General features: G+C 52.3%; 1 protein-coding gene across 1 annotated transcript; it reads left to right on the forward strand.

The window, feature by feature from the left end:
* Nucleotides 1–26,888: 26,888 nt before the first annotated feature.
* LOC308228478 (olfactory receptor 14A16-like) lies at nt 26,889–56,110 on the forward strand (the record flags this gene model as incomplete). Its single annotated transcript, XM_080631845.1, has 7 exons — nt 26,889–27,859; nt 33,343–33,552; nt 51,568–51,644; nt 51,761–51,866; nt 54,278–54,365; nt 54,968–55,035; nt 56,053–56,110. 7 exons carry the CDS (start codon nt 26,889–26,891, stop codon nt 56,108–56,110), a joined length of 1,578 nt encoding a protein of 525 aa, XP_080487971.1.
* Between the last annotated feature and the right edge of the window lie 15,333 nt (nt 56,111–71,443).

Consider the following 71,443-nt stretch of genomic DNA (forward strand, 5'->3'; position numbering starts at 1 on the left):
TCCTGATGGTGCGGCGATTAAGATATCGTCCATATATTGAATGATGGTTGCAGTTGGGTCGCTATGCCGGATCGGTGCCAAGGCTCGATCCACTGTAATCTGACAGATGGTGGGTGAATTGACCATCCCTTGAGGCAGTACTTTCCACTGGAAACGTAAACTAGGACGTTGGCTATTTGGGAATACGACAGAAAAAGCAAACCGTTCTTTGTCCTCTTCATGTAAGGGTATGGAGAAAAAACAGTCCTTAATATCAAGAACGGCACAAGGTTGTCCTTTTGGTATCATAGAGTTCATGGGTAACAGCGTTTGAACGGGACCCATAGGCTGGATAGTCTTATTTACCTCACGTAGGTCATGAAGTAGGCGAAATCCTTCGCCCTTTCGTTTAGGTATGACAAAAACTGGTGTGTTCCATGGGCTAGTAGAGGGCTCTATATGTCCTCGTTGTAGTTCACGGTCAAGTAATTCAAGGAGAGCATCCATTAGAGGCTTTGACAAGGGCCACTGCTCGACCCATACTGGATCAGATGATTTCCAAGTTAATTTAATTGGTGGAAGTGGGTGTATGGCAGTGGCCCTTACGGTAATTTGTCACCCTGGCATTCAATAGGGTTAGGGCGTCTCTTCCCAGCAGGGGTGGAACTCCAGACATAACATACGGAGAGAGGGTGATAGTTTTTTCTGGCCCTTTCTCAGTATGGAGAGTGATTGCTATTAATTGAGCGCTCCTTCGAGCCCGAGATAGTCCTCCAACTCCACCCACCATGGGGGCGTTTTCCAGCATCCAGTGCGGGGGCCAGCTCGTCTCAGGAATGACTGTAACATCTGCTCCAGTATCGATCAAAAAGGGGACACTAATAGTGGTGTTGTCTTTGGCATTGAGAAGGGAGCAGATCCCCCATATCACTGGTGGATTATCGCATTTTAGTGCCAGGGCCACCCTGGGGTCCCGCTCCCAGAGGGTGGTCCTTGTTGTTCCTGAGATAGAGGCGGGTTCGTTAGGGCTGTCGGTTGAATTGCAAAGTTGGTTACGCCTTGAGAAGGTAACGGGTTTGGGGGTACTTCGCCCAATCTGAAGTTGGCATAATGGGGCCGCCTCACATTCAAAGTGGGAGAGGGCTGTGTGCGGCCCGAGTGCCCCCTCCCCTTCGCGTTTCCCTGTTTAGATCTACAGTCTTTAGCAAAATGTCCTTTCTTTCCACAGGCCCAACACGGTCCCCTGGGCCTGTTCTGGCGCGGGGGGGGCAGTGAGCAACTAGTTATAACATGGCCTGTCTGGCCGCATCTAAAACATACCATCATATTGGTGACTGCGGTGCAAACTGCCGCTTGAATTGGTGTTAAATGCTCTTCCTTTGCAACGTGCTTGATCATATCTGCAATGCTTGATCCCACTGGGAGTGACCGCAGAATCTCTTTGGTTATCGAATTACACTGCTGGCGTAGACACTCTGCCACAACCGGGCCCTTCGCTTCCACAGGCAGATTTGAAGAGTCGACCGCGGCCTGGAGACGATCCACAAACTGTGTAAAGCTTTCACTTTCGTTTTGTTTTATTGTGGACCATGGCGATGGCTTAGCAACAACTCTAGAAGCTGTGCGAATGGCTTCTCTGGCTGCACGAGTGGTTGTCATTACCTCGTGAGCCCGCAGGCCCTGGGCCTGCGCTTGCGGGGTAATCATTGTTGGGTCTGTGCCCATCAGCCGCTGCAAACTGGAGCCGTGCAGCTCCATGATGATCGGCCCCGACTGCTTGGGCTAACTGCCTCGCACAATTTTCTTCCCATTCCTGTTTAAAAACAATCATCCCCGCTCCATCAAAAATCAATCTACAAGTTTGTTTTATATCGAATGGGAGCATATCGTCTGCCCCAAAGATACTATCCATAAGGGTAGAGACCATGGCAGAATTAAGACCTTTATCTGCAGTTGCTTTAACAATTGTTTGTATATCCTTAGGATTTATTGGTGAGTGGACCCTCTGTCCCGCGTCCGTCACTCAGACTGGAAATGCCAATGGGAACGATGGGGTCCAGTCGGCACAATCAATCATTATTTTCCTCCAGTCCATGAGAGGGACCTCCTCCCCCTGCGAGTCCTTTTTAATTTGGGCAGGGATAACTGAACCCTTAGTTCTGTTTATTTCTGTTTGTGGCCACTCTAAATTTGAACCTGTCGAGAGCCGCTCCTCCCGACTATTGTCTGATCCCCAGCTAGTGTCTGATTCAGAATCGGAACTCGATTGACCAGTTGTATCTGGTGTCCGGTATCTTTTTGTCGGGCTCCGGCCGCGTCTGCTTCCCTTGTGGGGGGGGTAGTCCTTCCCCTTGTGGGCGGGTCGCTCCTGCCCCTTACGGGCGGGCCGGTCCTGCCCCTTGCGCCCGCCCCTCCTCCCCATTGGTTCGTCCCGCCCACCAATCGAGGGGGAACTGGCCCTACGGCGGCCGCTCTGATTGGCTGCCCGCTTTTCTCTCGCGCTCCGCCCTTCGCCTTTGTGCTCGTTCGCGTTCTCCTCCCCCTCCCATTCCTGCTTGCTTGTTAAGGCTGGCTTTTCCTCCCCGTTCCCGCCAAAGATGTCCTCGCCCCGCCCCCCGCCTTTGAGCTTGGCGCCATCTTGGGGCGCATAGGGTGGAGGCCCAGCCCAGCCTGCTGTGGCCTCAGCATTCCGTGCACCGTTTCTTGCTTCCTCGGCCAGCCCACCCCAAAAAGATTCTGCAGTTGCCCGCTGGTTAGAAAACGTGTCGGGGTTCGAGAGTTGGGGGGGCGTGTCGCCCTCCTGAGATACAGCAGGCTCAGGAGAGCTGGGAATGTCAGGGGGGTGTGGAGTCTGCGTGGCTGCTCCGATCCCCAGTTTTGGGGTGTCTCGAAGGCAGGATTTCGCAGCCTGCCAGGTTTCCTGCTCATGTATGGCTTTCCACAGGGCCTGCATAACTTTCCCCCATGATTTAAGGCTCTTGCCAGAGCCCGAGGATATGGTCTCATCGGCTAAGGCTTTGGTGCATTTGTCCCACACCTCCGGGTGGAGAATATCCACCGGCTGATCAATGACCCCGAGTTGTAAAAGCCTCGCTACTGCGAGAGTAAAATCTCCAGGCTTACAATCAATACCCCATTGTCTATGTATTTCGGATACGACCTTCACAATGGATTCCATCCTCCTTGTGGGTCCGGGAGTGTCCTCCCCGCCGGGCTGCTCTCGCTGCTCCGGCCGTCGTTCACCCGTCCAGGCGATTCCCGGGTTTCGGCACCACTTGTTGCCTTCGCGTAGGCGTAGCGACCTGTTTCAGGAACGTCACGGCGACCAACCCCAGGCCGCTCGGACCATCAGCTCACTGACACCAATGTGGTGGACGGCAAATGGCGTTTTACTGCTTAATGGCACGGTGTTATATAGCTTTGGTTTACAACGTCACATCCGTCTGCTTATATCATAAACTAAGTGTTATTGGCTATTAGGAGAGGGGCCCTATCTTTCCGTACAGCACGATATCTTCCGACCGTCAGACCCTGGCTACCCACACGGGCGTCCCCGCAGAGGCTCTGCCTCCCCCACATCGCACGAGCCTTTGGCTTTTACACTGACCAAAATGCACACTCATTCCGATGCAGGTGGCCAGCCTACATGGGAAGAAGTCGTCAGCAATATCCATAAAAAATCTCCAAGGGCTAACAGAAACATGGATATACATGGATATATATTTGGCAACTTCTAGTACATGTGGATCACAGAGAGACTATCAAATGAGTTGTATATGGGGTCCCAAGTCCACAGCCTGCCACAGTACTCATATAACATGCTCAAGAGGCTATAAGGGTACATTAAATTGCTGTGTTCTTTTTTTTGGTTGTTTGTTTGTTTGTTTTTTTTTTTAAGAAAATCAAAACCAAACTGAACACTCCGGCCTGGTAGCCAAGGATAAAGACAATGTCGTTAGTAGGGAGGATTCCCCCAGGGTAGGCTTTGAGGGTTGCTGTCGCTCATTGTGGGGAACCCCCCTGTCCCCTGCCCTGTCGCACAAAGGGGAGTGTTGCCAGGGCTCACAACGCTCCACTTCGCGTTTTCCTGCGGCTGCCGTTGTTGCTGTTGCCGCGGCCGCGGTTTCTGGCAGTGGCGCTGCAGCTCCAGCGCTGCCTTCTCGACCGTGCGGCCCGGGGGCTCCGGCCGCGCTTCCCGGGGCACCTTCCTCCACAGCTCCCATGCAAAGCTCTGCACCCGCGGCTCCTCCACTCGCAGCGCCTCCGTGTCCCGCAGCCGCTCCAGCAGCTCCTCTCCTGGAGACAACTTTCTCGATAGCACCCCACGTCTCCTTCCATAATCAAAGAGGGCAGTAAGCCCTTTTCCTAGATCCCGCTTCTCTAAGAAGCACTTAAATAAATCAAAGACCGCTTGTCTTTCCATTTTTCACTACTCTCTCTTTTTTAAGTTTTGGTACCAATGCAGCTCACCAGCAAGCAGGCCAACTCAGCGGGCGGCGGAGGCTCCCTCTTCGTCCTCCAGGCTCAGAGGCTCCTATTCTTTTTCAGGATTGACCTCTGTCTCTTCTCTGGGCTTTACCTTAGGACTACTTAGTAGTCCGATTCTTTTTTTTTTTTATCATAGGCTCCTCTTCTCTTTCAGGATTGGCCTCTTTTTTCTTCTTTCACTGCCCGTTCTCTGCCCGGCATCTTCGACCAGCAAAACCGAGCATTTTTTCTTCTTTCAGCCCTCCGGATGCTGCTTCTCCGGTGCTTTCCCGCTCCGTGCGCAATTCTCCCAGCCACTACGGGTACCCGGGTTCCTCTGTTGGTCGCTGTTCGGGCGCCAATATCTCGTCGCGCACGGAGGGAACACATGCACAATCAATATGATTGATAAAAGTGATCCGTTTATTGTGCTCAAATAATGGGTATATATAGTGTCAAACTGCCACGTACACACAGCTTCCCGTAGTGATTAGTTGGTACACACAGTATTGGGTACATTCCAGGTGCATTTCGGTGATTTTCCCCTGCTCATATACACATCCTCCTCTCAAGGTCTCTGCTCCTAGTTCACAGACAATTTTTAGCTACAAGGTAGGCCAGCTGGTCTTCTATCTCTATTGGTTAACTTCCAGGGTTTTTCCACTGCTGGCAACTGTACACAACTGGTGTTTTTTCTCACTTTCACAGAATCTGTGCTTAATTAAGCTCAGACATGGGAACATGACCTTTGCTTGCTAACCATGTCTCCACAACAAAACCCCTCGGGGGTCCACCACTTTGTTCCGAAGTCTCCCCAGTGACCGAACCACCCAGAGGTTCACTGATTTGTTTCCGGTGTTGTGAAATGCAACCCAATGGGGATTTCTTCAACCCCCCCTGTGGAGGCAGTGGTCCTCTGATCTCCACCCAGATTGTTGCAAAATGCAACCCAATGGGGACCTTTTCAGGATCCCCCCTTTGGAGGCAGTGGTACCCATGATCCTGACCTCCACCAAATACCAAAGTCCAGACAACCAAAACTAAACTGCCTTTTACCCACCGCGCAGGGCGTCCCTCTGTGCCTTACGTGGAAAGGGACCAAAAAGAATGCCTTTTTAAAGAAATTAAATCGGGGTCTCACTGAGGTCCCGAGATTGGTTCTGGGAGCTGGGGTTCCTTTCAGGCAAATTCCCCTGATGCTGGCGTGAAGGTCCCAGAGACTCCCCGGATCTGTGGAAAACACGGCTGAGTGTCCCTGTTCAGGCTCCAAATTGTTACCATCAAAGTCAGTCAGAGAAACTCTCTAAGGCTCAATTTGGAGTTTCAGAAAGCAGCATTCTTTATTGCAGCGCTGGGAGCACACGCGAATCGTTTCACAAAGGTGAGCACACCCGTACTTGCCAACAGCAGCTCTATATTTAGCATACTCATGCATATTCACAGCTTTTTCAGGAACTAGTTATAATATTTGCATCCTAGTTACGCATGCGCTTTCTTGCTGAGTGGGGGTCTTTGGTGGGCACCGATAGTCTTCCTCACTGTGTTTACTGAATGACCTCAGTGCTTGTCCGAGTGCCCAGTTAGCAGTCGGTATGTCCTTGCTTCTGCTCTGTTCCAGTCTCGCTCCACGCTGGGCACCACTCTGCTGTCTTGAAGGCTGGCATCCTTGGTCTTATTTACTGCCTCCTTAGTTGTTATCAGTCCCATGATGTTCCTTCCCCCATCAGCCAAACATTCCTTTCTCTCTACGTGTTAATAAGTTAGAACAGTTTGGCCTATTCTACTATGCTAAAGGCACACACACTATTGTTAGTTTAAGAGTTAAGGTTACAACACAGTGAGCACAGGGATGTGCTGGGGACACGGGGACCATAGGGACATGGTGGGTCACATGGGGCCCATGGGGACACAGACATCACAGTGACCATAGAGACATGGGACCACAGGGGTGGCTGATTCTGGAACACCCCATGTTCAGGTGTGCGAGGCCACGGAACCCCACAGAACCCTTCACCAGAGGCACCAGGAGATGACAACTGCTCCTTGGAACACAAGCTACAGGTGGAGGAGGCAAGAGCAGCCCTTCTGGTGGTTCTCGTCTTGGTGCGTGGTCAGGCAGTGGGGCTGGTGCTGGCCTCAGGGCTGAGCTCCCATCCCCTGGGCAGGCAGTGGGGCTCGTGCTGATATCGGGGTTGAGCTCCCAGCTCCCTGGGTGGTGTTTTGGCTGGGACAGATTTAATTCTCTTTCCTGTAGCTGGTGCAGTGCTGTGTTCTGGCTTTATTCTGGCAATAACGCTGGTAACACACTGGAATTTTCAGTCTCTCATGCTCAGCAGTGAGGAGGGGCACAAGAAGCCAGGAGGAAGCAGACAGGACACCTGACCCAAACTAGCCAAAGAGGTATTCCATCCCACAGCACGTCCTGCCCAGGATAGAAACTGGGGGAGTCACCCTGAAGGGATGGGATTGGGTCAGCCTGGGTATCGCTCAGTGGGTACTGAGCAATTGCATTGGGCATCACTGCTGGTTAGCATTATCCTCTCTCCTGTCTAGTTTTATGCTCTGTCCCTTTTAAACCACAACAGCTCTAGAGGAGCAAAGTTTGCTGTACAGCTCTTCATTGTGATTTTAGTGATAGAAGATTTCACCTTTTCTCTTGTTGTTGCTCCAGGTTTGGTTTTTCACTTCTTTTCATGACTTTGTTCTTGTATTTTGAAAGAGCTCTGGCTGGTGGGGGAGTTATTTCTCTCTCTAATTCCTGCGGGTTTCTGACCCGTGCCTTGCTCCTTCAGCTGTGGGTTGCCAGGTTTTCCATGTGGGTCCTTCCCTCCGTGTGTGTCCCGTACCTCTCCCGGGTCCATAGCATTCCCGTCAGGAGCCTGGCGGAGGTGCAGAGTGGCTCCTGCTCCCCAGCTCCCTGTGGCCATGGTTGTGGTTGCTGCCGTTTCCCTGGCACGGGCAGATTCTCAGTCTGCAGCTGAGGGTTGCTTTTCCGCGGGGGGGGTCTTGTCTGGGGCTGGGGCAGGGTGGGGGCTGGCCCCGGCAGTCTGCGCTGTCGAGTCTGGCCGTGGAACCGCGTGTTGAGTCGGTGGGATTTGTGCTCACAGTTAATAGTGCACAGTGTAGGGAACGCAGGAATCTGGTTTATTTTCCACGCGGATTGAAGTAAAAGGAAGCACTTGGTGGCATGGAGCCATCCCTTTCTTGTGGGGTTGCGGGATGAAGGATGCTGCGAGCGTGAGGGCTACAAGGGAGCTCAGCGTGGCTGCTGTGGGAAAAGAGGTTTGTCTCTTACTGAGACTGACTCTGCGGCTCTGGCAGCAGAGGGCAGAGGCTGGTCCCTCCGTGGCCAATCCCGGAGCACCCCTGGGTGCCCAGTGCCATGGGCACGATGCTGCTGCCATCACAAAGCCGTGGTGGTCGCTGTGGAGACGCCCATTGTGACGGGGCCCCCATGCTGAGCGTGGGCTATTGAAGGAGCCAGAGCCCTGCAGGAACCAGTGCAGAGGAGAGCCCTCCCTCGGGAGGCTGCATCTCCCGTGCCTGCCCTGCGCATCCAGGTACGGGTTCTTTGACTTTGCAATCCTCTTTTAGTGCTGGCTTGAAACACATTGTGGGTGCGTGCTGCTTCCAGCTGTGTGCACATACAAGGAGCCCAGCTCCAAGAGTGCAAACGTCCAGCCCCTGCTGCCATAGCAAAGGAGCCAGGACAGGGGCAGTGTTGAAACCCAGCCGGGAACTCAGCACCAGCAGCCGCTCGCTCAGCACCCGGGTGGGATGGGGAGGAGAATGGGAACAGTGTGAAACCCACGGGTGGAGATGAGAACAGGTCAGGAACTGAAATCAAGCACAATATTGTAATATTCATAATAATACCAACAACATGAATAATAATAATAATAATGGGTCACCCCAGATCTCCAGTTCCTCCCTCCCCAATGATCTGTGGGGTGCTTTCTGGTGGCTTTAGCCCCTGTTTGAGAGCTCTGTTGGTCCCCCAAATTACTCTGATTCACCCTCCCCCCAGAGTTCAGGGACCTTCCCATGAGCCCCCAGATTCTCCCCATTTACCTCCATGGGCCAACATGGGGCACCAAAGAGAGACACAGGGTGCCCTGGGACAGATGTACCCCTATTTTGGGACATGGGGGTCCCCCAGATTCCTGCCCCCGCAGAGCTTTGGCCCCTGCACCCCCCCCACCCCCCCGCAGAGGTGTCCCCGCAGTCGCTGCAGGAGCTGCGGCAGCACGAGGCCGATGTGAAGCCGCTGCAGGAGCAGCAGTGCCAGGACCTGAAGAAGCTGCACAAGAAGCACCTCAAGAGGCTCTTGGCTCTGCACAAGCACCTGCAGCCAGGTGGGACCCCAGAACCCGGGACTCCCGAACCCAGCCCCCCCAGCACCTCAAAATCCCAGTGGGGAGCCCCGAATCTCCCCAAACCCAAACCCTGCAGCTCCAAATCCGCCCTGGCTCAGTGCAGTGGCCAGGAGGTCCCTGAAAAAGGGGTGGTCTGAAAAGTAGGGTCCCCCCAGCACCTTCCCTAGGGTCCCCAAAGATGCTGTGGGAGCTCAAATCCACTGGGTGGACCCCAACATTGCTTTGGATTCCGTAGTGAATTCCGGGGGTCAGAGGGGATGGACCCTCCAAAAATGGTACCCCAATACAGGGACACCCCAAAACCACGCTTCCTCACCCAAAAGGCCCTCGAGGCACCCAAAGCAATCGTGGTGCCCCCTAACATCCTGGGGTAACCCCAAATCTCCTTGAAGAAACACACGAGCAGGCAAAACTCCCAAATGGGGGGCCTAGGGCAGCCCAAAAGTGAACTGCACCCCGCCATCACCACAGGCCCCCCAAATGAACCCAGGGACCCAAAATCCTGGAGGCGCCCCACCAAACAGCCCTGCCCCCAACTGCGGGTGCCCCAAACAAGCTGCTCCCCCCAAAAAAAAACCGATGCAGCCCCAAATTGCTCCTTGTTGCCACCAAACCGCACCCCACAGGGCACCCCAACTCCCCCCCTCTGGTATCAGGGAGCTGACGAGAGGGTGGCTCCAAAGTGGGGGGTACCCAATTTGTGGGGTCCCCCCCCAAAAGATCACCAGCAAGGAGGTTGTGTGGGGGATGAGCAGGAGCACCGGTGGCAGCAACTGAGAGCGCTGGGAGTGACTGGGGAGGACTGAGAGGGACTGGGAGCACCTGCAGCAGGTAGTGGGAGCATTGGGAGGGATTGGGAGTTGAGCATAGCTGCAAGGGGAAGACCTGCAGCAGGGACTGGGAGCACTGGATATTGAAACCCCAGCAGTATCTGGGGCCATAGTGGCCTATAGTGGTCTGTACTGGTGCAAACTGGTCCGTACTGCTCCATACTGGGATGTGTAAATTTGTGGATGACACCAAGTTGCGTGGGAGCGTTGATCTATTGGTTTCCATTTGGTTTCAGATGTTGCTCAGGTGAAACTTTGACATCATGTAGTGCTTCCCACACTGCTGTTGCTGCTTCCCCTGTCTCTGTGGGGCAATCTCCTCTGATTAAGACATCATCTCTATAATGGTACATTTCATCTTCTGAGGAAGTAAGACCTCCTCCAGGCTGAATCCCTTCCTTCAGCAGGGGTAAAGGAGATCCCAGCCTGTCCTGGCCTGCCTGCCCTGTCTGATGATGGGACAAGAAACAGGCTGCCCGCAGAAGTGGTTGTGTCACCATCCCTGGAGGTATATAAAAGACATGTTCTAATGGACATGGTTAACGTGTTGACTTGCCAGTGTTTGGTTAATGTTGCCTCTAGTGGGCGTGGCGACCTGGTTCAGGAATGGTGCAACGGCCCACCCCTGGCCGACTGGGCCATTAGCTCGCAGACACCAATGTGGAGGATGGCAAATGGCGTTTATTGGCACGTGACATGGCATTATATACCCGAGATACATGACGTCACCTCCGTCCGCTTACATCATAAATTAAACGCTATTGGCTATCAGGAGAAGGGCCCTATCTTTCCGTACAGCGCGATATCTTCTGGCCGCCAGACCCTGGCTGCCCACATTTTCCCCCTCCCTATGCATAATTATATCGACTAAAATGTAACAAGTTTAAAGAATATATGTCATACTACTGGATAGAAAACATACTAAAAGAAACTTAATTTTCTCTTTGTACCATAAAATAATTTTATCCTATATATCACAAACTCGAGTAGAAAACATAAGGCACATTAAGTAAAAGGTAATCAAGAGGTATATTGGAACAACGAGGTAAGATCGGGGGTAACTAAAGGGAATGTTGAGAACAAGTATAGCTGAAAACAAGATCTCTTTGAGGTGGTGTATTCCAGCTCGAATTCATGTGCCCTGGGAAGACCATCGATAAACTATCTCCGAGAGGCATCACTGCTGTGTGAGGTGACAGACTCGACCCTAGCGGGCGTCCCCGCGCAGGCAACATTGACCTGACTGTGATGAGTTTTTGTTCCCTTCACTCAGCATGAGGTTCGGGAGTTCCAACTTTTAAAAGTGCACGCCTGTTACCACATAGGGGGCCAGTCTACGTGGTAAAAGGGGGTGACAATGTCCAAAAAGGTCTCCTAGGGATTTGGATTTGTCCAGATAGTTAAATTTAAGTAAAATAACTTGAGGTAACATTAACCAAACACGATATCAAAGCAATTGCCGGCGTTCTACTAACATAATGTTAACCGTTCCTAGCCGGCTCTTAATAAACGACACAAGCTTATTTAATATACAGGGTCCGAGGACCAGTGCCAGTACAATCATTACAATCGGTCCCATCAAGGTAGATACCAAGGAAGTCAGCCATGGTGATTGGGTAAACCAGGATGTAAACCAGTAAACCCAAAAGCATGATCGCACAAAAGTACCGTGGCCCCACCCCTACAAGGGGCATTTTGACGTTGCTGGTGTTCTGTCGATGCGGGGTATTCAGTTGCTGTAGGGCTCTTAGGTGTGGGTAGGGAGTTTGTTGGCTCATCATCCCCTTCTGGCAGTAGGAAGTACCAGTCACGAGGGTGTCCAATGAATCGGTCCTGTAAACAAAAACTCACAGTACCCATCAGCCGCTGCAGACTGGAGCCATGTAGCGGATGATCTGCCCCGACTGCTTGGGCTAACTGTCTCGCAGTTATCCTCCCATTCCTGTTTGAAAACGATCATCCCCGCTCCATCAAAAATCAATCTACAAGTTTGTTTCATATCGAACGGGAGCATATCGTCTCCTCCAAAGACACCATCTATAAGGGTAGAGACCATGGCAGAATTAAGGCCTTTATCTGCAATTGCTTTAACAATTGCTTGTGTATCCTTAGGGTTTATTGGCGAGTGGACCCTCTGTCCCCCATCCGTCACTCGGACCGGAAACGCTAACGCGGTCGATGGGGTCCAGTTGGCACACTCAATCTTTATTTTTCTCCAGTCTGTGAGAGGGACCTCCTCCCCCCGCGATTCCTTTTTAATTTGGATGGGGATATTTTGGCCCTTAATTCTGTTTATCTCTGTTCCTGGCCGCTCTAAATTTGGACCAGTTGTGAGCCACTTATCCCAACTATTGTCTGATCCCCAGCCAGGGTCTGATTCAGAATTGGAACTCGACTGACTGGTTGTATCCGGTGTCCGGTATCTTTTTGTCGGGCTCCTGCCCCGCCCGCCTCTCTTGTGGGTGGGCTTTTTCTTCCCCTTGTGGGCGGGCCATTCCCCCCCCTTTTGCTCGCCTCTCCTTCCAGGTCCGCTCCTCCCTCTTGGCTCGTCCCGTCCACTAGTCGGGGGGGTACTTGCCCTACAAGGGCACCTCTGCGGGTAGCCACTCTGATTGGCTTCCTGCCATTCGTTCACGCCTTTCCGCCCTTCGTTCGCGCTACCCCCCCTTCTCCAGTCGTTTCTGCCTTCGGTATCCTTCGCGTTCTCCTCCCCCTCCCGTCCGTGCTTGCTTGTTAGAGACAGCACTTCCTCCCTGTTCCCGCCAAGGGTGTCCTTGCCCCGCCCTCTGCCTTTTTGCTCGGCGCCATCTTGAGGCGCATAGGGCGATGGCTCGACCCAACCTTCTCCGGGTCCGCGTTCCTCGCTGCACTTCTAGCTGCCTCAGCTAGCCCACCCCAAACGGACTCTGGCGGTTTCTGTTTCTCCGGAAACAGATTGGGGTTCGGAAGATGGGGAGGTGCGTCGCGCTCTGGAAGATCTACAGGCGCAGGACAGCCGGGATTATCGGGGGGAATGTGATGTAAAGTCTGCGTAGCTGCCCCGACCCCCAATTTCGGCGCATCTCGCAGGCAGGATTTCGCCGCCTTCCAGGTTTCCTGCTCGTGTATGGCTTTCCGCAGGGGTTGTACAACCTTCCCCCACGACTTAAGGCTCTTGCCACAGCCCGAGGACATAGTCTCCTCGGCTAATGCCTTGGTGCATTTGTCCCCCACCTCTGGGTGGAGAATATCCACCGGCTGATCAATGACCCTGAGTTGTAAAAGCCTCACAACAGCGAGAGTAAAATCTCCAGGCTTACAATCAATACCCCATTGCCTATGCATTTCGGATACAACCTTCACAATGGATTCCATCCTCCTTGTGGGTCCGGGAGCATCCTCCCCGCCGGGCTGGTCCTGCAGCTCCGACCATCGTTCACCCGTCCAGGCGATTTCCCGGGTTTCGGCACCACTTGTTGCCTCTAGAGGGCGTGGCGACCTGGTTCAGAAACGATGCAACGGCCCACCCCTGGCCGACTGGGCCATCAGCTCGCAGACACCAATGTGGTGTGGGTAGCCAGGGTCTGACGGTCGGAAGATATCGCGCTGTACGGGAAGATAGGGTCCCTCTCCTAGTAGCCAATTGCACTTGATTTATGATGTTAGCAGACGGATGTGACGTTGTAAACCAAAGCTATATAACACCGTGCCATCAAGCAATAAACGCCATTTGCCGTCCACCACATTGGTGTTAGTGAGCTTATGGCCCGAGCGGCCCAGGGCTGGTTGCCGTGACGTTCCTGAACCAGGTCGCTAAGCCTATGCGAAGGCAACAAGTGGTGCCGAAACCCGGGAACATCGCCTGGACGGGTGAACGTCGGCCGGAGCAGCGAGAGTAGCCCGGCGGGGAGGACGCTCCCGGACCCACAAGGAGGATGGAGTCCATTGTGAAGGTCGTATCCGAAATACATAAACAATGGGGTATTAGTTGTAAGCCCAAAGATTTTACTCTCGCAGTAGCGAGGCTTTTACAGCTCGGGGTCGTCGAGCAGCCGGTGGATATTTTCCACCCGGAGGTGTGGGATAAATGCACCAAAGCCTTAGCTGAGGAGACCATATCCTCGGGCTCTGGCAAGAGCCTTAAATCATGGGGGAAAGTTATGCAGGCCCTGCGGAAAGCCATACATGAGCAGGAAACCTGGCAGGCTGCGAAATCCTGCCTCCGAGACACCCCAAAACTGGGGATCGGAGCAGCTACGCAGACTCCGCACCCCCCTGACATTCCCGTCCCTGACATTCCCGGCTCTCCTGAGCCTGCTGTATCTCGGGAGGGCGACACCCCCCCCCAACTCTCGAACCCCGACACGTCTTCTAACCATCGGACAAATGCAGAATCTTTTTGGGGTGGGCTGGCCGAGGAAGCAAGAAACGCTGCAAGGAATGCTGAGGCCACAGCAGGCTGGGCTGGGCCTCCACCCTATGCACCCCAAGATGGCGCCGAGCTCAAAGGCGGGGGGCGGGGCGAGGACATCTTTGGCGGGAACGGGGAGGAAAAGCCAGCCTTAACAAGCAAGCAGGAACGGGAGGGGGAGGAGAAAGCGAATGAGCACAAAGGCGGGGGGCGGGACGCGAGAGAAAAGCGGGCAGCCAATCAGAGCGGCCGCCGTAGGGCCAGTTCCCCCTCGATTGGTGGGCGGGACGAACCAATGGGGAGGAGGGGCGGGCGCAAGGGGCAGGACCGGCCCGCCCGTAAGGGGCAGGAGCGACCCGCCCACAAGGGGAAGGACTACCCCCCCCACAAGGGAAGCGGCCGCGGCCGCAGCCCGACAAAAAGATACCGGACACCAGATACAACCGGTCAATCGAGTTCCGATTCTGAATCAGACACTAGCTGGGGATCAGACAATAGTCGGGAGGAGCGGCTCTCGACAGGTTCAAATTTAGAGTGGCCACAAACAGAAATAAACAGAACTAAGGGTTCAGTTATCCCTGCCCAAATTAAAAAGGACTTGCAGGGGGAGGAGGTTCCCCTCACGGACTGGAGGAAAACAATGATTGATTGTGCCGACTGGACCCCATCGATCCCATTGGCATTTCCAGTCCGAGTGACGGATGGGGGACAGAGGGTCCACTCACCAATAAATCCTAAGGATATACAAACAATTGTTAAAGCAATTGCAGATAAAGGTATTAATTCTGCCATGGTTTCTACCCTTATAGATGGTGTCTTTGGGGCAGACGATATGCTCCCATTCAATATAAAACAAACTTGTAGATTGATTTTTGATGGAGCAGGGATGATTGTTTTTAAACAGGAATGGGAGGAAAACTGTGCGAGGCAATTAGCCCAAGTAGTCGGGGCCGATCATCCGCTGCACGGCTCCAGTCTGCAGCGGCTGATGGGCACAGACCCAACAATGATTACTCTTCAAACCTGCCTGTGGAAGCGAAGGGCCCGGTTGTGGCAGAGTGTTTACGCCAGCAGTGTAATTCGATAACCAAAGAGATTCTGCGGTCACTCCCAGTGGGATCAAGCATTGCAGACATGATCAAGCACGTCGCAAAGGAAGAGCATTTAACACCAATCCAAGCGGCTGTTCGCACAGCAGTCACCAATATGATGGTATGTCTTAAATGCGGCCAGACAGACCACATTATAAATAGTTGCCCACTGCCCCCCCCGCGCCAGAACAGGCCCAGGGGACCGTGTTGGGCCTGTGGAAAGAAAGGACATTTTGCTAAAGACTGTAGATCTAAACGGGGAAACGCAAAGGGGAGGGAGCACTCGGGCCGCACACAGCCCTCTCCCACTTTGAATGTGAGGCGGCCCCATTATGCCAACTTCAGTTTGGGCGAAGTACCCCCGAATCCGTTACCTTCTCAAGGCGTAACCAACTTCACAACTCAACCGACAGCTCTAACGAACCCGCCTCTATCTCAGGAACAACAAGGACCACCCTCTGGGAACGGGACCCCAGGGTGGCCCTGGCACTAAAATGCGATAATCCACCAGTGATATGGGGGATCTGCTCCCTTCTCAATGCCAAAGACAACACCACTATTAGTGTCCCCTTTTTGATTGATACTGGAGCGGATGTTACAGTCATTCCTGAGACGAGCTGGCCCCCGCACTGGATGCTGGAAAACGCCCCCATGGTGGGTGGAGTTGGAGGACTATCTCGAGCTCGAAGGAGCGCTCAATTAATAGCAATCACTCTCCATACTGAGAATGGGCCAGAAAAAACTATCACCCTCTCTCCGTATGTTATGTCTGGAGTTCCACCCCTGCTGGGAAGAGACGCCCTAACCCTATTGAATGCCAGGGTGACAAATTTACCGTAGGGGCCACTGCCGTACACCCACTTCCACCAATTAAATTAACTTGGAAATCACCTGATCCAGTATGGGTCGAGCAGTGGCCCTTGTCAAAGCCTCGAATGGATGCTCTCCTCGAATTACTTGACCGTGAACTACAACGAGGACATATAGAGCCCTCTACCAGCCCATGGAACACACCAGTTTTTGTCATACCTAAACGAAAGGGTGAAGGATTTCGCCTTCTTCATGACCTACGTGAGGTAAATAAGACTATCCAGCCTATGGGTCCCGTTCAAACGCTGTTACCCATGAACTCTATGATACCAAAAGGACAACCTTGTGCCGTTCTTGATATTAAGGACTGTTTTTTCTCCATACCCTTACATGAAGAGGACAAAGAACAGTTTGCTTTTTCTGTCGTATTCCCAAATAGCCAACGTCCTAGTTTACGTTTCCAGTGGAAAGTACTGCCTCAAGGAATGGTCAATTCACCCACCATCTGTCAGATTACAGTGGATCGAGCCTTGGCACCGATCCGACATGACGACCCAACTGCGACCATCATTCAATATATGGACGATATTTTAATCGCCGCACCATCAGGAAAGCAGGTGGACCAGTTAATATCACTGGTTTCTGAAACCTTAAAAACAAATGTGTTCGAAATTGCGAGTGCGAAAATTAAAAGGGGACCATGCGTGAGCTTCTTGGGAGTAGAAATCACGAGTTCCTATATAACTCCACCCCAAGTAAAGATTCACCGACGTGTCAAAACACTCCATGATATGCAACAGTTAGTGGGGTCCCTACAATGGCTCCGCAACATTGTCCTGATCCCTCCGAATATCATGGCCCCGCTGTATGACCTTTTGAAAGGAAAACACCCATGGGAACAGAAGGTACTAACACCAGAAGCAATGGACAGTCTTGACTTCATTGAAAAACAGGCATCATCAAGCACACTCGCCAGGTGGAACCCAGATATGTCGCTTGACCTGTATGTACATTTCACCAAAGGAGGGGGAGTGGGAGCACTGGCTCAGGGACCCCCTGACAAGGCACACCCAATACAGTGGGTAGTTCTCGGAAAACCGTCACGTGCATTTTCCCCCGGAGTCGAGTGCCTTGGTAACCTTATCATGAAAGGTAGAAAACTTGCCCTAAGACACCTAGGCATCGAACCTGCCAAGATATTCCTACCCTTTCGTAAACAGCTCCCGACGCAATCGGTGGCGATGTCAGAGCATCTAGCTATAGCCCTCGTCGGATTCAGCAGAGAAGTCCGATATGCTGCAAAGCCCCCCTGGACCCAAATGCTGGCGGTCATCGACATCGACCTTCCACAGAAAATCCTGGATCGGCCTCAACAGGGACCTACAGTTTTTACAGACGCATCCTCAGCGACTTCAACCGCAGCAGCGGTATGGCAATCAAAGGAAGAATGGCACTGCGTAAAAATGATCGACCACACACTTTCGGTTCAAAAGTTAGAAGCAGCAGCCGTAGTGCTAGCATGTGGACTGTTCCCAACGGAGCATCTTAACATAGTCACTGATTCAATGTTTGTAGCTAAACTCTGCCTAGCCATGTGGGGGCCTGGTGTGTCAACATCTTCAATAGCTCTTATGCTGGAAGAAGCGCTTTCCTCCCGACAAGGTACCATATCAGTTATCCACATCAATAGTCATGACCCAGTTAAGGGATTTTTTCAAATCGGCAATGACAAAGCAGATGCTGCCGCGAAAGGCCTGTGGACACTAAGAGAAGCCCGTCAGTTACATGAATCCCTCCATATCGGAGCCAAAGCGTTAGCAAAGAGATGCGGACTTTCAGTCACCGACGCAAAACACATAGTGGCAACATGCCCTCATTGTCAGAAAGCACCACTGTGGCCCTGCGGAGTCAACCCCAGAGGCCTTAAAGCCTCCGAAATATGGCAGACAGATTTTACACTTTGCCAATTACTGAAGCCTCGAGCGTGGCTAGCAGTGACCGTGGACACATACAGCGGAGTAATCGCCGCCACCCAACATCCTAAAGCGAGCTCTAAAGCAACTATTCAACATTGGTTGTCGGTCATGGCATGGCTTGGCATTCCAAAACAAATCAAAACAGACAATGGCCCAAATTTTATCTCTAAATCAGTTCAAGCATTTGCTTTAAAATGGGGCATCACTCTAACACACGGCATTCCATATAACAGCACAGGACAGGCCATAGTCGAGCGAGCAAACCAAACCTTGAAATCCAAATTAGAGGTATTAGCAAAGACAGAAGGGTTTAACAATACCATCCCCACAGGACACCAAGCCCGCCTACTAGCAACCGCTCTCTTAGCATTGAATCAGTTTCCCAGGGGAGAGGAAGCAAACAGCCCTGCCCAAAAAACATTGGTCCACTCGTGTATTAGATGATGGCCCATTGGTCATAGTCAGAAATGAACTGGGAGAATGGGAACACGGGTGGAGATTAGTCCTAACAGGACGGGGGTACGCTGCAGTCAAAAAAGATAACAGAATTAAATGGTGCCCAATTAAATCAATCAAACCAGATTTGAAGGACAAAACTGATGAAAATTGTGAGTTTTTGTTTACAGGACCGAGTCATTGGACACCCTCGTGACCGATACTTCCCACTACCACAAGGGGATGATGAACCAGCCAATTCCTTACCTGCCCCAAAGAGCCCTCCGGCAACTGAACACCCCACGTCGTCAGAGCAACAGCATCGTCAAAAGGCCCCTCCCAAAAAGGGGCTACGGTACCTTTGTGTGATCATGTTTTTGGGGCTTTTCACTGTAGTGAGGGCAGAATCGAATTCTCATTATCCTCATCAACCTTTCAAATGGACTCTATATCAATTTGATTCTGGTACAGTTATACAAACCATAACAACGTCAGGGGCTCCTAGTTTTATGGCCACCCTTTGCCAACTAATACCTACAATACTCTGCTTCGAACGAGGAGCATACTATTTCTGCCCCAGTTCCAATCCGGGAAAGAGTTACTGCAACTACCCCGGGCACTATTATTGTGCTTACTGGGGCTGTGAGACGATTGCAAATGCCTGGATTCCAGAGCCAGGGAAAGACCCCTTTCTGCGGGTATCCTGGGCTCCTTATGGGTGTAGACCCCCACCTATAAATAGAGGTGAAGAATTTCACTCTCCTTACGCCATATCGACATTTTATGGTACAAATTATTGTAAGCACCTCTATTTGAATGTAAGTAATCCTCAACATCCGAGTTGGCTCTTGGGAAAGATATGGGGAGTTCGATATTATCAAACAGGAAAAGACAGAGGTGGCCGCATTCGTATCCAAAAAACATTGATTCCGGCTGATCCATTGCCAGTACACCCTAAACTAACATTTGCTGGTAAAACACTCCTACCAACCCCTGGCCAAAATCCTATAGTCAGAAGACTAACTGAACCTGATGTACCTACAGCAAAATATAGCACCGCACCCACAGTAATACGTAACACAGTGAGACCACACACCAATACAATTCGCTATGAAGATCCTCTCTGGGGAATGATGCAGGCCAGCTATCGAGTATTAAACAAGACCTATTCGAACTTTACAGAGCATTGCTGGCTATGCTATGGAATAAACCCACCCTTTTATGAGGCTGTAGGAGTAAGTGACATACCTATTCTAGCAAATGGTACAAATCCGCCCCAATGTACATGGGACATGGAAAAACAAAGCATAACACTAGCACAGGTAGTAGGAAGCGGTGTATGTCTGGGTGCTGTCCCAGACAACAAACAACAGTTGTGTGTCAGTAAGATACAGGATAATATCTCAGCAAAATGGTTAATACCAGTCCCCAATGCTAAATGGATCTGTTCTATTATTGGGGTCACACCCTGTTTATCCTTGGACAACTTTAACAAATTGGCGGAATACTGTGTCCAAGTGTCTATAATTCCCAAGATAATTTACCATCCTGAAGAATTTGTTTATCGCTCACATCTTACTCCGGAGCACCATTTGTTAAAACGAGAACCCCTTACAGCTATAACAATAGCCACCCTACTATTAGTGGGAGGTGCAGGATTAGGTACAGGCGTAACATCTTTAGTGCAACAGAGTTCAGAATTTCACGCTCTGAGAATGGCCGTCGATGAGGATCTAGCCAGAATCGAACAATCAATAACTGCATTAGAGCAATCAGTTAGATCACTATCTGAAGTAGTGCTACAGAACCGTAGAGGTCTAGATCTGATGTTTCTTCAACAAGGAGGAGTGTGTGCTGCATTGAAAGAAGAATGTTGCGTATATGCGGACCATACTGGAGTGGTAAGAGACACCATGGCAAAGTTACGAGAGGGTTTGGAAAAACGAAGACGGGAACGAGAAGCACTGCAAAGTTGGTATACATCCTGGTTTACCCAATCGCCATGGTTGACTTCCTTAATATCTACCCTGATGGGACCAATCATAATAATTCTCCTAGCTCTGATCTTCGGACCCTGTATATTGAATAAGCTTGTATCGTTTGTTAAGAGCCGGTTAGAAACGGTTAATATTATGCTCGTAGAACGTCGACAATTACTTTAGTACTACCTCTAGTTAATGATACCTCAAGTTATTATATTTCACTTTAGCTGTTCGGACAAATCCGAACCTCTGGGAGACCTTTTTAGTCATTGTCATTTCCTCTTACCGCGTAGACTGGCCCCCTACGTGGTAACAGGTGTGCACTTTTTAAAACAATTGAAACACCCGAACCTCGCGCTGAGTGAAGGGAACATAAGCTCATCACAGTCAGGTCAACGTTACCTGCGCGGGGACGCCCGCTAGGGTTGAGTCTGTCACCTCACACAGCAGTGATGCCTCTCGGAGCTACTTTACTGACGGTCTTCCCAGAGCATATAGGTTCAAGTTCAACTTTATCACCTCACAGAGATCTTGTCTTTTTAGTTACCTCTAACTCTACCTCGTTCTTTCAGTATACCTCTTCATTATCTACTACCTAATGTGCCTTCTGTCTTTACTCGGGAGTGTGCTTTATAGCGTAGACTTATTTTAAGGTGTGCAATCTAAATAAGATCCCTTTTGGGTATTGTGTTCTTAGTGTTTTTTAAGCTTATTGTTTAGGTTATATAATTATGCATAGGGAGGGGGGAAATGTGGGTAGCCAGGGTCTGACGGTCAGAAGATATCGCGCTGTATGGAAAGATAGGGCCCCTCTCCTAGTAGCCAATTGCACTTGATTTATGATGTTAGCAGACGGATGTGACGTTGTAAACCAAAGCTATATAACACCGTGCCATCAAGCAATAAACGCCATTTGCCGTCCACCACATTGGTGTTAGTGAGCTTATGGCCCGAGCGGCCCAGGGCTGGTCGCCGTGACGTTCCTGAACCAGGTCGCTAAGCCTACGCGAAGGCAACACAACAGAGAGTTTATGGGTCAGGGTTAAAGGGAGAACAGCGATGGGAGACATTACTGTGTGCATCTGCTACAGACCGCCTGATCAAGAGGACTCTCTGGATGAAGCACTCTACAGACAGATAGGAACAGACTCACGCTCACAGTCCCTTGTTCTCATGGGGGACTTCAACCACCCTGACATCTGTTGGAGCAATGGTACGGCCCAGCACAAGCAATCCAGGAGGTTCCTCAATTGTGTGGAAGACAACTTCCTTCTGCAAGTGATAGAGGAGCCAAAAAGGAGAGGTGCCATGCTTGACCTCGTGCTCACCAGCAGGGAAGGGCTGGTTAGAAATGTGACACTCCAGAGCAGCCTTGGTTGCAGCGATCATGAGATGGTCGAATTTGATATCCTCAGGACAGTGAGAAGAGCGTGCAGCGAGCTCAGTGCCCTGGACTTCAAGAGAGCAGACTTTGGCCTCTTCAGGAACCTGCTTAGTAAGGTTCCATGGGACACAGCCCTAGAGGGCAGGGGGGCCCAAAGCTGTTGGTTGATATTCAAGTGTCACCTGCTCCAAGCTCAGGAGTGCTGCATCCCAACTAGAAGGAAGTGCAGCAGAAAGGCCAGGAGACATCCTTGGATGGAAAAGGAGCTGCTGATGAAATTTCGAAGGGAAAAAAGAGGCTTATAAAAGGTGGAAGCAAGGACAGGCAGCCTGGGAAGAATACAGGGATTTTGTCCGGGAAGCCAGGGACCAGGTTAGGAAAGCTAAGGTCCTGTTAGAATTAAACATGGCTAGGGATGTGAAAGATAGCAGGAAGGGTTTCTATAGGTACATAGAAAATGAAAGACAGACTAGGGACAACGTAGGCCCCCTCTGGAAGCTATCAGGAGAACTGGCTACCCTGGATTTGGAGAAGGCTGAGGTTCTTAATGACTTCTTTGCCTCAGTCTTCACTGGCAAATGCTCTGACCACATCACCCAAGTCTTGGAAGGCAGACGCAGGGACTGTGAGAATGAAGACCTCGGGCCCACTAAAGAAGAGGATCTGTTTCGAAACCATCTTAAGAACCTGAACGTGCACAAGTCCATGGGACCTGATGAAATCCATCTGTGGGTCTTGAAGGAGCCAGCAAATGAAGTTGCTAAGCCACTTGTCTATTTGAAAGAACATGGCAGTCAGGCGAAGATCCCAGTGACTGGGAAAAGGGAAATATAACCCCCATTTTCAAGAAGGGGAAAATGGGTGACCCAGGGAATTACAGAGCAGTCAGTCTCACCTCTGTGCCTGGCAAAATCTTGGAGCAGATTCTCCTGCAAGGCATGCTAAGGCACATGAAAAAGAAGGAGGTGGTTGGTGACAGCCAGCATGGCTTCACTAAGGGGAAATCCTGCCTGAACAATGTGGTGGCCTTCTATGATGGAGCTATGGAACTGATGGACAGGGGTAGAGCAGTTGATGTCATCTACCTGGACTTGTGCAAAGCGTTCGACACTGTCCGACATGACATCCTTGTCTCTAACTATTCTATGATTCTATGATTCTATTATTATTACTGGTGGTAGCGGCGGTGGTTTGTGTTATTCCTTAGGTACTGGACTGTTCTTATCTCAACCCGTGGGAGTTACATTTTTTCAATTCTCCTTCCCATCCCTCTGGGAGGGGGAGTGAGCGAGCAACTACGTGGTTCTGAATTACTGACTGGACTTAAACCACGGCACCGCGGCAGCACATTGGGGCTGCTGGAAGGCGGCAAAGGCCCTGCTGGGAAACTGGGGGGTTCCAGCAATGCCCATGGAAGTGCTTCCACCAGCACGCTTGGAAGGACACCCAACACTGCAGAACATGGCAGGGCCCTGGCAGTCTGCACCAACCCTGCAGAATCTCCTCAAGCATTCTAGATGGAGGCAGAGGCCTCAGCAGGCTCTGGCAAGGCTGCGGAATAACAGCGGCCATTCCAGAATGCGCCGGTGCTCTGCAACTGTGCTAAAGCCCTCAGGAGCCTGACCGGCATTCAGAAAGGTGGCAAAAGCCCTGGAGGACCTTGAAAGCCCTCCAGGTATTCCAGGCTCAGGGATCCTTATCAGACTTGCTCATGCTCCTTCACCATCAGAGCCGCTTCCCATGGAAACTCCTGGAATTGTCCCCAAGTGAGTCCAGAGTCTGTTCTCTGCTGCTGCCCTTCCTCATGCCCTTTAGCATCTGAGTCCCCACTATTGCATGCTCATGACAGCCAAGGCTGACACTGATGGTCACATCCTGAGCAGCTTTTCCAGGGCAGCATCACCCTTGCTGGCCTGCCCTGCACCTGTGTTAACCGGTTGTGCCAAGACCCTCCACACTGTTGCACCCAGTTGCTTTGCATGGCCAGGGAATGCCAGGGCAATTACTTGCAAGGTACCTGCTCATTAGCCTGGAGGCTTCCTCAGGTGCTGACAAAATTCCTTTTCTGTTTCCCCTCCCTGAGCAAGTAGTTTGTAACTGGGAGCACAATGTCCCTCTTATCCACTCCTCTGATCCTCAGTCACAAAAGGCAACCCAACCTGTTCCCTGTCACACAGAGGACCTCCAGAAATCCAAGTTTCCCCTTCATGCAGGGGGCATCCACCCTCCTCATCTTTCTTGTCTCCATGCTACATCTCTTGGGCTTCCAGCCATCAAAGGGACATGAGACTACCTGTACAATTCTCTCCTTACAGAGCTAGATCTAGGGAACAGCATTTTAAATGATGCCTCACAGAGTCCAGTGCATTTTTTCCTGGGACAGCAACAGACCAGGAGGTCCGGGTGAAAAACATTCTCTCAGCACCTTGGATGCTGCCCCTTTGGTCTCATGGACTGGTAAGGGTGTAGTCTGCAAAGACCCTAACCCCTGACTTGATCCCCATCCAGTGCTGGTTGCTCCCCTTTCCCATCCAGGGTCCTTTCTCAAAGCACACAGTCCTGAGAGATCTTGCTGGTGGTAACTGAGGCAAAGAGGAGATAGGCTATCTGAGATCTACCCGCATGTACTCTTGCTTTATTTAGTGGTGGTCCTGTGTTACCTTGTTTCTTCTTTAACTGTTCCTGAAGTAGGAGCATCTCATCCTGGTGCTCTTCAATTCCTGTTTGAGCTTGTCTGAGATTTGCTATGACCCATCGCTGTGCATAAAGGATGCTGTCTCTGAAAGCCAGAGGTAGCCAAGCACACAGTTAAAATGCTTGGGCTGTTCCTTAGCTGAATCATCAAGGGAGTGAGTAAAGACCCTGCAGTGATGTACTTTGTGTTCACTCAATGCCTGCAGCTAAAGGGTGGCAGAAAGGACAGACCTGGCATCACTGATAGCAACTGATGCCTGATGCCTCTGAGAGCTTACAAGAATATTCCCAACGCTATTGTCTTGTCTCTATATCAGCCTGCACGTATCTTTGGCCTGTCTCTATAACTTGCATGTAACTTTGACCAGCCCTGTAATGCCAAATGTCACCAGAGATTTGCACCCAGACACCTCACTCCTGGCCCCAGTCAATGTTAATGCTGAGACAAAGAGCTCCCTCATGTAGGTGCCTTTTCAAGGAAGACCTGACCAGAGGCAGGAGGAATCCTACCTCCTGTGGGTTTGTGGTGTTCATGGGAGGGAGCTGAGTCCCCTTCCAGTCCCAGGCCTACAGACTGAGGAGGACATGCCTCAGCTAACCAGGGGGAATCCACTCCATCAGCAAGGGTAAAGGAGATCCCAGCCTGTCTTTGTCTGGCTGTCCTAATGATGGGAAAAGAAACAGGCTGCCCACAGAAGTGGTTGTGTCACCATTCCTGGAGGCCTTTAAAAGACATGGAGATGTGGCACTTGTTGACATGGGTCAGTGGTGAACTTGACAGTGCTTGGTTAATAGAGTTAAGAGTTGATGTTGAGGGTGTTTTTGAATCTAAATGATTCTGTAATTGTGAGAAACTTTGTTTACACCAAACTCCATCTCTCAGCAGAGCAATGACACTGCAGGCAGGCAGTGTGTCTGCCAGCTGAGGGAGGGAACATCAGTGCTTGCTTCAGGCTGTTAACCATGGGGTTCCTCTAGAGCTCCAGGGAGCCCTGGAGGAAGCCCAGGGGGGCAGAGGCAGAGCCACCTTGGGCTGGGCCTCTCCTGATGAGCTGGGACCAAGGGGAGACCTGTGAGCCTCAGAGAGCTTAAAGGCACTTGGCAGTGGAGGATGCTGAGAGCTCCCTGCAGGAGAAACCTTCCCAGCCCTGTGCATGGTAAGGCTCTGGGTGCAGGGCAATGCAGCTGCAGTTCCTGGAGGGATCTGCTCAAGCTGCTGCCTCGGACAGTCCATGGGATCTGTCAGGAGGACTCTCTTGGTTTCTCTGTGTAGATAAGGAGCAGGATGTGCTGCAGAGCAGGGCTTCCCTCTGCACCATGCGAGGGACAGGACAAGGCAGGTCCCTTGTCCCGGGGCTGGCTGCAGGCTGTGAATGTGGGTGTGCAGGCAGGGGTGTCCAGCGCTGTCCTTGCGAGCAGGGTGCCTGCAGCCCAGGGGCTGTGTGCAGGGGCAGGGACTCTGCTGCCTGCCAGGGTCAGCACTCAGCCTGCCCGGGAGCTCCCCACGGCGCTGGGGGAGAGGCGCTGGAGGTAAGCAACAACCCCTGGCAGGGCAGTAGAAGTGTTCTTGTGCACTGGAGAGGGTGCTGTGTGGGTCAGGGCTGCTCACAGCTCCACATCACTCTGAGCACGTTTGCAGAGGGTCCTTCTGAAAGACACTGAGGCAGCGATTGCCTGATAGGGAAGGATCCTGAGCTCTGATGTTTTCCACTCTTGGTGGGCAGGTTGGGCAGTGGGAGCTGGGAATTTCCTTCTCTGCTTTGGAGAAGGCACCGAGAGTCTTGTCAGGACTTGTGTGAGCTGCTGCTGAGCCCCTGCAGAGGCAGAGCTGCCCCTGGGCAGAGCCCTGCTGCCGGGAGGGGTGTGCAGGGCATTGCTGAGCACACAGCCCATGGGATGGGCTCTGGGAGCACTGAGAGGGAGCAGAGCTGGGCCCAGAGCAGCAGCTCCTGGCAGGGACAGCTCCAGGCAGCAGAGACATGGGCAGGGAGTGGGGGGAAAGTGCAGCCCAGGCCTGGGGAGGGTGCGTTCAGGCAGCTCTCTTGGTGCCTGGCACTGGAGGTGGCTGCTGGCCATGCTCTGCTGGGCAAGGAGCTGACTGTCCCTCTAGAAAGTGCAGGGCAGCTGAGAACCAGACTGATGGACTCTGCAGCAATTTGAGTAGGCACAAACCCACAGACAATTGAGCCCTTTTTTCTGCCCAGTGCTCAGACTCTTCACAGTTGCCTTCAAAATACTTCTTAGCAAATTTATCCCTAAAATGTCACTTGTCAGCTGTGACACTGGGAAAAGCAAACAAACCAACCAATGTCAGAGACAATCATGACCAAGTCACGCTGAGCCTCTCCTATGCAGACCGAAAGTGTTCAGAGTCGTGAGTGTGTAAATTGAACTTCTGTATCTGACATCCCTCCTGTCCTAACCTGTCACTGCCTTTTTCTCCTGTGACAGTGCCCCATGCCCAGAGGCAGCAGATGTCCAACGGCAGCTCCATCACCCACTTCCTCCTCCTGCCATTCGCAGCGAGGCGGGAGCTGCAGCTCTGGCACTTCTGGCTCTTCCTGGGCATCTTCCTGGCTGCGCTCCTGGGCAACGGCCTCATCATCACCAGCACAGCCTGCGACCAGCACCTCCACACCCCCATGTACTTCTTCCTCCTCAACCTCTCCCTGCTGGACCTGGCCTGCATCTCCACCACTGTCCCCAAATCCATGGCCAATTCCCTGTGGGACACCAGGGTCATCTCCTACACAGGTTGTGCTGCACAGATCTTTTTCTTTCTCTTTTTCATGTCAGCAGAGTATTTTCTCCTCACCACCATGTCCTACGACCGCTACGTGGCCATCTGCAAGCCCCTGCACTACGGGAGCCTCCTGGGCAGCAGAGCTTGTGTCCACATGGCAGCAGCTGCCTGGGGCGCTGGGTTTCTCTATGCTCTGCTGCACACAGCCAATACATTTTCACTGCCCCTCTGCCGAGGCAATGCTGTGGAGCAGTTCTTCTGTGAAATCCCCCAGATCCTCAAGCTCTCCTGCTCACATTCCTACGTCAGGGAAGTTGGACTTGTTGTGCTTGGTTTCTGCTTGGAACTTGGCTGTTTTGTGTTCATTGTGGGGTCCTACGTACAGATCTTCAGGGCTGTGCTGAGGATCCCCTCTGAGCAGGGACGCCACAAAGCCTTTTCCATGTGCCTCCCTCACCTGGCCGTGCTCTCCCTGCTTGTCAGCACTTCAGCATTTGCCTACCTGAAGCCCCCCTCCATCTCCTCCCCATCCCTGGATCTGGTGGCATCAGTGCTGTACTCGGTGGTGCCTCCAGCAGTGAACCCCCTCATCTACAGCCTGCGGATTCAGGAGCTCAAGGATGCTGTGAGGAAGCTGCTGACTGGATGTGTTTCAGCACCCATACACTGCCTGCTTTACCCTGCAAAGGGTTCCAAGTGTAGGTAAAGACAGGCCACGTCTGTCTTTCCTGCTTTACGATTGTTTTCCTGTTCAATTTATGATGACTTTGTTTTCATAAAAATGTCAGTTATCACCCTCCTGCTTAAGTAGCCACTGTCGGATGTGACCCACAGACTTCGTGTCAGTGAGGATCTGTCATTGTATTTATGGGAAATAAATGATCCTGCAGCAACTTCTTCTCTGTGTGCTATGTCCTTACATGGCAGGAATGAAGGGGAATGAAATCAGCTTTCTGGCTGCTCCAGCTCTGGCATGGCTGCTCTGTGCCTGGAGCAGGAAGAGCTCTTGAGGAGCCCAAGGGCCGGGGCTGTTGTGCTGGTGTGGGGAGATGGGATGGCATGGGGGGGCTGCAGAGCTCTCAGGGTGTCCTGGGCAGGAGAGCAGGGGACACAGGGGTCCCTGCAGGGGACTCCCCTGCAATGGCCCAGGCTGGGGCTGCCTGGCTGGGAGCAGCCCATGGGAAAGGGCTGGGTGGGCAGGAGCTGGACAGGAGGCAGCGTGTGCCCTGGCAGCAAGGGAGGACAGCAGCATGGCGGGCTGTATGACCAGGAGCACGGCAGGAGAACAAGGGAAGGGATGCTCTGGAATACTCCATCCATCTTTCAGATCCCCAATTCAGGAACGCCATTGGTAAGCAGGAGTGGGTTTAGCAACGGGCCCTCAGGTCAGGCAGGGACTGGAGCACGTGCCTGTGGGGAGAGGCTGGGGGAGCTGGACGTCAAAACCTCTAACTGTGTTATTTATTTACTAGCATAACACTGCTGAGTTGTTTTTTTGGGTATAAAACATTCTCTTTATGACTGAAAATCAGAAGAGTATTGAAACAGGGAGAAGTTCTCAGCTCTTCATAACTTAGTGCAGAGTCAGGAGAGCTGCAGTGTCCATCAGTCCTTTCCCATTTGCCCTCTGCTTTCACTTGCAGTGTCTGTAAGATGCCTTCACAGACAAATTGATCTGAAGAACCCCCACAAACACCTGTCCTGTGCTGAGAGCAGGGCAGCACGGTTTCAAAGGGCAGATCACGGAGCTCTCATGGGGAGAAGCAAAGGACTGTGCCCAGCAGAGCATGGCCAGCAGCCACCTCCAGTGCCAGACACCAAGAGAGCTGCCTGAACGCACCCTCCCCAGGCCTGGGCTGCACTTTCCCCCCACTCCCTGCCCATGTCTCTGCTGCCTGGAGCTGTCCCTGCCAGGAGCTGCTGCTCTGGGCCCAGCTCTGCTCCCTCTCAGTGCTCCCAGAGCCCATCCCATGGGCTGTGTGCTCAGCTCTGCCCTGCACACCCCTCCCGGCAGCAGGGCTCTGCCCAGGGGCAGCTCTGCCTCTGCAGGAACCTCACACCTGGCACTCCATGGATCCATCAATGGTCAATGGAGAAACATGGTCACCCCCTGAGGAAAGCCTGGAGAGCTCCTTAACTCTTCAGGGAGTTACTGGTGGCAATGAGCAGTGTGCAGGGAGGTGAGGGAGGGTGGAGGGAAGTCAGCAAGAAGCAAGGTGATGGTTCAGGGCTTTAACCAATCCTTACAAGCAGGACGGAGCCCAGCAATGGAGAGCAGTTGATGTCTGTAGGTGGAGGAGGAGGAGGTGTTCCTGGAGTGTGGCTGCAGAGCCTGGACAAACCAGAGGCTGTCTGAGAAGTTTCCCTCATGGGAACATGCCTCAGCGTGGCACATGGGGAATGCCCACTGCTGGGGGTGCCTGAACACTGCTCCTCATGCCCCATGAGCCAACCTTCCTGTCTGCCTCTCCTGCACTGCCCAAACTTGCCTGGAATGCAGGATCCATCCCTGAGCCTGCAGAATGCAGGAACCTCCTGCAGTGAGGGGTCACTGCTGCAGGGGAAGTGCAAAGCTTCTGTGAGACACTTGTGAGTGTGGGCAGAGAGAGGGGTGTGCACAGCAGAGAGGGTGCTACAGGCAGGAAGCTGTCTCAGATGGGGTGCCCTGTCCCCACAGCATGGGGTACCTTGCACCCAAGGACACCACCTTTCCTTCTGGCTCTTGCCAGGAAGTTCTCAATCCAGACCATTCCCTTTTCCCACTGCTCTCCCATGGTACTTAGTTCTCTATCCTGATGGCATCACCCATTCCTCTAGAAGCCTCCTGTAGATGGCCTTGCTGAGGGATATTCACTCCACCTGCTGAATTGACACTATAGTAGCAGCCTACAACTACTTGAAATGTGGCTTCAGAGATGATGGAGGTTTTCTTGCTAGCAGGAAGAGAAGGAAACCTCTGCAAAGTGCAGCTTGGAAGGTTCAGACTCAAAGTCAGGAAAGAGAAATGTCTCTCAAAAGGTGGAGTTGTGGTGCAAGAGGTCACCCAGAGGGAGTCTGGCTCAGCCCATGGCTTTGTGTTTCAAGGAGCAGACAGGGATGGGTGCAGAGATGTGACTGAAGGTACAGAAATGCCAGGTGAGAGCCAGGTGGGAAAGCAAGATGGGTGTCAAGAGCCTGAAGGGAAAGAGGTGCAGGCATGGGCCAGGGAAGGACAGCCTGCAGCAGAGATGAGTGAGGATTCTGGCAAGGCTGAAAGGCCCAAAAGAACAAAAGGTCTCTGTGCCCTGGGCTATGGCAGTTGCCTCTTTCATCAAGGCCTATGAGGAGAACTTTCATTCTCAGGATTTCAGGCTCTTCTTCTCCAAGGGCTGTGGTCAGGGCTTGGCCTTTCTGCTTCATCAAACAAACCAAAGGGTTTCTCACCATGAGACACCTGCATTTTGCCTTTGTCTCCCAGTAGTCACAGCCTCCAATTACTTGCTTTAAGGAGTCCCTGGGGAGGCTCTGTCAATAACAGCCCTCAGTGGGGTCCATTAATGCTGAAGGGACTTGGGGCTTTGTTTCTGACTTGGACTTCCTGAGAGGTTTCCTCAGTCTCCTCTCAGCACCTGAGGTTCATGGACTCAGCCCAAATACACCATGGGGCTCATTAAATCGTTTGGGTTTTGTCAATCCTTGCAGATTGCACAGCACATCGAAGGATTCTGAGTGCAGGAAGATTGCAAAGAGCAACTGATAAAAGTTATTTTGAGGGGTTTTTTTTTTCTTACTTTTCATTTTAGAAATTCCTGTGACTTCTGCAGTGCCTGGCACAGGGATCACTGGAACCTGCCAGGGCCCTGCCGCCTTCCGCAATGCCCGGGGGGCTTGCGCGGGCCTTGCCGGAGCCAGGCAGGTCCCCTTGTGCTGAGCTCCCAGGGACAGCACCAGCAGCTGCACTGCCCAGGGGCTGCTCCTGCCCTGACACCTTCTCAGCACCTCTGACACCAGCAGCTCCTGCACACAGAAGGCTCCTGCTTCGCCCCCAGCACCTCTGCAGGCAGAGCTCAGCTCCAAGCACATGAACAAGCCCAGCGCCTCCTCCTCACCCAGCCCCTGCTCCTACAGCTGCGATGGCACCAGCACATCTCCTGACAGCTTCTCCTCCCTTTAGAGCACGCACCCACCATGTGTTTCAAGCCAACACTAAAAGAGGATTGCAAAGTCAAAGAACCCGTACCCGGATGCGCAGGGCAGGCACGGGAGATGCAGCCTCCCGAGGGAGGGCTCTCCTCTGCACTGGTTCCTGCAGGGCTCTGGCTCCTTCAATAGCCCACGCTCAGTGTGGGGGCCCCGTCACAATGGGCGTCTCCACAGCGACCACCACGGCTTTGTGATGGCGGCAGCATCGTGCCCATGGCACTGGCACCCAGGGGTGCTCCAGTAGTGGCCACAGGGGGACCAGCCTCTGCCCAGCCGGCTCGGGGAGGTCCCTCATGGGCTGCTCTTCCTCAGTGCCTTTGGTCTGGAGATGGAGCATGCGAGGGGTCACAGCTCAACCTGGGCAATGGAACAGGGCGTCACGGCCACCTACGACAAGTGGAGAGTGACCGACATTGGCACAGCAGAGAATCATGGAATCCCAGACTGGGTTGGGCTGGTAGGGACCTTAAAGTTCATCCAGCTCCAACCCTTGCCATGGGCAGGGACAGCTTCCACTAGAGCAGCTTGCTCCAAGCCCCTGTGTCTCTGTGCGCTCCCAGAGCATGCTGGGAATACCCCTAGAAAATCCCAGAGAATGCCTGCAGCACCTCCAGAGCACCCCATGGACCAAACCAGAGCTCATGCATTCACAATGACTATGGTGACTGAGGACCACAGTCGTGGCTGATTCTGCAACTCCCCGTGTTCAGGTGTGTGAGGCCACAGAACCCCACGGAACCCTTCAGTGTAGGTACCGGGAGACCACAGCTACCGCGGAACACAAGCTACCCATGGAGGAGGCAAGAGCATCTCCTCTGGTGGTTCTTGTCTTGGTGTCTCGGAGTCAATGACACCTGTGGACACAGGAGCATGGAACGAGGTGGGTGGCGATGGTGATCTTGGGGTGCTTTAGGAGTTGCCAAGAACACCTCAAGTGACTTCCCCAGAGTGGCTGCTTTGGACTCGGTGTGCGAGTTGTGCTGGCTGAGCCGGCAGCGGAGCGCTGCAGCTGCCAAGGGATGATCCTGGGATCTGGCCTCATTTCTGGTGTGGTGAACATGCGCCTGTGGGGATGGGACAAGGGGAAGGGCTTTAACCTGACAGAGAGGGGAGACTGACATGGGATCTTGGAAGTTCTTCCCTGTGAGGGTGGTGGGACACTGGCACAGGGTGGGTGACGGGATAGAAATAGTTAATCAAATGGATCCAGGTGTTATCACCCTGGTCCAGCTTTGGGCTTGGGAACAGTAAAGAAAACACCAGGTGCTTTTGCCCTGGTGGGGCTTAAGCCTTGGGAAGAGTCAAGAGAACAATGAAGTTCCAAGATCAGTTAGCAAAACAAAGCAGGCGGGTTGCAAGGTAAAGCAGTAAAGGTGTGTATCTCAGAAACAGGCCAAACAATGTAAATATTTGTAACCCTTAGTAGTTTCCCTGAATCGGGATGATAAGGAAGTAACAGAGTGCAAAGTTACTGCTTAGCACTTAGTAGACTATAAAAGGGATGTGAGATGCAAAATAAATGTCTTCAGATTTCACCAGAACTGGAGTTCATCTTTGGTACGCTACAGCACAGGGTGCCCAGAGAAGCTGTGTGTGCCCCATGGCTGGTCGTGTTCAAAGCCTGGTTGCACAGAGGGCCTTGCAGCAACCTGCTCTAGTGGAAGGTGTCCCTGTCCATGCCTGGGGTTGAAGGTGGATGAGCTCTAAGGTGTGAGGATGGGAGGCGTGGAGCCCAGTACAAGCTGGATCGTTTATTACAAGGGTTGCATGATATTTGTATGCTTCCAAGCAATTAGCTAAGCACATCTATGTCTGCCTTGCGGTTACATTCACGACTTTGGGCGAAAGGTCTATCTGATTTTTCTCATCAACATCCTCTATCCAGTTCCGACATCCTTATTCCTTGCCAGTTCCAACATCTTCCAAGTACCAGTCAGGGACGGGTCACTCCTAATTGCCTGCTGTAGTTCTTCTTTCCCATGGTCTCTGACTCTTGCCTCTAGAGGGCGTGGCGACCTGGTTCGGGAACGGTGCAACGGCCCACCCCTGGCCGACTGGGCCATTAGCTCACAGACACCAATGTGGTGGACGGCAAATGGCGTTTATTGGCACGTGACATGGCATTATATACCCGAGATACGTGACGTCACCTCCGTCCGCTTACATCATAAACTAAATGCTATTGGCTATCAGGAGAGGGGCCTTATCTTTCCGTACAGTGCGATATCTTCCGACCGCCAGACCCTGGCTACCCACAGGTTCATGTGTTGACTTGCCACTGCCCCAGGGAGCCCAAGAATGCTCTGAGTTAGCTGCTGACTGGATGTGTTTCAGCAGCCATACACTGCCTTCTTTCTTCTGCAAAGAGCTCCAAGTGTAGGTCGTGACAGGCCACGTCTTTCTTTTCTGATTTACAGTTGGGTTTTTTTCCACTTGTGATGTTTCTGTCTTCAAAGACATGTCAGTTTTCATCGCCTACTACTTAAATATCCATGCACCTTGTCTTTCCCACAGACTTTGTTTCAATGGGGCTCTGGCATTGTATTTGAGCTGTGGGTGTTCAGGCTGGAGAAGAGGAGGCTCCAGGGAGACCTTACTAAGCCCATACCTAAACAGGGCCTACAAGAAATCTGGAGAGAGCCCTTATACTTTGTTGGTGACCATCCAGACAGGGTATCCCACAGGGATGATGTCACGATCAGCGTGTGGACTTGTTAGGGACAGGTTAATGGTTGAACTCAATGTTCTCAAGGGTTTTTTCAAATGCAATGATTCTGTGATTCTAAGAAAAGTTGATTTTTAGCCTTAACTCTGTCTCTCATCAGAGAAATGACACTGCAGGAAGGCAGTGTATCTGCCAGCTGAGGGAGGGAACATCAGTGCTTGCTTCAGGCTGTTTCACTTTTGGGTTGTTTTATTCTCCCCCCTCTCAGGAGACTGATCCCCCTGGGATGGCATCTTGGCTGCCTCTCGTCACTCTGTCACTGGCGTTTGGGACCCTGGTTGATGGGACCCACAAGGCATGTGATGAAAATTCTCTTCCCTCTAACTGCTAGATCAGCCAGTCTTTCAAGTATTAATAGGTCTTTTATTTATACATGTGTCTCTATATATTTATATGTACACTCTAATGTGATGAGGTAGTGGATTTTTCCTGGGAGCTTCAGCCCAGCCCTGGAACTAGGACTTTTCTTTAGGGTATCTTAGGGCTGTCTGTGAAGGAGAAGGGGTATTGCAGCCCAGCAGAAATAATGGCAGAATCCCAGCCCCTCCAGCATGTCTTTGAAACCCTCCCACTGTCCCGCACACCATTAATCAGTATCTCTTGCAGGACTGGCTCCGGGGACATCTGCCTCCATAGACAAGAGCAGGACTGCAGCAGAAGTAGCATGAGCACATGGCAGAGTTTGCCTAGGACTAGTAATTGGTAGTGAGGAAGCTAGTGCTCGGTCCAAGTGTGTGGTACGTGACCGTTTGAAGGGTGTGAGATCCCTGTGTAAAACCACATTTGGGTTTCCCCATGTGACTGGGACACCCTTGTAATTCTCTGCTTTGCATCCCAGTCTCTGGGTGCAGTGGGCACGGGCCACTTGCGGATTGTGGTGGCAGTTTGACAAGGCAGATGGGACACAGGCGACTGCGTGAGCCAGCGTCTCCCTAGAACCTGGGCCCAGATGATCAGTACTGTGGGATGGGGGTGAGTTCACTTGCAGATAATGAGCTATCAGGGCAGTAGGATCTCCATAGCTATGCTCTGCTCTGCTGTTCTATGATATGCTGTGCCTTGCTATATGCTATATGCTGTGCTCGGACCTCTCCAAGCCGGCTGGGCAGAGGCTGGTCCCCTTGTGGCCACTCCCGGAGCACCGCTGGGTGCCCAGTGCCATGGGCACGATGCTGCCGCCATCACAAAGCCGTGGTGGTCGCTGTGGAGATGCCCATTGTGACGGGGCCCCCACGCTGAGCGTGGGCTATTGAAGGAGCCAGAGCCCTGCAGGAACCAGTGCAGAGGAGAGCCCTCCCTCGGGAGGCTGCATCTCCCGTGCCTGCCCTGCGCATCCAGGTACGGGTTCTTTGACTTTGCAAGCCTGTTTTAGTGTTACCATGAAACACATCTTGGGTACAAAGCAGGAGCCTCCTGTGTGCAGGAGGCATGCGTGTAACCCACCATCCTCCATCATGCTTCTTGGCTCCTAAGAATAGGTAATTTCCCATCCTCTGTTTGATAACTTGGAACTTCATTATCCAAGCTCTGATACTGATGAGGCAATAGTAATGAAAGCTCCCCACCCACAGCTTCTTCGGCTGCTTTGTCAGCAACGTGATTACCAATATTCTCTGCAGTGTTATCAAACTGATGTGCCTTAAAAGCAAATTTTGACTTTCTGACGATTTCAGAACTCTCAGTAGCACCATCAGCTCAGCTTTCTGTGCTCATGTGGTGGGGGAGGAGGAATGCAGGGCTTTAGCCTCTATTATGTTTGGTTTAGCTCTGTTATGTTATGGTCTGTAAACAGTTGTGAGTCAGCTCTCCTGCTTCTGGATCTGTTGTCAAAACCTGTTGTGCTGGCTCAAAAGGTTAGTTGCTTTAAGTCTACCTCCTCTTGTCATAGAAGCACAGCCTGCTCGGGGAAAGCCAGTGACTGCTTTTCTGTTCCAGAATGGTTGTTAGCATGTGAAGTACAAATACGGTCCATTTTTGTCCCATTTGACAATTTTTTCTATTAGAGTCTCTAGTCCTTTCCTTGCTTCCAGTTTTATAAGATCCTGTTTCTGTCTTAGCGGTGTCATATTTGGTTTCAGAGGAATAGTTACTTCTTCTGCATCTCGTGATGGTTCCGAAGCTCCAGCAGCCCATACTTGTGGATATACCCACTTCCTCGGGGATATCCGGCTCAGTGCCTGGTTTCTGTAACATAAAAACTCAGGCCTCCATAGCTTTTTTTTTCATTAGGAACATGGACCTGAAATTTCTTCCTTTAACCCTAATTGATGCATGGAATTTACTCAATATATCTCTACCAATACCAGCATGGGGCACTCAGACATGCAAAGAACTTGATGGCTCAACCTCTGTTTGCCAGTTTCTGAAATGTAAAGGAAGGCCGGGTTCCTGTCCACCTGTGGCACCAATGCCTGAAGCTTTTTGTTTGCTTGATTGCCCTTTACAAGTATTTATAACAGAATAAGTAGCTTCTGTTTCTAGAAGGAATTTTACCTTCTCATTCCCCAACCTAACTGTAGCCAGGGGCTCTGCTGGGGAGGGATTTGAATCTTCCCCTCCTCCTCCTCAATCTTCATTTAAAAGAATCATTCTCTCTTCCTGTCCTGACGTTCCATTTAATCTCCGGTGTTTCTTTTGATTCTGAGGGCATTTTCCCCTCTGCGCTGTCGTGTCTGGCCGTGGGACCGCGTGTTGAGTCGGTGGGATTTGTGCTCACAGTAAATAGTGCACAGTGTAGGGAACGCAGGAATCTGGTTTGTTTTCCACGCGGATTGAAGTAAAAGGAAGCACTTGGTGGGATGGAGCCATCCCTTTCTTGTGAGGTTGCGGGATGAAGGATGCTGTGAGCGTGCGGGGTGCAGGGGAGCCCAGCGTGGCTGCTGTGGGACAGGAGGTTTGTCTCTTACTGAGACTGACTCTGCGGCTCTGCCAGCAGAGGGCAGAGGCTGGTCCCCCCATGGCCACTCCTGGAGCACCCCTGGGTGCCCAGTGCCATGGGCATGATGCTGCTGCCATCACAAAGCCGTGGTGGTTGCTGTGGAGACGCCCATTGTGACGGGGCCCCCACGCTGAGCGTGGGCTATTGAAGGAGCCAGAGCCCTGCAGGAACCAGTGCAGAGGAGAGCCCTCCCTCGGGAGGCTGCATCTCCCGTGCCTGCCCTGCGCATCCAGGTACGGGTTCTTTGACTTTGCAATCCTCTTTTAGTGTTGGCTTGAAACACATGGTGGGTGCGTGCTCTAAAGGGAGGAGAAGCTGTCAGGAGATGTGCTGGTGCCATCGCAGCTGTAGGAGCAGGGGCTGGGTGAGGAGGAGGCGCTGGGCTTGTTCATGTGCTTGGAGCTGAGCTCTGCCTGCAGAGGTGCTGGGGGCGAAGCAGGAGCCTTCTGTGTGCAGGAGCTGCTGGTGTCAGAGGTGCTGAGAAGGTGTCAGGGCAGGAGAACTTCTCCCTTGTCAGAGCCTGCAGGAGTGCAAGGGTCACCCCAGCTCCCAGGAGCCCCCCCTTGGTTGCATTCCCTGCCCCGGGCAGAGGGATGAGCTCATCGCCAGCACCTTCACGGGAAAGATTAAGGGGAAATCCCCCATCTGCACCCTCAAAACCTGGCAGGATCCCCCCATATCTCCAGTTCCCGCCTCCCCAATGATCTGTGGGGTGATCTCTGGTGGCTGTAGCTACTCTTTGAGGGCTCCATTGGTCCCCCAAATTACTCTGCCCCCTGCAGTGCTTGGGGACATTGCCACGAGCTTCCACATCCCCCAAAACCTCCAGTTTCTTTCTGAACCCCAAATCCCCCCCATTTACTGTCATGGGCAAACAGGGGCACTGAAGAGTCAGGGTACACTGGGACAAATGGAACCCTAGTTTTGGGACACTGGATGTTCCCCAAATCCCTGCAGCACCCTAGGGAGTTTAGGGGATCCCCCTGAATGTCCAAATCCCCTCTGAACACCCAAACTCTTCTCCTGAACACATCTTCACCCTAAGGGAACGTTGCTCACCCTAGAGTGACTCAGGGTGCCCTGGGACCCAGGTAGCCCCTGTTTTCGGCACATGGGAGATCCCCAATATAATGTGCTTCCTACAGCGAGTTATGGGGAATCCTCCCGAACCCCCAAATGTTCCTTGAACCCCCAAATCCCTCCAACCCCCCCCAATCCCTCCCATTGATGGGAACGGGGCTCCCTAGGGCATCCAATGAGATTCGGCTGCCCTGGGATTGATGGACTCCCATTTCTGGGGGAGAAGGAGTCCCCCAAATAACTGAGCCACCTCAAGGAGTTCTGAATCCCCAAATTCCCCCTGGGATCCTCCAAAATCTCCCCAAACCCAAAGCCCGCAGCTCCAAAGCCCTCCCCCAGCTCAGCGCAGTGGCACAAACCCGCTAAAATGGGGTGTCCTAAAAGGGGGGACCCCCAGCACCTCCCCCGGGGGTCCCATAAGGTGCTCTGGGACCTCAAATCCACTGGGGGGACCCCAACTTTGCTTTGGGTTCAGTAGTGAATTCACGGGGCCAGAGGCAGTGGATCCCCCCAAACAGGCACCCCAATAAAGGGGTATCACAAAACCACGCTGCCCCCAAAGGGCCCTGGAAGCATCCAAAACAATCGTGGTGCCCCCCTAAATTCTGGGGTACCCCAAATCTCCCTGTAGCAACACAAGAGCTGGCAGGAAACCCAAATGGGGGCCCTGGGGCAGCCCAAAAGTGACCTGCACCTTCCCATAGCCCTGAGGCCTCCAACCGCAAATGAGCCCAGGGGACACAAAGTCCAGGAGGGGCCCCAAAAGGCTGCTCCCCCCCCCCCCGAAAGACATCAGCACCAAAACACTCCTTGTTGCCCCCGAACCACACTCCATGGGGCATTCCAGCCCCCACTCCCCGGGTGTCAGGGAGCTGGGGGGCAGCCCCATATTAGGGGGTGCCTAATTTGGGGTGTCCCCCCAAAAAGACCAAGGAGGTCGTGCGGGGGATGAGTAGGAGCGCCTGTGGCAGGGACCGGGAGCACTGGGGTATTGAAACCTGTTGTGGTTTAAGCCCAGCCGGCAACCCAGAACCACGCAGCCGCTCGCTCACTCCCCTCCTTCCTTCCCCCACTCTCAGAGGGATGAGGATGAGAATCGAAAGAATGTGACTCCCACGGCTTGAGATAAGAGCAGTCCAGTAACTAAGGTATACAACAAACCACTGCTGCTACCACCAATAATAATAATGATATATAATAACAAGGAGAGAGAATACAACTGCTCACCACACGCCGACCAATACCCAGTCTGACCCCAGCCGTGATCACACCCTTCCAGGTAACTGCCCCCAGATTATAGTCTGTGCATGACGTGCTGTGGTATGGAATACCTCTCTGGCTAGTTTGGGTCAGGTGTCCTGTGTCTGCTTCCTCCCGGCTTCCCCTCTTCCCTGGCAGTGCATGAGACTCAGAAAGTCCTTGGTCAGAGTGAACATTACTGAGCAGCAACTAAAAACATGGGTGTTATCAGCGCAGTTCCCAGGCTGAAAGTCAAAACTACAGCACTGCACCAGCTACTAAGAAGGAGAAAAATGACTGCTACTGCTGAACCCAGGACAAAACCCCAGCAGTATCTGGGCCCCCCTCCATCTCCTCCCCATCCCCGACTTTTATCCCCCAGAGGTTGCCCGAGCACAGTCACTGTATCTCACAAGCGAGATTCCACCAGAGCTGAGAATCATGAGTCTGCTGTTTTGTTGGATGCCACCAAATAGTTCAGGACTGCCTTTGCACCTGCATCAGGACTGCCAGAAAACACCCAGTGTGGGGCAGTGTCTATAATCTACCAATTGTGGACATGCAGTATCGGTTTGCTGCTTCTCACACCCTTTCCCCTGACCGAAGGGGTTGAGGACGGCTTCTACCTGGGTTCCCATACCCTTAGGTAGAGAGTATTCTGGAGGGTAGATTTTGTCTAGTTAAGCCCACCAGCACTTTTGGATCACTGACTAATGCTGCGCTTGAGCATTTTGGGCATCTCCCCCTGCCCCAGTCCTGCCAGCCCATCTGTGCCAAGCACTTACAATCAACTGAGGGAAGCAGAGTAATGAGGACGTATTTAATAAACTTAAAGTGCTCAGTTTCTGAAAATCCACAGCTTCTCTGGGCACCCTGTGCCACTGTCTCACCACCCTCACAGGAAAGAGCTTCTGCCTAAGAGCTTATCTCAGTCTCCCCTCTGGCAGGTTAAAGCCATTCCCCTTGTCCTGTCCCTACAGGCCCTGTTCCAAAGCCTCTCTCCAGGTTCTTGTAGCCCCTTTAGGCTCTGGGAGCTGCTTGAAATTCTCCCCTTAAGGAGCCATCTCTTCTCATAGCTGTGCTGAGGATCCCCTCTGAGCAGGGACAACACAAAGCCTTTTCCATGTGCCTCCCTCACTTAGCTGTGCTCTCCCTGCTTGTCAGCACTGGCATTTGTCCCCCCACCATCTCCTCCCCATCCCTTGATCTGGTGGTGTCAGTGCAGTACAGGGTTGGGCCTCCAGCAGTGAACACCCTCATCTGCAGCTTGAGGAACCAGGAGTCAGGGATGCTGTGAGGAAGCTGGTGTCTGGATGTGTTTCAGCAGCCATACACTGCCTGCTTTACCCTGGAAAGGGCTTCCAGTGCATGTCATGACAGGCCACGTCTGTCTTTGCTGCTTTACAGTTGTTTTCTTTTTTCCACTTGTGATGTTGCTATCTTCAAAGCCATGTCAGTTTTCATCCCCTGCTACTTCAGTATCTGCCCACCTTGTCTGACCCACAGACGTTGTGCCAACGGGGACTCTCACTGTATTTGAGTAAAAGAAATGATCCTGCAGCAACTTCTTCTCTGTGCTATGTGCTCCCATGGCAGGAATGAAGGGGAATGAAATCAGCTTTCTGGCTGCTCCAGCTCTGGGATGGCTGCTCTGTGCCTGGAGCAGGAAGAGCTCATGAGGAGCCCAAGGGCCGGGGCTGTTGTGCTGGTGTGGGGAGATGGGATGGCATGGGGGGGCTGCAGAGCTCTCAGGGTGTCCTGGGCAGGAGAGCAGGGGACACAGGGGTCCCTGCAGGGGACTCCCCTGCAATGGCCCAGGCTGGGGCTGCCTGGCTGGGAGCAGCCCATGGGACAGGGCTGGGTGGGCAGGAGCTGGACAGGAGGCAGCATGTGCCCTGGCAGCAAGGGAGGACAGCAGCATGGCGGGCTGTATGACCAGGAGCACGGCAGGAGAACAAGGGAAGGGATGCTCTGGAATACTCCATCCAGGTTTCAGATCCCCAATTCAGGAACGCTATTGGAAAGCAGGAGTGGGTTTACCAGTAGGCCCTGAGGACAGGCAGGGACTGGAGCACGGTGCCTGTGGGGAGAGGCTGGGGGAGCTGGGCTTGTCCAGCCCGGAGAAGGGAAGGCTGATGGGGACCTGAGATCTTGGGAAGGGAAGGCTGTTGGGGACTGGCTGCCTGTACCGGCAAGAAGGACATGGAGAATACAGAGCCAGGCTCCTCACCATGGTGCCTGGTGGGAGGACAAAAGGCAATGGGGGATAGTGACAGAGGAGAGGTTGAGCCAGGACATAAGGAAACCTTGTTCCCATAGGCTCAGGCAAGTGCTGCATCAGGTCACCCAGAGAGGCTGTGCAGTCTCTGGCTTTGGGGATTTCCAGTTCGGACTGAATCAAGCCTTGTACAATTTGCTCTGATCCTGCTCCTGATGGGTTGGACTTGAGAACTCCTGGGGTGCTTTCCAACCTCTGTTCTCTTATGATCCAACAATGATGGGCTTATGAAGGGTCACAAAACTCCGAGGGCTGGAGCACATCTCTGATGAAGACAGGCTGAGAGAGCTGGGAGTGTTCAGCCTGGAGCAGAGAAGGCTCCAGGGAGGCCTTACTAAGCCCATACCTAAACAGGGCCTACAAGAAAACTGGAGAGGGTTTTTTTTAAGATCTTACAATGACGGGCTTATGAAGGGCTGCAAGAAGATGCTCCGAGGGTTGGAGCTTGTGTCCAGACAACTTCACCTGCAGATGAAGACAGGCTGAGAGAGCTGGGGATGTTCAGCCTGGAGAAGACAAGGTTCCAGGGATACATCTTAGCAAGCTGCCCATTTCTGAACACAGCCTACAAGAAATCTGGAAAGGGGCTTTTTACAAGTGTGTGCAATGACAGGAGAAGGGGAAATGGCTTTGAGCTGAAAGAGGGGGATTTAGATCAGACATTAGGAAGGAATTCTTCCCTGTGACAGTGGTGGGACACTGGCACAGGGTGCCCAGAGAAGCTGTGGCTGCCCCATCCCTGGCAATGTTCAAAGCAAGGTTGGACACAGGGGCTTGGAGCAACCTGCTCTGGTGGACCACCATAAAACACCTCCATAACACCCAGAAACACCTGTGAAACACCTCAAAAATAACCCCAAACCACTCCTACAACTGCCGAAGGACACCTTGAAGCGTCCCCAGAGCCCCCAAAACACCATTGGCATCCCCCAAACCATTCAGGTCCTTGTCTTCCCCCTGCTGTGATGCCGTGGCATAAATCAAACCCTAGACACGAAATCCCTGTTCTTGACCTTAATTTTAACCCTCACTGATTTTTATAATGTTATAATATTGTAATAGAATGTAAGTAAATTATCTATTATAATAATAGAAATGCTTGTCTGTCTATATTACTATTATAAATTATACACTAATATAAATGCTTTTCAGTCCAGTGGGCCCATGACACCTCAGGCCATAGAAACTGGCCTGAAGGGATGCGTTGCTGCTTGGGTCGGGCTGGGTGTTGCTCAGAACATGCTGAACAATTGCACTGGGCATCACTGCTCGCTATAGGTCCTTTCTTTCCCCTTTTGGTTCTGTATCTCTCCCCTTGTTGTTTCCATTCTTATTAATAACAATAACACTAATATTACATTGTGCTTGATTTCAGTTCCTGACCTGTTCTCATCTCCACCCGTGGGTTTCACACTGTTCCCATTCTCCTCCCCATCCCACCCGGGTGCTGAGCGAGCGGCTGCTGGTGCTGAGTTCCCGGCTGGGGTTCAACACTGCCCCTGTGCTGGCCCCTTTGCTGTGGCAGCAGGGGCTGGACGTTTGCACTCTTGGAGCTGGGCTCTTTGTATGGGCACGCAGCTGGAAGCAGCATTCCTTGGCTCAGGAAGCGCAGCTCCCAAGGGTTGCTGGGGCTGGGGCAGTGCTTGCCAAGGGCAGGGGAGGCCCAGCAACAGCTCCTGTCCTGGCCCTGCTGCTGGGGAGCAGAGGGGCTCCCGCGGGCATTGCCGCAGTCAGGATTGCGCAGGTGTGCCCAGAGCCCACCAGCTCCTTCCCACCTTGCGCAGTGCCCGCTGGGCTTCTGGGCTGTGCCTGCGCCTGCCAGGGCCTTTGTCACCTTCCCGAATGCATTGGCAGAGCCCAGCAGAGCACTGGAGCCTTGCGCAATGCCCGGCGCTGGCCTGGCCTTTCCCAGAGCCCAGCGGCACCCCTCCTGCCTTCCGCAATGCCCGGGGGGCTTGCGCGGGCCTTGCCGGAGCCAGGCAGGTCCCCTTGTGCTGAGCTCCCAGGGACAGCACCAGCAGCTGCACTGCCCAGGGGCTGCTCCTGCCCTGACACCTTCTCAGCACCTCTGACACCAGCAGCTCCTGCACACAGAAGGCTCCTGCTTCGCCCCCAGCACCTCTGCAGGCAGAGCTCAGCTCCAAGCACAGGAACAAGCCCAGCGCCTCCTCCTCACCCATCCCCTGCTCCTACAGCTGGGATGGCACCAGCACATCTCCTGACAGCTTCTCCTCCCTTTACAGCACACACCCACCATGTGTTTCAAGCCAACACTAAAAGAGGATTGCAAAGTCAAAGAACCCGTACCTGGATGCGCAGGGCAGGCACGGGAGATGCAGCCTCCCGAGGGAGGGCTCTCCTCTGCACTGGTTCTTGCAGGGCTCTGGCTCCTTCAATAGCCCTCGCTCAGCGTGGGGGCCCCGTCACAATGGGCGTCTCCACAGCGACCACCACGGCTTTGTGATGGCTGGAGAGCATGGAACTCTGTCTGCGGACAGGTGAGCAGTCAACAGAGAGTTTATGGGTCAGGGTTAAAGGGAGAACAGCGATGGGAGACATTGCTGTGGGCATCCGTTACAGACCGCCTGATCAAGAGGACTCCCTGGATGGAGCACTCTACAGACAGATAGGAACAGCCTCACGCTCACAGTCCCTTGTTCTCATGGGGGACTTCAACCACCCTGATACCTGTTAGAGGGACGGTAAGGCCCAGCACAAGCAATCCAGGCGGTTCCTCAATTGTGTGGAAGACAACTTCCTTCTGCAAGTGATAAGAGGAGCCAACAAGGAGAGATGCCATGCTTGACCTTGTGCTCACCAACAGGGAAAGGCTGGTTAGAAATGTGACACTGCAGAGCAGCCTTGGTTGCAGCGATCATGAGATGGTCGAATTTGATATCCTCAGGACAGTGAGAAGAGCGTGCAGCAAGCTCACTGCCCTGGACTTCAAGAGAGCAGACTTTGGCCTGTTCAGGAACCTGCTTAGTAAGGTTCCATGGGACACAGCCCTAGAGGGCAGGGGGGCCCAAAGCTGTTGGTTGATATTCAAGTATCACCTGCTCCAAGCTCAGGAGTGCTGCATCCCAACTAGAAGGAAGTGCAGCAGAAAGGCCAGGAGACATCCTTGGATGGAAAAGGAGCTGCTGATGAAATTTCGAAGGAAAAAAAGAGGCTTATAAAAGGTGGAAGCAAGGACAGGCAGCCTGGGAAGAATACAGGGATTTTGTCCGGGAAGCCAGGGACCAGGTTAGGAAAGCTAAGGTCCTGTTAGAATTAAACATGGCTAGGGATGTGAAAGATAGCAGGAAGGGTTTCTATAGGTACATAGAAAATGAAAGACAGACTAGGGACAATGTAGGCCCCCTCTGGAAGCTTTCAGGAGAACTGGCTACCCTGGATTTGGAGAAGGCTGAGGTTCTTAATGACTTCTTTGCCTCAGTCTTCACTGGCAAAGGCTCTGACCACATCACCCAAGTCTTGGAAGGCAGACGCAGGGACTGTGAGAATGAAGACCTTGGGCCCACTAAAGAAGAGGATCTGATTCGAAACCATCTTAAGAACCTGAACGTGCACAAGTCCATGGGACCTGATGAAATCCATCTGTGGGTCTTGAAGGAGCCAGCAAATGAAGTTGCTAAGCCACTTGTCTATTTGAAAGAACATGGCAGTCAGGCGAAGATCCCAGTGACTGGGAAAAGGGAAATATAACCCCCATTTTCAAGAAGGGGAAAATGGGTGAGCCAGGGAATTACAAAGCAGTCAGTCTCACCTCTGTGCCTGGCAAAATCTTGGAGCAGATTCTCCTGCAAGGCATGCTAAGGCACATGAAAAAGAAGGAGGTGGTTGGTGACAGCCAGCATGGCTTCACTAAGGGGAAATCCTGCTTGAACAATGTGGTGGCCTTCTATGATGGAGCTATGGAACTGATGGACAGGGGTAGAGCAGTTGATGTCATCTACCTGGACTTGTGCAAAGCGTTCGACACTGTCCGACATGACATCCTTGTCTCTAACTATTCTATGATTCTATTATTCTATTATTATTACTGGTGGTAGCGGTGGTGGTTTGTGTTATTCCTTAGGTACTGGACTGGTTTTATCTCAACCCGTGGGAGTTACATTTTTTCGATTCTCCTTCCCATCCCTCTGGGAGGGGGAGTGAGCGAGCGACTACGTGGTTCTGAATTACTGACTGGACTTAAACCACGGCACCGCGGCAGCACATCGGGGCTGCTGGAAGGCGGCAAAGGCCCTGCTGGGAAACTGGGGAGTTCCAGCAATGCCCATGGAAGTGCTTCCACCAGCACGCTTGGAAGGACACCCAACACTGCAGAACATGGCAGGGCCCTGGCAGTCTGCACCAACCCTGCAGAATCTCCTCAAGCATTCTAGATGGAGGCAGAGGCCTCAGCAGGCTCTGGCAAGGCTGCGGAATAACACCGGGCATTCCAGAATGCGCCGGTGCTCTGCAACTGTGCTAAAGCCCTCAGGAGCCTGACCAGCATTCAGAAAGGTGGCAAAAGCCCTGGAGGACCTTGGAAGCCCTCCAGGTATTCCAGGCTCAGGGATCCTTATCAGACTTGCTCATGCTCCTTCACCATCAGAGCCGCTTCCCATGGAAACTCCTGGAATGGTCCCCAGGTAAGTATCACAGTATCACAGTATGTTAGAGATTGGAAGGGACCTCAAAAGAACATCTAGTCCAATCCCCCTGCCGGAGCAGGAACACCTAGATGAGGTTACACAGGAATGTGTCCAGGCGGGTTTTGAATGTCTCCAGAGAAGGAGACTCCACAACCCCCCTGGGCAGCCTGTTCCAGTGTTCTGTCACACTCACTGAGGAGAAGTTTCTTCTCAAGTTTAAGTGGAACCTCTTGTGTTCCAGTTTGTACCCATTACCCCTTGTCCTATCATTGTTTGCCATTGAGAAGAGCCTGGCTCCATCCTCGTGACACTCCCCCTTTATATATTTATATACACTAATAAGGTCCCCCCGCAGTCTCCTCTTCTCCAAACTATAGAGACCCAGCTCCCTCAGCCTTTCCTCATAAGGGAGATGCTCCACTCCCTTAATCATCTTAGTTGCCCTGCGCTGGACTCTCTCCAGCAGGTCCCTGTCTTTCTTGAACTGAGGGGCCCAGAACTGGACACAATATTCCAGATGCGGTCTCACCAGGGCAGAGTAGAGGGGAAGGAGGACCTCTCTCGACCTACTGACCACCCCCCTTCTAATACACCCCAGGATGCCATTGGCCTTCTTGGCCACAAGGGTACAGTGTTGGCTCATGGTCATCCTGCCATCCACTAGGACCCCCAGGTCCCTCTCCCCTACACTACTCTCTAACAGGTCGTTCCCCAACCTATACTGGAACCTGGGGTTGTTCCTGCCCAGATGCAGGACTCTACACTTTCCCTTGTTATATTTCATCAAGTTTCTCCCTGCCCAACTCTCCAGCCTGTCCAGGTCTCGCTGGATGGCAGCACAGCCTTCTGGCGTGTCAGCCACTCCTCCCAGCTTGGTGTCATCAGCAAACTTGCTGACAGTACACTCAATTCCCTCATCTAAATCATTGATGAATATATTAAATAATACTGGCCCCAGCACTGACCCTTGAGGCACTCCACTAGATACAGGCCTCCAACTAGACCCCGCCCCATAGACTACAACTCTCTGGCTTCTCTCCTTCAGCCAGTTTGCAGTCCACCTCACTACCTGATCATCCAGACCACACTTCCTCAGTTTAGCTATGAGGATGCTGTGGGAGACTGTGTCAAATGCTTTGCTGAAGTCAAGGTAGACCACGTCCACCGCTCTGCCATCATCCATCCACAATGTTATTTCCTCATAAAAGGCTATGAGGTTGGTCAAGCATGACTTCCCCTTGGTAAAGCCATGTTGACTGCCCCTCATAACCCTCTTATCCTTGACATGCCTTAAGATGGCATCAAGGATAAGGTGTTCCATCACTTTCCCAGGGATGGAGGTGGGGCTGACCGGTCTATAGTTACCCGGGTCCTCCTTCTTGCCCTTTTTGAAGACTGGAGTGACATTTGCTTTCCTCCAGTCCTCAGGCACCTCTCCCGTTTCCCAAGACTTGGTAAAGATGATGGAGAGTGGTCTAGCAATGACTTCCGCCAGTTCCCTCAGCACCCGCAGGTGCATCCCATCTGGACCCATGGATTTATGGATGTCCAGATTGCTCAACTGGTCCCTAACCCATTCCTCGTCGACTAAGGCCAACTGCTCCAGTGACCTGACTTCATCTGAGGTCTCAGGAGTACAGGGCTCTTCAGGACTGCCTCCGGCAGAGTAGACAGAGACAAAGAAGGCATTCAATAACTCTGCCATCTCTGTATCTTCTGTCACCAGGGCACCCATCCCGTTCATCAGTGGGCCTACCTTGCCTCTGGTGTTAGTTTTATCAGCTATGTATTTGAAAAAGCTCTTTCTGCAGTCCTTGACCCCTCTCGCCAGATTTAATTCTAAGGAGGCCTTAGCCATCCTAGCTGCCTTCCTACATCCTCTAGCAGCAGCCTTATATTCCTCCCGAGTGGCCAGCCCCTCCTTCCATGACCTGTAAACTCTCCTCTTCCACTTGAGCATACCCAGCAGTTCCTTATTTAGCCACGCAGGTCTCCTGGCCCTTTTCCTTGACTTCCTACGTGTTGGGATGCTCTGCTCTTGAGCTCGGAATAAGCAATTCTTGAATGTCAACCAACTATCTTGGGCCCCTTTACCTTCAAGCAGCCTTGCCCATGGGACTTCCCCTAGCAATTGCTTGAAAAGGCCAAAGTTTGCCCTGCTGAAGTCCAGGGTTGCAATTCTACTTGCTATTGTACTGGTCCTACCACACAAGATCCTGAATTCCACCATCTCGTGGTCGCTGCAACCAAGGCAGCCCTCAACCTTTACTGCTTTGACCAGACCCTCCTTGTTAGTGAGGATGAGATCCAGCAGCGCTCCTCTCCTGGTTGGCTCATCCACCATTTGGATAAGGAAGTTATCATCCATACACTGGAGGAACCTCCTGGACTGTGGCTGGGTTGCTGAGTAGTCCTTCCAGCAAACATCAGGGAAATTAAAATCCCCCACAACAACCAGAGCCTGTGACTGTGGGGCCGCTCTCAGCTGCCTGTAGAAGGCCTCGTCAACTTCCTCACCCTGATCTGGTGGCCTGTAACAGACACCCACAACAGTATCGCCCCTGCCAGCCTGCCCCTTAATTCTCACCCACAGACTCTCGACTCGCTCGTCCCCTGCCCCTGGACAGAACTCAGTACATTGCAGCTGCTCTCGCACATAAAGAGCAACCCCACCACCCCGCCTGGCTGGCCTGTCTTTCCTGAAAAGGACATAGCCCTCCATGACTATATTCCAGTCATGCGAGCTGTCCCACCACGTCTCTGTAATTGCCACCAGATCATAATCTCCTGACTTAACACAGGTCTCCAACTCCTCCTGCTTATTTCCCATGCTGCACGCATTGGTGTACAGGCATTTCAAGGAGGGAGCTGAGCTCACCAATTTCACCCTAGGATTATAGGAGGCCTCCCAGTCTTCATCAATTCTAGAGTGCTGCCCCACTGGGGCAAGCCCAGTTACAACCCCATCCCCCTTCGAATCTAGTTTAAAGCTCTCCAAATGAGCCCTGCTAATTCATGTCCCAGCATCCTTTTGCCTCTGTGAGTTAAACCTTTCCCACGTGCCATCATCCGGACTGGAGCCTTATAAAACCAGCCATTATCAAAGAATCCAAACCCCTGCCTGAAGCACCAGTGTTGAAGCCAATTGTTTACGGACTGAATTTTCCCATTCAGTCCCACATCATCACCGGAAGATGGAAGAACTGAGGAGAAGATCACTTGAGCCCCAGACTCTTTCACCATCCGCCCCAAGGCCCTGTAGTCTTTCTTCATCCCCCTCAGACTGCGGGAAGCAGCTTCCCCCCCACCTGTCTGGAAGACCAGCAGCGGGTAGTAGTCTGTCGGGTGCACCAGGCTGGGGAGCGCCCTGGTGATATCCCTGATCCGGGCTCCAGGCAGACTACACACTTCCCTATGATGAGGGTCAACTCTGCATATCGGGCCCTCTGTTCCTCTCAGAAGGGATTCGCCTACAACAATGACCTTTCTTTCTTTCTTGGCAGAGGCAGTCTTGAGGTGCGAAGTTGACCGCCTTTTCCTATGTGACCTTGTAGTCTGGCCTTGCACCACATCCTCACTTACCTCTCCATCAAGATCCAGGGCCTCAAACCTATTACGGAGGGGCACCTGGGGAAGCAGGGAAGGAAGGGAGGAGGGTTGCCCATGACTCCAAACTGGAACTCGCTTCCAGCCCTCATCATCATTTTGGTCCCTTACCTCTGTGCGACAGCTACAGGGCAGGGGCTGTCTCGGGCCATCCCCCTCTGTCAGAGAGGACAGGGGGTCCATCCCCTTTTGGGAGGTATCTCCCTGGAACCGTTCCTGCTGGCACGCCAGGGAGTTACTCCACCAGTCGATCTCCCTTTCACACTCCCCGATGGTCCTCAGCGTCTCGACCTCCTCTAAGTTCTGCCACCAATCTAAGCAGATCTTCTACCTGCTCACACCTCACACAGGTGGAATGCTGGCCTCCCTGCCTCAGCAGCAGCAGGCTCTGGCACTCCCTGCAGCAGTCTGGGACACCAGCAACAGGATCCACAACGCGACCGGCTTGTTCCTCCCTGCGCCCGATGCGCAGCGACCGGTCGCTGCCCTCCCAAAGGCTCTTTCAAGGCAAGGGGCACGGGTGCGGTCGCCATTACTGCGGGAATGCCCCCTGCGACGTCAGCCGCTCTCTCGCAAGGGCTGCTGGGGCATCGGGAATCGGGAGCTGTCGGGAATCGCGATGTCTCTGCGCTGTCCCCTCTGATTTTCCTGATCTCTTCTGAAGCTCGTGGTCGCTGAAGCGTGCCGGCTCCGGCTCTAGCTGGGCTGGCTCCAATCAGCAGACTGAATGTGCTGAGCTCCCAGTGACAGCACCAGCAGCTGCACTGCTCAGGGGCTGCTCCTGCCCTGACACCTTCTCAGCACCTCTGACACCAGCAGCTCCTGCACACAGAAGGCTCCTGCTTCGCCCCCTGCACCTCTGCAGGCAGAGCTCAGCTCCAAGCACAGGAACAAGCCCAGCGCCTCCTCCTCACCCAGCCCCTGCTCCTACAGCTGGGATGGCACCAGCACATCTCCTGACAGCTTCTCCTCCCTTTAGAGCACGCACCCACCATGTGTTTCAAGCCAACACTAAAAGAGGATTGCAAAGTCAAAGAACCCGTACCTGGATGCGCAGGGCAGGCACGGGAGATGCAGCCTCCCGAGGGAGGGCTCTCCTCTGCACTGGTTCCTGCAGGGCTCTGGCTCCTTCAATAGCCCACGCTCAGCGTGGGGGCCCCGTCACAATGGGCGTCTCCACAGCGACCACCACGGCTTTGTGATGGCGGCAGCATCGTGCCCATGGCACTGGGCACCCAGGGGTGCTCCGGGAGTCGCCGCGGGGGGACCAGCCTCTGCCCAGCCAGCTCCAGGTGGTCCCTCACAGGCTGCTCTTCCTCAGTGCCTTTGGTCCGGAGGTGGAGCATGCGAGGGGTCACAGCTCAACCTGGGCAATGGAACAGGGCGTCACGGCCACCTACGACAAGTGGAGAGTGACCAACATTGGCACAGCAGAGAATCATGGAATCCCAGACTGGGCTGGGCTGGAAGGGACCTTAAAGCTCATCCAGGTCCACCCTCTTCCACTGGCAGGGACAGCTTCCACTAGAGCAGCTTGCTCCAAGGCCCTGTGTCTTTGTGCACTCCCGGAGTATCCCGGGGATACCCCTACAGAATCCCAGAGAATGCCTGCAGCACCTCCAGAGCACCCCATGGTCTCAAAATGAACTCATGCATCACAATGAACATGGGGACATGGGGAACTCAGGGGTGGCTGATTCTGGAACTCCCCATGTTCAGGTGTGCGAGGCCACGGAACCCCATTGAACCCTTCAGTGGAGGTACCGGGAGACGAAAGCTGCCTCATGGAACACAAGGTACCGGTGGAGGAGGCACACTCGCTCCGTGCTGCTCCACTGACCTCAGGCTGGCATCGGAAAGACTCATCTTGGCCATGGGCTGCACCGTGCACCTGACGGTTCCACTGCTGCAGGGTGGCAGAGCTGTCACTGGGAATACAAAACTGCCCAGCAGGAAGGAGCCATCCTCAGTTATGCTTTCGATGGAGCCAGCACCACCGCTCCCCCCATGAGAACCACGTGAGGTTCAACAGAAGGAACTCTTTGCTGCAGATGGTGCTGCAGCAAGGGGACCCCTGGCTGTAGAGCTTCAGGTCCCAGCAGGAGGCCACGGGCTGGTTCCAGCTGCACGTTGTGGGTGGGTGATGAGCTAGAAACCTTCCTCCTCCACAGCCAGAGAGCTTGAAGGTGCTTTGGGTGTGGGACCTGTGGAACTGTGGGTTTGAATGCTGGCAGTCACTGCATCTCTCCTAGAACCACTTTCCAAGCCAGAAATTGTGGCCAACGTATCCGTGAAGGTAGATTTTTGCTTGGAGGGTGTTTTGGGGGGTTAAATTCAGCCTGGGTGCAGACACTGTGGAGTCTCTTCTCCAGAGGCACAGAGAATGTGGTGCTGCCCATGATGCTGGCACACAGTGCCGTGAGCTCGCTGGCAGGTGAGTGCTGGGCCTGGCTCTTGCTCTGGTTTTTTGGCCACTGCAATGGGTGCTGCATGCGAGGAAGGATGTGGGAAGAGGCTCTGTGCTGGCTGAGGTGGCATGGTCATGCTGGGACCTGGGTTTCCCACTGGGGAGCCCTGTGGGCAGGGACTGGGGCTTTGTCACTGCAGTCATTGCAAGAAGGGCATCCCCTATCCAAGGAGTTGTTCTCTGCTCTCTTGCCACTTCTGCCTAGGACAGCCCTTAGCTGCAGCCCAGCAGCGCTGCTCTGCCTCGCTTTGGCTGCACGGCCTTGGTCCAATATTTCCTATATTCCAGACTGGGAAATGCTCTGTGTGCTCTGGGAAAGCCCGAGAGTCCCCTTTCAAGCCTCCCTTCAAAGGCATCCTCTCCTCAACATGCTATTGATACCTGAATCCTGGAATCCCAGACTGCGTTGGGTTGGAAGGGACCTTAAAGCTCATCCAGCTCCAACCCTTGCCATGGGCAGGGAGAGCTTCCACTAGAGCAGCTTGCTCCAAGCCCCTGTGTCTCTGTGTGCTCCCAGAGCATGCTGGGGATACCCCTAGAAAATCCCAGAGAATGCTTGCAGCACCTCCAGAGCACCCCATGGACCAAACCAGAGCTCACGCATTCATAATGACCATGGTGACTGAGGACCACAGTCGTGGCTGATTCTGCAACTCCCCGTGTTCGGGTATGCGAGGCCACAGAACCCCACGGAACCCTTCAGTGTAGGTACCGTGAGACTACAGCTGCCCCAGGGAACACAAGCTACCGGTGGATGAAGCAAGAGCAGCTCCTCTGGTGGTTCTTGTCTTGGTGTCTCGGAGTCAATGACACCTGTGGACACAGGAGCATGGAACGAGGTGGGTGGCGATGGTGATCTTGGGGTGCTTTAGGAGTTGCCAAGAACACCTCAAGTGACTTCCCCAGAGTGGCTGCTTTGGACTCGGTGTGCGAGTTGTGCTGGCTGAGCTGGCAGCGGAGCGCTGCGGCTGCCGAGGGATGATCCTGGGATCTGGCCTCATTTCTGGTGTGGTGAACATGCGCCTGTGGGGATGGGACAAGGGGAAGGGCTTTAACCTGACAGAGAGGGGAGACCGAGGTGAGATCTTCGAAGTTGTTCCCTGCGAGGGTGGTGGGACACTGGCACAGGGTGGGTGACGGGATAGAAATAGTTTATAAAATGGATCCAGGTGTTATCACCCTGGTCCAGCTTTGGGCTTGGGAACAGTAAAGAAAACACCAGGTGCTTTTGCCCTGGTCCGGCTTAAGCCTTGGGAAGAGTCAAGAGAACAATGAAGTTCCAAGATCAGTTAGCAAAACAAAGCAGGCGGGTTGCAAGGTAAAGCAGTAAAGGTGTGTATCTCAGAAACAGGCCAAACAATGTAAATATTTGTAACCCTTAGTAGTTTCCCTGAATCGGGATGATAAGGAAGTAACAGAGAGCAAAGTTACTGCTTAGCACTTAGTAGACTATAAAAGGGATGTGAGATGCAAAATAAATGTCTTCAGATTTCACCAGAACTGGAGTTCATCTTTGGTACGCTACAGCACAGGGTGCCCAGAGAAGCTGTGTGTGCCCCATGGCTGGTCGTGTTCAAAGCCAGGTTGCACAGAGGGCCTTGCAGCAACCTGCTCTAGTGGAAGGTGTCCCTGCCCATGGCTGGGGTTGAAGGTGGATGAGCTCTAAGGTGTGAGGATGGGAGGCACGGAGCCCAGTACAAGCTGGATCGTTTATTACAAAGGTTGCATGATATTTGTATGCTTCCAAGCAATTAGATAAGCACATCTATGTTTGCCTTGCGGTTACATTCACGACTTTGGGCGAAAGGTCTATCTGATTTTTCTCATCAACATCCTCTATCCAGTTCCGACATCCTTATTCCTTGCCAGTTCCAACATCTTCCAAGTACCAGTCAGGGACGGGTCACTCCTAATTGCCTGCTGTAGTTCTTCTTTCCCATGGTCTCTGACTCTTGCCTCTAGAGGGCGTGGCGACCTGGTTCGGGAACGGTGCAACGGCCCACCCCTGGCCGACTGGGCCATTAGCTCACAGACACCAATGTGGTGGACGGCAAATGGCATTTATTGGCACGTGACATGGCATTATATACCCGAGATACGTGACGTCACCTCTGTCTGCTTACATCATAAACTAAATGCTATTGGCTATCAGGAGAGGGGCCCTATCTTTCCGTACAGCGCGATATCTTCCGGATGCCAGACCCTGGCTACCCACATTTCCCCCCTCCCTATGCATAATTATATCGACTAAAATGTAACAAGTTTAAAGAATATATGTCATACTATTGGATAGAAAACATACTAAAAGAACCTTATTTTCACTTTTTACCGTAAAATAATTTTATCCTATATATCACAAACTCGAGTAGAAAACATAAAGCACATTAAGCAAAAGGTAATCAAGAGGTATATTGGAACAACGAGGTAAGATCGGGGGTAACTAAAGGGAATGTTGAGAACAAGTATAGCTGAAAACAAGATCTCTCTGAGGTACTGTATTCCAGATCGAATTTATGGGCCCTGGGAAGACCATCGATAAACTATCTCCGAGAGGCATCACTGCTGTGTGAGGTGACAGACTCAACCCTAGCGGGCGTCCCCGCGCAGGCAACGTTGACCTGACTGTGATGAGTTTTTGTTCCCTTCACTCAGCATGAGGTTCGGGAGTTCCAACTTTTAAAAGTGCACGCCTGTTACCACGTAGGGGGCCAGTCTACGTGGTAAGAGGGGGTGACAATGTCCAAAAAGGTCTCCCAGGGGTTTGGATTTGTCCAGATAGTTAAATTTAAGTAAAATAACTTGAGGTAACATTAACCAAACACGATATCAAAGCATTTGCTGGCATTCTACTAACATAATGTTAACCATTTCTAGCCGGCTCTTAATAAATGACACAAGCTTATTTAATATACAGGGTCCGAAGACCAGTGCCAGTACAATCATTACAATCGGTCCTATCAAGGTAGATACCAAGGAAGTCAGCCATGGTGATTGGGTAAACCAGGATGTAAACCAGTAAACCCAAAACCATGATCGCACAAAAGTACCGTGGCCCCCCCCGCAAGGGGCATTTTGACGTTGCTGGTGTTCTGTCGATGCGGGGTATTCAGTTGCTGTAGGGCTCTTAGGTGTGGGTAGGGAGTTTGTTGGCTCATCGTCCCCTTCTGGCAGTAAGAAGTACCGGTCACGAGGGTGTCCAATGAATCGGTCCTGTAAACAAAAACTCAAACATTCTGCCACAACCGGGCACTTTGCTTCCACCGGGAGGTTCAAAGAGTCAACCGCAGCCTGGAGACGATCCACAAACTGCATAAAGCTTTCACTTTCATTTTGCTTTATTGTGGCCCATGGCAATGGCTTAGCAATAACTCTAGAAGCTGTGCGAAGGGCTTCTCTAGCTGCGCGAGTGGTTGTCATTACCTCGTGAGCCCGCAGGCCCTGGGCCTGCGCCTGGGGGGTAATCATTGTTGGGTCTGTACCCATCAGCCGCTGCAGACTGGAGCCATGTAGCGGATGATCTGCCCCGACTGCTTTGGCTAACTGTCTAGCACAATTGTCCTCCCATTCCTGTTTGAAAACGATCATCCCCGCTCCATCAAAAATCAATCTACAAGTTTGTTTTATATCGAACGGGAGCATATCGTCTCCTCCAAAGACACCATCTATAAGGGTAGAGACCATGGCAGAATTAAGGCCTTTATCTGCAATTGCTTTAACAATTGCTTGTATATCCTTAGGGTTTATTGGCGAGTGGACCCTCTGTTCCCCATCCGTCACTCGGACCGGAAACGCTAACGCGGTCGATGGGGTCCAGTTGGCACACTCAATCTTTATTTTTCTCCAGTCTGTGAGAGGGACTCCTCCCCCCGTGATTCCTTTTTAATTTGGATGGGGATATTTTGGCCCTTAATTCTGTTTATCTCCGTTCCTGGCCGCTCTAAATTTGGACCAGTTGTGAGCCGCTCATCCCAACCATTGTCTGATCCCCAGCCAGGGTCTGATTCAGACTCAGAACTCGACTGACCGGTTGTATCCAGTGTCCGGTATGTTTTTGTCAGGCTCCGGCCCCGCCCGCTTCTCTTGTGGGCGGGCTTTTCCTTCCCCTTACGGGCGGGCCGTTCCCCCCCACTTTGCCTGCCCCTCCTTCCTGGTCTGCTCCTCCCCTTTGGTTCGTCTCGCGGGGTACTTGCCCTGCAAGGACATTTTTGAGGATAGCCACTCTGATTGGCTTCCCGCCCTTCGTTCATGCCTTCCCGCCCTTTGCTCTCGCCTTCCCGCCCTTCGCTCACGCCTTTCCGCCCTTCTCCAGTCGCTTCTGCCTTCGGTATCCTTCGCCTTCTCCTCCCCCTCCCGTCCGTGCTTGCTCGTTAGAGCCAGCGCTTCCTCCCTGTTCCCGCCAAGGGTGTCCTTGCCCCGCCCTCCGTCTTTTTGCTCAGCACCATCTTGAGGCGCATAGGGCGATGGCTCGACCCAACCTTCTCCGGGTCCGCGTTCCTCGCTGCACTTCTAGCTGCCTCAGCTAGCCCACCCCAAACGGACTCTGGCGGTTTCTGTTTATCCGGAAACAGGTCGGGGTTCGGAAGATGGGGAGGTGCGTCGCCCTCTGGAAGATCTACAGGCGCAGGAGAGCCGGGATTATCGGGGGGAATGTGATGTAAAGTCTGCGTAGCTGCCCCGACCCCCAATTTCGGCGCGTCTCGCAGGCAGGATTTCGCCGCCTGCCAGGTTTCCTGCTCGTGTATGGCTTTCCGCAGGGCTTGTACAACCTTCCCCCACGACTTAAGGCTCTTGCCACAGCCCGAGGACATAGTCTCCTCGGCTAATGCCTTGGTGCATTTGTCCCACACCTCTGGGTGGAGAATATCCACCGGCTGATCAATGACCCCGAGTTGTAAAAGCCTCGCAACTGTGAGAGTAAAATCTCCAGGCTTACAACCAATACCCCATTGCCTATGCATTTCGGATACAACCTTCACAATGGATTCCATCCTCCTTGTGGGTCTGGGAGCGTCCTCCCTGCTGGGCTGGTCCTGCAGCTCCGACCATCGTTCACCCATCCAGGCGATTCCTGGGTTTCGGCACCACTTGTTGCCTCTAGAGGGCGTGGTGACCTGGTTCAGGAACGGTGCAACGGCCCACCCCTGGCCGACTGGGCCATCAGCTCACAGACACCAATGTGGTGGACGGCAAATGGCGTTTATTGGCACGTGACATGGCATTATATACCCGAGATACGTGACGTCACCTCTGTCTGCTTACATCATAAACTAAACGCTATTGGCTATCAGGAGAGGGGCCCTATCTTTCCGTACAGCGCGATATCTTCCGGCCGCCAGACCCTGGCTACCCACAGGTTCATGTGTTGACTTGCCACTGTTCGGTTAATGGTGGATTCGATGTTCTTAAGGGTCTTTTCCAACCTAAATGATTCCCTGATTCTACAAAATCTCGTTGTTCAGACCAAGCTCTGTCTCTCATCAGAGAAATGACACTGCAGGCAGGCAGTGTGTCTGCCAGCTGAGGGAGGGAACATCAGGGCTTGCTTCAGGCTGTTTCCCATGGTGTTTCCCTGGAGCCCCAGGGAGCCCAAGAATGCTCTGAGTTAGCTGCTGACTGGATGTGTTTCAGCAGCCATACACTGCCTTCTTTCTTCTGCAAAGAGCTCCAAGTGTAGGTTGTGACAGGCCACGTCTTTCTTTCCTGATTTACAGTTGGGTTTTTTTCCACTTGTGATGTTTCTGTCTTCAAAGACATGTCAGTTTTCATCGCCTACTACTTACATATCCATGCACCTTGTCTTACCCACAGACTTTGTTTCAATGGGGCTCTGGCATTGTATCTGAGCTGTGGGTGTTCAGGCTGGAGAAGAGGAGGCTCCAGGGAGACCTTACTAAGCCCATACCTAAACAGGGTCTACAAGAAATCTGGAGAGAGCCTTTATACTTTGTTGGTGACCATCCAGACAGGGTATCCCACAGGGATGATGTCATGGTCAGCATGTGGACTTGTTAGGGACAGGTTAATGGTTGAACTTTTCTTTAGGGTATCTTAGAGCTGTCTGTGAAGGAGAAGGGGTATTGCAGCCCAGCAGAAAAAATGGCAGAATCCCAGCCCCTCCAGCATGTCTTTGAAACCCTCCCACTGTCCCGCACACCATTAATCAGTATCTCTTGCAGGACTGGCTCCAGGGACATCTGCCTCCATAGACAAGAGCAGGACTGCAGCAGAAGTAGCATGAGCCCCTGGCAGAGTTTGCCTAGGACTAGTGATTGATAGTGAGGGTGCTAGTTCTCAGTCCAAGTGTGTGGTACGTGACCGTTTGAAGGGTGTGAGATCCCTGTGTAAAACCACATTTGGGGTTCCCCATGTGACTGGGACACCCTTGTAATTCTCTGCTTTGCATCCCAGCCTCTGGGCGCAGTGGGCACGGGCCACTTGCGGATTGTGGTGGCAGTTTGTCAAGGGAGATGGGACACAACCGACTGCCTGAGCCAGCGTCTCCCCAGAACCTGGGCCCTGATGATCAGTACTGTGGGATGGGGGTGAGTTCACTTGCAGATAATGAGCTATCAGGGCAGTAGGATCTCCATAGCTATGCTCTGCTCTGCTGTTCTATGATATGCTGTGCCTTGCTATATGCTATATGCTGTGCTCGGACCTCTCCAAGCCGGCTGGGCAGAGGCTTGTCCCCTTGTGGCCACTCCCTGGGTGCCCAGTGCCATGGGCACAATGCTGCCGCCATCACAAAGCCGTGGTGGTCGCTGTGGAGACGCCCATTGTGACGGGGCCCCCACGCTGAGCGTGGGCTATTGAAGGAGCCAGAGCCCTGCAGGAACCAGTGCAGAGGAGAGCCCTCCCTCGGGAGGCTGCATCTCCCGTGCCTGCCCTGCGCATCCAGGTACGGGTTCTTTGACTTTGCAAGCCTGTTTTAGTGTTAGCATGAAACACATCTTGGGTACAAAGCAGGAGCCTCCTGTGTGCAGGAGGCATGCGTGTAACCCACCATCCTCCATCGTGCTTCTTGGCTCCTAAGAATAGGTAATTTCCCATCCTCTGTTTGATAACTTGGAACTTCATTATCCAAGCTCTGACACTTATGACACGATAGTAATGAAAGGTCTCCATCCACAGCTTCTTCAGCTGATTTGTCAGCAATGTGATTACCAATATTCTCTGCAGTGTTATCAAACTGATGTGCCTTAAAAGCAGATTTTGACTTTCTGACAATTTCAGAAGTCTCAGTAGCACCATCAGCTCAGCTTTCTGTGATGATGTGTTGGGGGAGGAGGAATGCAAGGCTTTATCCTCCATTATGTTTGGTTTAGCTCTATTATGTTATGGTCTGTAAACAGTTGTGAGTCAGCTCTCCTGCTTCTGGATCTGTTGTCAAAACCACTGCTGCTTCAAAAGGTTTGATGCTTTGAAACCTACGTCCTCTTGTCACAGAAGTGCAGCCTGCTTGGGGAAAGCCAGTGACTGCTTTTCTGTTCCAGAATGGTTGTTAGCATGTGAAGTACAAATACGGTCCATTTTTGTCCCAAAGTATTTGATAAATTTTTCTATTAGAGTCTCTAGTCCTTTTCTTGCTTCCAGTTTTATAGGATCCTGTTTCTGTCTTAGCGGTGTGATGTTTGGTTTCAGAGGAATAGTTACTGCTTCTGCAGCTCGTGATGGTCCCAGTGCTTTGGCAGCCCATACTTGCAGATATACCCACTTCCTCGGGGATATCCGGCTCTGTGCCTGGTTTCTGTAATCAAAAAACTGAGGCCTCCACAGCCTTTTCATCAGGAATATGGACCTGAATTTTCTTTCTTTAACCCTAATTGATGCATGGAATTTACTCAGTAAATCTCTATCCAATACCAGCATGGGGCACTCAGACATGCAAAGAACTTGATGGCTCAACCTCTGTTTGCCAGTTTCTGAAATATAAATGAAGGCCGGGTTCCTGTCCACCTATGGCACCAATGCCTGAAGCTGTTTGTTTGCTTGATTGCCCTTTACAAGTATTTATAACAGAATAAGTAGCTTCTGTTTCTAGAAGGAATTTTACCTTCTCATTCCCCAACCTAACTGTAGCCAGGGGCTCTGCTGGGGAGGGATTCGAATCTTCCCCCGCTCCTCCTCATTCTTCATCTAAAGGAATCATTCTCTCTGCCTGTCCTGACCTTCCACTAAATATCCAGTGTTTCTTTTGATTCTGAGGGCATTTTCCCTTCGAGTGCAACCTGTGGAGTCTGTTCACAACTCTTTCCATGTAATCCTTGTTTCCCCTCCTCCTGGGCCACTCTCCCCTCTCCTGGTTTCTTGTGGGATAGCTACAGGCAGCAATTTTTCTCTCTTGTTTTTCCCCTAAAGATTCCAATTTTACTCTGGAGCTTATCTTATGCCCCCACATATACATTAACAAATTCCTAGTTGAAACCTGACACACTCTAACCCACAAAACACAATATTGTATTGTATTAATAATTATATAAATTCTATTAATAATATCTATATTAAGAATCAGGGATTGAAAGCCCTCCCCAGTACTATTGAACCATTTGAACCACTTTTGAGAGCTTGCACCAGAGCAATAGTGGTCTGATTGTGATAGGTCTCCAAGGCCACATCCAGTATTTTTACCAAATCACATTGGTCCTCCCCCTGAAGCTTTTGTACCTTTTTCCTTATGTCCTCCGTGGACTGACTTTTTGTTAAATGGCCTAACTCTTTCCTTCCTTCTTCTGATTCAGGATCAACAGTAGTATATTTATGCATCACATTTTTTAATCTTCCCACAAGTCCAGAAGGTGATTCATTTACATCTTGCTTTATTTCATATAGCTTAGACAAGCTCACTGCCGTTGGGACCACATTCCTAATGCCGAATAACATCCACCTCCGATATTGTTTCAAAGCTTACCTGTCTGGATTAGGGTCCTAGATAGGATCGGGGGTAGGTACGTGAAGATTCACTGTACCTGTTGCTGTGCCTGCTGTTATTTGTTGATCCACCGCGGTCCGAGCCGTAAGAAAAGTCATATTTGTGTCAACACTCTGGAAAGCATGATGCGTGATTACCAGCCACTTGTTTCCAACTCTTCAAATCTATAATAGTAAAGGGAATATTCATTCCCATGGCTTGCCTTGGGAACTGGAGCAGTTCTTTGGTGTGAAGGGTTTCAAGGCTGCCTGGGCAGGCAGTGGGGCTGGTGCTGGCCTCAGGGCTGAGCTCCTGTCCCCTGGTCAGGCAGCAGGACTGGTGCTGATATTGGGGTTGAGCTCCCAGACCCTGGGTGCTGTTTTGGCTGGGATAAAATTTATTCTCTTCCCTGTAGCTGATGCAGTGCTGTTTTCTGGCTTTATTCTGGCAATAATGCTGGTAACACACTGATGCTTTAGTTGTTGCTCAGTAGCACTTACCCTGATCAAGGACTTTTCAGTCTCTCATGCTCAGCAGTGAGGAGGGGCACAAGAAGCCGGGAGGAAGCAGACAGGACACCTGACCCAAACTAGCCAAAGGGGTATTCCAACCCACAGCACGTCATGCCCAGGATAGGAACTGGGGGAGTCACCCTGCAGGGATGGGATTGGGTCAGGCTGGGTATCGCTCAGTGGGTACAGAGCAATTGCATTGGGCATCACTGCTGGTTAGCATCATCCTCTCTCCTGTCTACTTTTGTGCTCTGTCCCTTTTAAACCACAACAGCTCTACAGGAGCAAAATTTGCTGTACAGCTCTTCATAGTGATTTTAGTGATAGAAGATTTCACCTTTTCTCTTGTTGTTGCTCCAGGTTTGGTTTTTCACTTCTTTTCATGACTTTGTTCTTGCATTTTTAAAGAGCTCTGGCTGGTGGGGGAGTTATTTCTCTCTCTCTAATTCCTGTGGGTTTCTGACCCGCACCTTGCTCCTTCAGCTGCTGATTGCCAGGTTTTCCATGTGGGTCCTTCCCTCTGTGTGCGTCCTGTGCCCGTTCCGGTTCTGTCACGTTCCCGTCAGGAGCCTGGCGGAGGTGGGGAGCGGCTCCTGCTCCCCAGCTCCCTGTGGCCATAGTTGTGGTCGCTGCCGTTTCCCTGCCACGGGCAGATTCTCAGTCTGCAGCTGAGGGTTGCTTTTCCACAGGAGGGTCTTGTTTGGGGCTGGGGGAGGGTGGGGGCTGGCTCCGGCCATCTGCGCTGTCGAGTCTGGCCGTAGGACTGCGTGTTGAGTCGGTGGGATTTGTGCTCACAGTTAATAGTGCACAGTGTAGGGAACGCAGGAATCTGGTTTGTTTTCCATTCCAATTGAAGTAAAAGGAAGCACTTGGTGAGATGGAGCCATCTCTTTCTTGTGAGGTTGCGGGATGAAGGATGCTGTGAGCATGAGGGGTGCAGGGGAGCCCAGCGTGGCTGCTGTGGGACAGGAGGTTTGTCTCTTACTGAGACTGACTCTGCGGCTCTGGCAGCGAGGGCAGAGGCTGGTCCCCCCATGGCCACTCCCGGAGCACCCCTGGGTGCCCAGTGCCATGGGCACGATGCTGCCGCCATCACAAAGCCGTGGTGGTCGCTGTGGAGACGCCCATTGTGACGGGGCCCCCACGCTGAGCGTGGGCTATTGAAGGAGCCAGAGCCCTGCAGGAACCAGTGCAGAGGAGAGCCCTCCCTCGGGAGGCTGCATCTCCCGTGCCTGCCCTGCGCATCCAGGTACGGGTTCTTTGACTTTGCAATCCTCTTTTAGTGTTGGCTTGAAACACATGGTGGGTGCGTGCTCTAAAGGGAGGAGAAGCTGTCAGGAGATGTGCTGGTGCCATCCCAGCTGTAGGAGCAGGGGCTGGGTGAGGAGGAGGCGCTGGGCTTGTTCATGTGCTTGGAGCTGAGCTCTGCCTGCAGAGGTGCTGGGGGCGAAGCAAGAGCCTTCTGTGTGCAGGAGCTGCTGGTGTCAGAGGTGCTGAGAAGGTGTCAGGGCAGGAGCAGCCCCTGGGCAGTGCAGCTGCTGGTGCTGTCCCTGGGAGCTCAGCACAAGGGGACCTGCCTGGCTCCGGCAAGGCCCGCGCAAGCCCCCGGGGCATTGCAGAAGGCAGGAGGGGTGCTGCTGGGCTCTGGGAAAGGCCAGGCCAGCGCCGGGCATTGCGCAAGGCTCCAGTGCTCTGCTGGGCTCTGCCAATGCATTCGGGAAGGTGACAAAGGCCCTGGCAGGCGCGGGCACAGCCCAGAAGCCCAGCGGGCACTGCGCAAGGTGGGAAGGAGCTGGTGGGCTCTGGGCACACCTGCGCAATCCTGACTGCGGCAATGCCCGCGGGAGCCCCTCTGCTCCCCAGCAGCAGGGCCAGGACAGGAGCTGTTGCTGGGCCTCCCCTGCCCTTGGCAAGCACTGCCCCAGCCCCAGCAACCCTTGGGAGCTGCGCTTCCTGAGCCAAGGAATGCTGCTTCCAGCTGCGTGCCCATACAAAGAGCCCAGCTCCAAGAGTGCAAACGTCCAGCCCCTGCTGCCACAGCAAAGGGGCCAGCACAGGGGCAGTGTTGAACCCCAGCCGGGAACTCAGCACCAGCAGCCGCTCGCTCAGCACCCGGGTGGGATGGGGAGGAGAATGGGAACAGTGTGAAACCCACGGGTGGAGATGAGAACAGGTCAGGAACTGAAATCAAGCACAATGTAATATTAGTGTTATTGTTATTAATAAGAATGGAAACAACAAGGGGAGAGATACAGAACCAAAAGGGGAAAGAAAGGACCTATAGCGAGCAGTGATGCCCAGTGCAATTGTTCAGCATGTTCTGAGCAACACCCAGCCCGACTCAAGCAGCAACGCATCCCTTCAGGCCAGTTTCTATGGCCTGAGGTGTCATGGGCCCACTGGACTGAAAAGCATTTATATTAGTGTTATAATTTATAATAGTAATATAGACAGACAAGCATTTCTATTATTATAATAGATAAATTACTTACATTCTATTACAATATTATAACATTATAAAAATCAGTGAGGGTTAAAATTAGGGTCAAGAACAGGGATTTTGTGTTTAGGTTTTGATTTATGCCACGGCATCACAGCAGAGGGAAGACAAGGACCTGAATGGTTTGTGGGATGCCAATGGTGTTTTGGGCGCTCTGGGGACGCTTCAAGGTGTCCTTCGGCAGTTGTAGGAGTGGTTTGGGGTTATTTTTGAGGTGTTTCACAGGTGTTTCTGGGTGTTATGGAGGTGTTTTATGGTGGTCCACCAGAGCAGGTTGCTCCAAGCCCCTGTGTCCAACCTTGCCTTGAACATTGCAGGGGACGGCGCAGCCACAGCTTCTCTGGGCACCCTGTGCCAGTGTCCCACCACTGTCACAGGGAAGAATTCCTTCCTAATGTCTGATCTAAATCCCCCTCTTTCAGCTCAAAGCCATCTCCCCTTCTCCTGTCATTGCACACACTTGTAAAAAGCCCCTTTCCAGATTTCTTGTAGGCTGTGTTTAGAAATGGGCAGCTTGCTAAGATGTATCCCTGGAACCTTGTCTTCTCCAGGCTGAACATCCCCAGCTCTCTCAGCCTGTCTTCATCTGCAGGTGAAGTTGTCTGGACACGAGCTCCAGCCCTCGGAGCATCTTTTTGTAGCCCTTCATAAGCCCGTCATTGTAAGATCTTAAAAAAAACCCTCTCCAGTTTTCTTGTAGGCCCTGTTTAGATATGGGCTTAGTAAGGCCTCCCTGGAGCCTTCTCTGCTCCAGGCTGAACACTCCCAGCTCTCTCAGCCTGTCTTCATCAGAGATGTGCTCCAGCCCTTGGAGCATTTTTGTGACCCTTCATAAGCCCATCATTGTTGGATCATAAGAGAACAGAGGTTGGAAAGCACCCCAGGAGGTCTCAAGACCAACCCATCAGGAACAGGATCAGAGCAAATTGTACAAGGCTTGATTCAGTCTGAACTGGTAATCCCCAAAGCCAGAGACTGCACAGCCTCTCTTGGTGACCTGATGCAGCCCTTGCCTGAGCCTATGGGAACAAGGTTTCCTTATGTCCTGGCTCAACCTCTCCTCTGTCACTATCCCCCATTGCCTTTTGTCCTCCCACCAGGCACCATGGTGAGGAGCCTGGCTCTGTATTCTCCATGTCCTCCTGTCCAGCTCCTGCCCACCCAGCCCTGTCCCATGGGCTGCTCCCAGCCAGGCAGCCCCAGCCTGGGCCATTGCAGGGGAGTCCCCTGCAGGGACCCCTGTGTCCCCTGCTCTCCTGCCCAGGACACCCTGAGAGCTCTGCAGCCCCCCCATGCCATCCCATCTCCCCACACCAGCACAACAGCCCCGGCCCTTGGGCTCCTCAAGAGCTCTTCCTGCTCCAGGCACCGAGCAGGCATCCCAGAGCTGCAGCAGCCAGAAAGCTGATTTCATTCCCCTTCATTCCTGCCATGGGAGGACATAGCACAGAGAGGAAGTTGCTGCAGGATCATTTCTTTTACTCAAATACAGTGAGAGTCCCCATTGACACAACGTCTGTGGGTCAGACAAGGTGGGCAGATACTGAAGTAGCAGGGGATGAAAACTGACATGGCTTTGAAGATAGCAACATCACAAGTGGAAAAAAGAAAACAACTGTAAAGCAGCAAAGACAGACGTGGCCTGTCATGACATGCACTGGAAGCCCTTTCCAGGGTAAAGCAGGCAGTGTATGGCTGCTGAAACACATCCAGACACCAGCTTCCTCACAGCATCCTTGAGCTCCTGGTTCCTCAAGCTGCAGATGAGGGTGTTCACTGCTGGAGGCCCAACCCTGTACTGCACTGACACCACCAGATCAAGGGATGGGGAGGAGATGGTGGGGGGACAAATGCCAGTGCTGACAAGCAGGGAGAGCACAGCTAAGTGAGGGAGGCACATGGAAAAGGCTTTGTGTTGTCCCTGCTCAGAGGGGATCCTCAGCACAGCTATGAGAAGAGATGGCTCCTTAAGGGGAGAATTTCAAGCAGCTCCCAGAGCCTAATGGTGGTACAAGAAACCTGGAGAGAGGCTTTGGAACAGGGCCTGTAGGGGCAGGACAAGGGGAATGGCTTTAACCTGCCAGAGGGGAGACCGAGATAAGCTCTTAGGCAGAAGTTCTTTCCTGTGAGGGTGGTGAGACAGTGGCACAGGGTGCCCAGAGAAGCTGTGGATTTTCAGAAACTGAGCACTTTAAGTTTATTAAATACGTCCTCATCCCTCTGCTTCCCTCAGTTGATTGTAAGTGCTTGGCACAGATGGGCTGGCAGGACTGGGGCAGTGGGGAGATGCCCAAAATGCTCAAGCGCAGCATTAGTCAGTGATCCAAAAGTGCTGGTGGGCTTAACTAGACAAAATCTACCCTCCAGAGTGCTCCCTACCCAAGGGTATGGGGACCCAGGTAGAGGCCATCCTCAACCCCTTCGGTCAGGGGAAAGGGTGTGAGAAGGAGCGAACTGATACTGCATGTCCACAATTGGTAGATTATAGACACTGCCCCAAATTGGGTGTTTCCTGGCAGTCCTGATGCAGGTGCAAAGGCAGTCCTGAACTATTTGGTGGCATCCAACAAAACAGCAGACTCATGATTCTCAGCTCTGGTGGAATCTCGCTTGTGAGATACAGTGACTGTGATCGGGCAACCTCTGGGGGATAGAAGTCGGGGATGGGGAGGAGATGGAGGGGGGCTCAGATACTGCTGGGGTTTTGTCCTGGGTTCAGCAGTAGCAGTCATTTTTCTCCTTCATAGTAGCTGATGCCGTGCTGTAGTTTTGACTTTCAGCCTGGGAACTGCGCTGATAACACCCATGTTTTTAGTTGCTGCTCAGTAATGTTCACTCTGACCAAGGACTTTCTGAGTCTCATGCACTGCCAGGGAAGAGGGGAAGCTGGGAGGAAGGACACACAGGACACCTGACCCAAACTAGCCAGAGAGGTATTCCATACCACAGCACGTCATGCACAGTCTATGTCCTGGGGGCAGTTGCCTGGAAGGGTGTGATCACTGCTGCGGTCAGACTGGGTATTGGTGGGCATGTGGTGAGCTCAGGAGTGTTGTATCCCAACAAGAAGAAAGTGCAGCAGGAGGGCCAGGAGACCTCCTTGGATGGAAAAGGAGCTGCTGATGAAACTTCGAAGGAAAAAAAGAGGCTTATAAAAGGTGGAAGCAAGGACAGGCAGCCTGGGAAGAATACAGGGATGTTGTCTGAGAAGCTAGGGACCAGGTGAGGAAGGCTATGCCCAGTTAGAATTAAACTTGGCTAGGGATGTGAAAGATAACAGGAAGGGATTCTATAGGTACATAGCAAATAAAAGACAGACTAGGGACAATGTAGGCCCCCTCTGGAAGCTTTCAGGAGAACTGGCTACCCTGGATTTGGAGAAGGCTGAGGTTCTGAATGACTTCTTTGCCTCAGTCTTCACTGCAAATGCTCTGACCACACCACCCAAGTCTTGGAAGGCAGACGCAGGGATCGTGAGAATGAACATCCTAGGCCCATTGCAGGAGAGGATCTGATTCGAGACCATCTTAAGAACCTGAACGTGCACAAGTCCGTCGGACCTGATGAAATCCATCTGCGGGTCCTGAAGGAGCTAGCAAATGAAGTTGCTAAGCCACTGTCCATCGTTGAATGATCACGGCAGTCAGGTGAAGTTCCCAAGGACTGGAAAAAGGGAAATATAACCCCCATTTTCAAGAAGGGGAAAATGGATGATCAGGGGAATTACAGAGCAGTCAGTCTCACCTCTGTGCCTGGCAAAATCTTGGAGCAGATTCTCCTGCAAGGCATGCTAAGGCACATGAAAAACAAGGAGGTGGTTGGTGACAGCCAGCATGGCTTCACTAAGGGGAAATCCTGCCTGACCAATTTGGTGGCCTTCTATGATGGAGCTATGGAACTGATGGACAGGGGTAGAGCAGTTGATGTCATCTACCTGGACTTGTGCAAAACGTTCGACACTGTCCCACACAACATCCTTGTCTCTAAATTGGAGAGACATCAATTTGATGGGTGGACCACTCAGTAGATAAATAACTGGCTGGACGGCCGCACGCAAAGAGTTGTGGTCAATGTCTCAGTGTTTGGCTGGAGACCAGTAACGAGTGGTGTCCCTCAGGGATGGGTGTTGGGACTGGTCTTGTTCAACATCTTTGTCGCTGACATGGACAGTGGGATTGAGTGCGCCCTCAGCAAGTTTGCCGATGACACCAAGCTGTGTGGTTCAGTTGGTAGGCTGGAGGGAAGGGATGCCATCCAGAGGGACCTTGACATGCTTGTGAGGTGGGCTGATGCCAACCTTATGAAGTTTAACCATGCCAAGTGCAAGGTCCTACACCTGGGTTGGAGCAATCCCAGGCACTGCTACAGGTTGGGGATAGCAGAGATCCAGAGCAGCCCTGTGGAGAAAGACTTTGGGGTGTTGGTCAATGAGAAAATGAACATGAGCCGGCTACTGTGTGCACTCACAGCCCAGAAAGTCAAGCGTATCCTGGGCTGCATCAAAAGGAGCGTGACCAGCAGGTTGAAGGAGGTGATCCTGCCCCTCTCCTCTGCTCTCCTGAGACCTCACTTGGAGCATTGTGTGCAGTTCTGGTGTCCTCAACATAAAAAGAACATGGAACTGTTGGAACAAGTCCAGAGGAGGGCCACGAGGATGATCAGGGGAGTGGAGCACCTCCAGTAGAAAACAGGCTGAGAAAGTTGGGGCTGTTCAGGCTGGAGAAGAGAAGGCTGCGTGGAGACCTCACAGCAGCCTTTCAGTATCTGAAGGGGGGCTATAAGGATGGTGGGGAGGGACTCTTCATTAGGGACTGTAGTGATAGGACAAGGGGCAATGGGTTAAAACTTAAACAGAGAAATTTAGATTGGATCTAAGGAAGAAATTCTTTACTGTGAGGGTGGTGAGGCACTGGAACGGGTTGCCGAGGAAAGTTGTGAATGCTCCATCCTTGGCGGTGTTCAAGGCCAGGCTGGACAGAGCCTTGGGTGACATGGTTTAGCGTGAAGTGTCCCTGCCCATAGCAGGGGGGGTGGAACTAGATGATCTTAAAGTCCTTTCCAACCCTAACTATTCTATGATTGTATGATTCTATGATTACGGTCATCAGTACAGCAGTTACAAAGAATGTGTTAGTCACACAATGTTAGCTCTAAATCTTGCTGTTTAATTATATTAAGACACAACTAATGCCTTTCTTAATGAGATTTCCAAGGGAAGCTATTCCTTCAGTCTGCAAGTTCTCTGTGAACATGTGCCAAATATAATGGAAAAGTCTGAGTGCCTTTGTTCAACTCAGTTATTTCACGTTTTAGCCCTCAGAATAATCCCCTAACTACCTGCACCCATGGCAGCAGGGGTTGGAACTAGATGATCGTAAGGTCCTTTCCAAACCTAACTATTCTATGATTCTATGATTCTATGAATGCTACCATGGAGCTTTTAAATCATCTATTCCAATTCAGTGATGCCTTTGTATATATACTTGCAGGCTTTTCCCGGTAAATTTCCATCCATTGGCCAAAAAAAGCCTTGCCACAGTTCTTTGATTTTGCACCCCTAAAACCCCGTATGGCTCAAAGCCATAGCCCCATCCCTGGGGCTAGGATGGTTTTCACAGGCTGGTCAGGGAAGTCTGGCAAATCCATCCTGGTTTGAAGAGTTGGTGTCACTTGGTGCTCTGATGTGTCATATGTGCAAGGCTCTACGCAGGTTGTGGAGCTGGCAGCAGTCGTCAGAGCATTTTTACGCCGGCCAGACAAGCCCTTAAATATTGTCTCAGCTTCTCAGTATGTAGTTGGCATAGTACAACGGGCATAACATGCGCTGCTGAGAGAGATTTCAAATGCTTGTTACCTTCTTTGTATGCTGTCAACCCTCACAGTCTGTATTCACTCGATCTCTGGCAGACAGATGTTGCTCATTTCCCAGCTTTTGGCTGACTGAAGTAAGTTCATGTTTCCTTAGATACTCACTCTAACCCCCTCTTTGCCAGCCCACATGCTGGGGAAAAGGCCTGCCATGTTTGTCACCATTTGACACAGGCTTTTGCCTTTATGGGAACGCCAAGCTGTGTGAAAACTGATAGTGGCCCGGCATACACGTCCCGTAAAGTTGCTGCCTTTTTGTCTGCCTGGGGCATTGAACATATCACAGGCATCCCACATAACCCCTGTCGTGGTTTAAGCCCAGGCCGTAAATTAGAACCACGCAGTCTACTTCCCCCCCACCTTTCTTCCCTCCGCTCCTGGAGGGACGGGGAAGAGAATCGAAAGAATGTAACTCCCACAGGTTGAGGTAAGAATAGTTTAGTACCTAAGGTATAACACAAATCACTACTGCTACCACCAATAATAATAGTGATAAAGGAAATAACAAGGGAAGAGAATACAACTGCTCACCAACCGGTACCTCACCCCCACCCAGCAGTGATCCAGCCCTTCCGGGTACTCTCAGTTCTACATCCTGGGCATGACGTGCTGTGGTATGGAATACCTCTTTGGCTAGTTTGGGTCAGGTGTCCTGTCCCTGCTTCCTCCCGGCTTCTCCTCCTCCCTGGCAGAGCATGAGACTCACAAAGTCCTTGGTCAGGGTAAACATTCTGACCAGCAACCAAAAACATCGGCTTTATCAGTATTATCCCCAGGCCAAAAGTCAAAACCACAGCGCTGCACCAGCTGCTAAGAAGGAGAAAAAATGACTGCTACTGCTAAACCAGGAAACCCCTCTGGGCAAGCGCTTATTGAACGTGCCCATGGGACCCGCAAAAATATGTTATAAAACAAGAAGGGGGAAGCGAGGGCTATAACTGCCCCCAAGAACGCATAGCAAAAGCACTGTATGCCTTGACTTTTTTTTAAATTGCTGGCAAGATGACCAGCCGCCGGTGGAAAAACATTTTGGGTGACCAGCCTTAGAAGCAATTCATGGTCAAGTGCCAGTTATGATAAAAAACTTAGAATCCCGTCAATGGGAAGGGCCATACCCTTTAATAACTTGGGGGAAGGGTTATGCTTGTGTCTCCACAGGTACCCGACATCGATGCATTCCTGCTCGATGGGTCCGACCGGCACTCAGAACCCCTGAACCATAGGTCTGATCATGTGCATGCCGATTCATCAGTGGTGTGAAACTGACTCCTGGGAATTATACAAGACTGGCTACTCGCTCCTCGGAGAACCAGCAAGTGGGACTACCACTTACACCGGTG

The sequence above is a fragment of the Psittacula echo genome, assembly GCF_963264785.1.
Source record: "Psittacula echo genome assembly, chromosome: 19".
Taxonomy (NCBI): Eukaryota; Metazoa; Chordata; class Aves; order Psittaciformes; family Psittacidae; genus Psittacula; species Psittacula echo.